The sequence below is a fragment of the Cibotium barometz genome, chromosome 1, assembly GCF_041138505.1.
Source record: "Cibotium barometz isolate CiBa-2024 chromosome 1, ASM4113850v1, whole genome shotgun sequence".
Lineage (NCBI taxonomy): Eukaryota > Viridiplantae > Streptophyta > Polypodiopsida > Cyatheales > Cibotiaceae > Cibotium > Cibotium barometz.
In genome coordinates this window covers 35,933,124-36,005,212 of record NC_141046.1, presented here as the reverse complement: position 1 = coordinate 36,005,212, position 72,089 = coordinate 35,933,124, and the positions used below count along the sequence as shown (strand labels likewise).

Here is a 72,089-nt window from a genome sequence, read left to right as displayed (position 1 = left end):
TTTATATGGATCTGTTGGTTGATCTTGCTGATCTTCAACGGAGAGTCCATCTGGATTTTCTTATATGATTATATTGAGCTAGGAACTATTGAAAAGGCCCCTGAGCGAACAGGTGGTGAGCGTTCTTGTTGCCAATGATGCCATAGGTACACCGATGAAGGAATGATTGGAAATTAGAATTCAAGCTGGATATTTTGGAGGATTATGATCAGTGATACTATGGTTCCATTAAAAGATTGTTTTAAAGACAGCTAAATCTATGAAACATGAAATTTCATATTGGGTGTGTAAGTGGTGTGACTATCTTGAAGTTTGCTTGAAGTGCCGGCTAGGGGGCCTAGGAACTCTTTTCCCTGGTGCTCGGGGCAAAACATAACCAAATTTCTAAATGGATCCTATCACTACAATGGTTGCCAATGGGATTGGATGGGGTTAGGCTAGACTGATGGATCACTAAAATGAGACTCAATTTTATTAAATTACGATAGTTGAAGTAAATCATGGATAACCCTTGTTCTATGGAAAAGAATCAATGGCTGTGCCTCTTGATGAGGAAAAAAGCGTTGGACTCTATGATCCAAGTACAAGTTTCTTCCTTGATTTGACCATGAGACTTACGGGTTCGGTCAGATCAGTTTGGTTAGTGAAGACCTTGACTACATTAGAATAAAATATCCTGGACGAATCACCTCGAGGGAAGTTTTTCCGGGTTCGGTTTTGGAAGAACCGAGGGATTAGTCTCTTGTCCGGATATCCGTGGTGGAGAGGCCCTGAGTGGGAGACTCTGCCCTGTGCAAGAAGTGCTACTTCTGCAGCTAGCACTCCCAAATTCGTTGCGCAGAGCGGGTAGGGATCTTTCCACTGGTATCAGAGTGAATTGGCTAAAGTGGATCAACCGAGAAGCACGAAATGTTAAAAAATTTATGAAGTACTAGTAAAAGATTGTACTTGTGTGATGAAATTCATACAAATTGATATTCAGAATTAAGATTCATAAATTGAAAATTGGGTCTTTAGATGGAAGTATCGTAATTGTATGGAATCCCTGACCTGCTTGATGCCTAGATATGATGGTATTTACCTTATAGCTCCAAGGACCGTGACTACCCGTATATACCTACCCGTATATACCGTGGGTATATCTGCAGCTCTTTACTGACAATATATACGAGTGAATCTAAGACCTTGAAGTTAAAAGCAAAAATGCTATCCAGAGGATGAATTCGAATGATGCTGGTTGATATGATTTTTGAATTTTGGTTGAGGATTGATGAATTGATTTGGATTCTGATTGAAAGATAATGATTTTTGAATTCTGGTTGAAAGAAGATAAGTTGAACAAAACCACAATGAGGATGAATGGGATGAATTCTAGTGATGATGTTAGACTGGAAGAGGATTATGACTTCAGTAAATCACTATGAGATTAGTGGATTGTGTTGACAGATTGCTGCTACTGTTTGGCCTTTGACCCAGTGGATCTAATTAAGGGATGACAAATTGAGAACCTGCATAATTGAAATTCTCATGGAGGAATGTTCAGATGAAGTTTTCGGTTTGATAGACCATTATTGTGTTAAGGATATGAATGATATGTTCTGAATGAATTGTTCTCTGATAATGAGTTCTATATGTTCTTCTTGTAGAAGGGATCTTTATCCCAGGATTCTACGTGGGTTGACCAGACTATAAGGAACCCCAGAATCAGTTGGATCTTAAGGTGAAAGAGTTTATCCTCCAGCTGCGAGATGAGGACATCTCATGTTTTTTAAGTGGGGTTTTATGTGGGGTAGGATGTAAGATTCCTCCCTCCAGCTTTTGAGGAGTAAAGGTATAAGAACCTCCCCTTCTGTTCTTGTAATTTTTTTCCTCTCTAAAATAAAAGAAAGATCTTATTTTACCTTGTTTTGGCCTAGAGAGAGAAAATGTCTAGAGAGAGATAATCCAAAATTGAGATATCTTTGGATATAAAAATCCTCCTAGTGTCTAAAATGATTTCCCTTGAAACAAAAGTTCAAAATGAACTTTCTAATGTGCATTAGGAATTAATTGAAAATAGTATAAGGGACCTTAGCCTAAGGGTCTATATTTTCAAAAAATTTTGGATTATGGTCCAATTAAGGTTCCAATGGTCCAATTGGATTAATCCAAGTGTTGGGAGGATGAGATAAATCTAAAGAATAAAAGAAAATACTTGGAAATGAGTAAATGCTCACATAAGATGAAGAGTTGACCGAGTACAAGGTTTATTAGTTAAAAAGTATGAGATCTTATTAAAAAAATGAGATATTTTGGAATAATGATGCATTTTTGACACCTTGGTAAGGAAAGGGGGACTCTTGAGGTAGGCGCCTCTTTCACATGTGTGGAAGGGTTTTTAATTTTTAAAAAAAAGTGATATTTTTTATCTCTCCTCTCTTCTGGATCAAACCAAATCAAAAAAGGAGCCAAACATATGATTGTTCAATCACCTCATCAATGAAATGTGAACCCCGATCATTGACTAATTTAAGTGGGCGGCCAAATCTGAAAATGATAATCCCTTCTTAGCATCTCATGTGTGCAAGCAGCCTCAACATGGTGCAGGGTGGAGCTTGCAATGAATGCAAGCCATCATGAAAATGATTAAAACCCTTCACCATATTGTCCATCATAGCTTGCATTATTGTCATCATTGCTTTCATTTATGGGATGCAATGGTGCCACTTGTCCACTATCATTTAAAGGTCATTAACTCGCTTAATTAGCTTCATGAACATTTTCATTTGGCTCTTTTGTAAGTTCATCCACATGTGCTTCATCATTGGTTTTCTCTTCCATGAGCATTTGTTGCAATTGTGCTTTGGATGGGCATGGGCATCCTTGGTTACCCAAAGTACTTAACAAAATACTAAAAAGGTTGTAACTTGGAAACTTTTTAGTTCAAAAGGAAGCTACCAAATATCTCTTTCAAGCTGTGTAAGTGGCTGCAAAATAGATCCGTCCGTTTTGAACCGAATTAGGGTTGTGTACCCTACTGCAAGTGGTTAAAACTTCCAAAAATGCTAATTTGGTCAAAGTTTGACCAAACGGAATCCATACTTAGCGAGCTATAGCTTCCCACATCCAAAATTACAAAAGGAATGGATGTGCCACCCTAGATCACACTTTCAACATGCAATATACCTATTTTTTTTGGGATTTGTGTGGCCCACCCACTTTCTAGTACACCACTCAAATGGACTCCAATTGAGGTGTTCTTTTCATTAATGCATAGGCCTTCAATTATAGATTTGAAAAAGACAACCCTCCTTTGACCAAAGTTGATTGTGAAAAAAGTCAACTCTCACATTTGACCAGCTTTCCCCAACCCAATTTGACATGGTCGTTGACGGCTCATCTTGTAGCTCTTCTTGAGTAAATTGCAAGGGTGTAATACCTTTGAATGAAAAAAATAGGGTTTATAATTGAATCAAGGTTTTATGCCCAGTTGCATGTGGCCTCTTGGATGAATTTTGTGACAACATCTCCTTTTTGTATTTGGAGTCGAATCTCAATATCAAAGAGTGCCCTATCTATTTGAAATAATCCAATGCCAATAGCCAAGTTTTGTGTATAAATTTGGCATCAAAACATATCATGCATAAGCATCCCAAAATGTCATGCACCTTCATGTCATTGCATGCATCAATACATGTAGCCCTTACAATTTGCCATACCAAAAGTTTATCAGTGGGAAGTTGTCGATGAGATGAGCTTTGTGTTTGCCGATCTCCCAACCAAGCCTTCCCACCCTCTTATCAAGTTTCACTCCATAAGGCAAGGCTTGGGGCGATTTCTTCACCTTTGAGTACCTAATCCCTTTATGTACCGCTTTCCCATGGCACTCACGGCACGAAAAAGTTTTAGACGCACTCCCCTTTGGCGAATCCACCTAGTGCCAGAGGTACCCTCCTCCCATAGTAGATTCCAATTTCTTTGATGAAATTACAATAGGATTAATTGTATGGAGTAGGGTAACGATCCATTTAGTAATTTCAATCTCAAGCAATCTAAGTCAAAGCCTCTTATCTTGGTCTTCCCATTGAAGGAATTGCAAATTATGTCCACAATACCAACAAGGATCTACGAGGAATCGCACACACAACTCCCCATAAAACCCCCCCTCCTTGTGGCCCCTCCTAACTCTAACCCTAACCCTGATCCCTTCAAAAGTCACAAGTTCACACTCTTGTGCCTATTGGCTTAAGAAATTATGTTAAGACATACACACCTCATTTTTTAGTTGATCCGTCTCGGGTTCAATTAGTCCAGCTACTTGTTGCTCATTGGATAGCTCCAAGTGCTCAATCTTGTCACAAAGATCAATGTCTATCTTTGTGAACTTGTTTCTAGAGTTATCTAACTCTTCTTGTTTTGATTTGGCATACTTCTGCACCACAAGAAAACCTTTGTTAATATGCTTCATTAATAGATTCAAAGAAATTTATCATATAATATCTATGAGAATGATAGCATTCAAAGTTGTTCACATTGCAAGCACCATGGTTATCAACCACTAGAGCTTTAAAGTTGTTCACATAGCAAACACCATGGTTATCAAACACTAGAGCTTCAACGTTTGCCTAACCATTGGCAAGTGTATGCATTAATTGATCTAGTGTGCGCCTAATACTGCATGTTCATGTTTTCAACTTGATGCAAAAACTTGCAAAGTTCAGCATCAAAGTTTTTTTCCCAGAGGCCCCCTTAAGTAGACCTTAATCTTATGACATAGATTAGTTTCTTTGTCCATGTACTCATTTACTCATTTTTAGCTATCTAACTCTTCTTCTTTTTATTTGGCATACTCTTGCATCACAAAAAAAAGACCTACGTAAAAACGCTTCCTTAGTATGGGAGGCGGAGAGACACGGAACACCTCTATAGCAATGCCTTTCCACAGTTCGGAGTACATACCAACATCAAGAAAAAGGGGCACCAGTCAGCTACTCAGTGAGCTGACACAACATTTAACATCTTAAGCATGAAACCTTGTCTCTACCCTCATTCAATTTTCTAAGTAACTGGAGGGAGCCTACATACATTTGATCAAGACATGCAAGGGGAGATGGGCACATCAACATCTGCCACCCTTTACTCAATTGATACATATGCATATAGGTGTGCACCCTTATTATGAAATAGGCTCACAGCCATAAGCAAAATGATCACCCCACAGAGAAATGGTGAGAGAACCACTTGTCATAAACACGGTTACATTCCATCCAGTATGAGCTTTCTGCACAACTTCAGTTTCCCAAGAAAAGACAACATCAGTAAGGAACTTCAATTCTCCCAACCTGGCAAGCAGTGTGTGACTAGGAGGTACAATCACTTTATGGTCTTCAGTCTGTCTGTTGAAGAAGCGTACCACCATACATGCATATTTTCTCAAGCAAACCAGAGGGCTGTCTTTCTCATACACATGAGCTTTCCACAAAATCAGAGAACTGGTTATCATATACATGGGTTTTCCAAAGCCACAAATTGGTGATTCCTCATATATATATATGAGTTATTTCACAAAAAAGAGAACAAAAAACTGGCCAGCCGCCGTCACTTACATTGCATGGGTTGTCATCATGACAGAGAGCCGCATTCTTTATGCGTGGCACCTTCTCTTCATTCATACAAGTGGCGTTGGAGCTTCTCCTCCCCTCCCAAACTGGAATGCCGTGGGCTATTCTGAGGGTACTTCTCTTCAAGGAAAACGAGCTTATCTCCTTTCTCTCTTAAACACAGAGAGCAGCTTCTCACATACAAGGAAAAACACACGGGCTCTCACACTTTGAAGACTGCGCCTTCTCACACACATTGGCTTCGCTTAGAGCATTAAAGATGCGAGCTCTCCCTACCACTGGAAACTACCGCTACGCTTTCTCCTCTCTACACAATGGGCTGCGCACCTCCCTGAGAATCTTAAAGATGCGAGCTCTCCCACACAACTCTGAAAACTACACAAGGCTTCATTCCCTCCTCTCTACACAATGGACTGCGCACATGTATTGCGCAGCTCTCTGAAAGCATTAAAGCAATGAGCTCATCCTCTGTGTATTGCGCAGCTCTCTGAGAATCTTAGAGCTGAGCCCTCCCACACACTCTATAAACACTACAGCAACGCTTCTCTCTGAGAGCTACAGAACCACGCAGCTCTCCCACACATGGGCTACGTAGCTCATTGAGAGCTTTAGAACTACAGCTCCCCTTATACACCTCAGCTGCGCAGCTTTCTGAACATTTAAGATGCGAGCTCTCCCTACACAATGGAAACTACGCTACGCCTTCTTCTCTCTACACACCTGGGCTGCGCTTAGAGCATTAGAGCTGCGGGTACCATCTCTATACTATGGTCTCACTCCCCTCCTCTTCTTATACACCAGCGTGCGCTGCCCGTTCAACCAAAGAACCTTATATTATTCATAATATTCCAAGGCATGTCAGAGAGCTCACCCCACCTCCACGCAGCCCTCCTTTGAAAATTGAGGCAAGTTGAAGAATTTTTTAAAGCAATCCAAGGTCACCTTCTATTTTTAGCAAGCCTTGTATTAAATCCCAAGGTGACTCTTTCATTCAAGGAAGACTTTGCACCACTCATACCTTTGTTTCCCATGAAATGCCAAGGACCGGTACTGTAGATGACCTCCTCTAACGGGTCCCTGTCCAGCTTTTAAAAAAAATAGTGCTCTGCATGCTCACATTATTTGTCAACAACCTTGTCCATACATGATAGTGCTAAAACCTGCCTTGTGAAACTGATTCTCATCTCACACCCCTTCCATTTCCCATTTATCAAGGTAAACCAATAACTAACTGTACACATTGCATATTTTTGTTAGATCCGTTCACATGTGGCCTTATACCCCCTTTAGCCCTTGGAGATGGACACCCTTTATTTGTAAATGCATTGCATGAGTGTGTACATATGCCAAGAAAATATTACCAAAAAAATACCTAACAGCGTTAGTAGATTTATCTTTGAATTCTTTGATTGAGTGCCAAATACTTTGTTAAGTTCATCCCATGCATCTTTAGCTTGTTGTATCCCTGCAATGTGGTGAATGATTTTATTATTTAAGTTAAGTGTAATGAGTCCTAATGCTTTCTCATTTCTTCTCTTCCACTCATTCTCCCCATTCTCCATTGGACATTCATCTCTTCCTTCAACTAGCCCCCATAGATTCTTCCTCATAAGCAAATACATGGTTTTTGTTTGCCATGTATGGAATTGCTCCCCGTTGAACTTAGCTACTTCTTGTGCAATGCTCATGATGATATGAAGGGGGTCTTACCTCTTGATCCAATTCAAGATTCAAGGCAGTGTCTACCCTTTTACAACTCTAATTTGGTGTTAAATGATGATTACAACAAGTTTACAAGCATGAATACACTAAAAATTTACATAAGGCCAAGGATAATTGATTTGTACTGGATGGTTGGGATATCAAACCAACTTTAAATTGCAATCTAAAGTGGAAGAGATCTATATTAGATACCCAATGGTAATTTTGAACCATCAATTGTACCAAAATACAGTGATAGTGCTAATTAATCACTAATTAGTGAGATTAACTCCCTGTTTGTGTGCAAAAAAATAGGGTGTACGGGGAGACCAGATCTAGTGCCTTAGAGTTCAAATGAGCTCAAATCCTTTTAAGGGCATCAATAGCAGTTAGTCTAGTATAGGATCAAGCCCAAAAACATAAGATTTGACCAAATATTGAATACTTAATCTCTATTTTACCAAAGTCACTTGCAGATTTGATTCAGAGCTTGATGCCACTTCTCCTTAATGAATTTTTAAAATCTGAGATCATAGGCATGTAGAGAACCCATGAAAACCCCTAGGGGGTTGAGAGGAATTAGACTGATTTCATCTTTGGAAGTGTGAATCTATAATTTTCTCCAGAAAAAGGTACCTGCAAATTCACAATTTTCCGCAGCATTCGACAGCGATTTGGAGACTTGACATGGTAGGCGGATGCATGGGGGTTGTGCCTAGATGTGGCTAAGAGCTCTTAAGCTAATTTAAATGCTAGAGGGAGATCAAGTCCCTCCACCAGCTGGGGGTGCAAAAGATTAGTTGAAAAAGAACTAAAAAGAGGATTAACTCCTAATCCTTGAGTAGCAAGGTGATTCGGCTTAAAAATTAGCTAAATCCTAAGCTATGGCTCTAATACCATGTTAAATTTGCAACAATGTGATAAGCTATGGTGGATCAAATGCAAGAATCAACATGATTAGCAAGTAATTAGAAGGTGATTAAGGTAAGATTAGTGCACAATTAATCTAACAGTATAATGTAGGCATGGATACTTAAAAACCAGCAAATTCTCATTAGGCCAATGCCTCAATTTATAGCTTTTACATCCATAAGGTGCCAAGCATCTAATCCCACTAATTTTTTCCACACCCCTATATTCACTCATGCTACCCTTGGTTCTCTCATTTAGTGGATTCTTCTCACCTTTTCACTGCTACCCACTCAATTACAGACTCCCTTTTACAGTCTCTAGCTTACGGGCTTATTCTCGCACACACCCATTCACTTGCATATTTCAACAGTTTTCACCTTAAGAAAGGCTAAGGAAGCCATAGCAAGGACCAATGGTGAACATAGAAGCCATTTGAAATCTTCAACATAAGAAACCCTTTGATTTTTTGCCACCTGCTTGTAGAGGAATCATCGCTCACTTTTAGGGTTTTTGGAAGGTGCAAAGCAAGCCTATAGAGCCTCATGTCATGCCTCTAAATCCCTTAATAGACAATGTGCAGAGATTCCAACCAAATGATTAAGATTTCTAGGGTTTCTCAGTGTGCAAGAAGAGGGAAAATCAAGAAAAGCAAGAAATTTCAAAATTTTAAGAAAATACATAAAATCAAGAAATTGGATCAAAACAAGGGCTCTAATACTAATGGAAAAAGGTGATGCACTAAATTAAGATGGAGTACCACGTCTTTACACTCGTTCTTGGAGTACCAAGCACTCAATTAAGCTGGAGTACCACATATTTGCACTCGTGCTTGGAGTACCACAAGGCTAGGCTATGGAAAACTCATTAGCAAAGTAAAATTAATTATATCTTGGTAATTGTTATTAGGGAAACCATATTCATTTATATACCATATCCCCTTTTCACACTATATTTATTATTATCCCTACCCATGTTCCTAAGGCTTTAGCCCATAGTCCCAATTATTTAGGCATTATTATTTACATGACACATGGCCGAGGATGAGAAGAAAATGATGCCTCATGGGATGGCTAGAGATGTGGATCCGTTGCTCATATGATTTGTCCAAGACCAAAATGCCTTGGCACCAAGGGAACTTCAACACCCTCAATAAACAAGAGATATCTCCACCATGACCAAGTTTTAGAACATTTAAGTAGCTAGGATCATGTAGATTATGTTAATTGGAAGCCTTACAGCTTTAATAATTTGTAATTCACTTTGCAATTCACATGATTAACATTGTATACACTTTCAAGAATAAAAAACATTTTTAGTTAGTGTTATTGGTTTTTATATTTGCACCTATCATGTTATATAGTGAGATAGTGTTATTGGTATTTATATTTGTGCCTACTATTACATGTTCTCATGTTGAGATTAATTTGTGAGAAGTCCAATTGAGTATATGTAACTAACATAGTTAGCATTGTCAACAAGTAATAGGTGATAAGAACTATGATGGAGCCTACACAGTTGAGGAGAGGCGACTGGGATAGGGTTGTGTATAGCACATAATTATCATTTTTGGTATCATGGGGAGTTTCTTCATTTATTTGGCCACATGCCCACATTTGTTTTGATGTTCTCCACCCATTTTATATAGTTGGGGCTTGTTTTTTTTGCACGTGTGAGTGTAATTATTTATTATTGCAACCTTAAGGTTATTTTTGAAAATGACAAGCCCAATTTTGTAAGGAAATCTTTTTATGGCTTTCCTTACAAAATTGAGCTTGTCTTTTACAAAAATAAGTCTTGAAATTAAGGTTGCAACATTTAAATAGCCACAAGTCATTCAACCTTAATTGCAATACTTATAGTTATCTTTGGAAAAAAAATAGTCCCATTTCATAATAAAAGCTATTTATGGCTCATTGGGCTATTTTGGAAGAAACATAAAAAAATACCCACATGCAGGAAGTGGAGCCACTCACATGTGGGAAGTGGACTATTTTGGAAGACATACTAAAAATGCGTGTGCATGTGGAAAGTGGACTATTTTGTAGCCTCGGGTGGGAAGTGGACTACTTTGGAAGAAATACCAAAAGCAACTGTACATGTGGGAAGTAGAGCTACTCACATCTTGAGATTTGCATCTAGAGTTGGTTAGAGTGTGTAGAAATGAATTAAACTAATCATTTTCACATGCTAGATAATAAGAAAGAGATTAACCCCTCTAATGTCAAAGCTAATGATAAAAGTGAAGCATGATGGCAAGATAATGACAAGGCAAGAGGTTTAGTTCAAAAGATCATATGTTTAATCCATTATATAGAGTGTCTTTTTATAGGCTTGAGTACATCTCCATTATCCATTATTCATGTCCCATAAGCTTGCTCAAGCAACCCCTGATTGTTTCTAGATTTGAGTAACATATCCCTTAAAGTGAGCACCCATGAAACCTTTATTGCCACTTGTTCTAGGTGCCTACTTTTGGCCTCCACATGGGCTGTACTTTGCACCTCTTCATCAATCTTTTAGCTCCATTTAGCCTTTTATCCATAGTCTATAAGTTATTCAACCATTATAAATGTTTGAGGGTCTCATAACCCTTCCCTTATTCCAAACATTTACCCCATTTCCTTTAATATTCCAATAGGGGGGAGATTGCACCCAATGCTTGTCTTGTGAACTTTTTTCTAGAAAATCCATTGCAATATGACCCTTTTTTCTGCATATTATACTGAATGATGACACAAGGCTTAGAGTCCCCTTTGTTAAGTTTTCTCAAAGTATGAGCCATCTTGACATTGTTGCCATTGTTGTTTCCCTTGGGTTTAACAAATTTATTTAAAAAGAATTTTGGATTCTGGGGAGTTTTTCACATGATTCTCATTCTTTGACTCTTTTGCAAATCCATTTTTCCTCAATCAATTAAAGGCTAAAGAAATTATAGAGCTAAGAGAATGTGGATGAAACATATTTACATTAGCTCTAATAGTGGGTCTAAGGCCTACTACTATAAGTTTACTCTTTTTTACCTTCTCATGAACCTTGTCTATGGCTTCCAATTATTCCCTTCGAAGATCTTATTTACTCTAGACAAAGGATGCATTCCTTACAATAGTGTTTGAGCATAATGAGCTCAATGATGAACTAAGATTGCCAAACTAGTCTATATGTAGACAGTACAATTCCTTGCTTACAATAGTGTTTAAACACAATGAACTCGATGGTGAACTAAGATTACCAAACTAGTCTATATATAGCACATAGGTTTGGCATAGGCATGGGTCGGCCATGTCAACGGCCAAACCCATGACATGGTCCAAAATGACCAACCAACCAACCATATCATCCGACTGTTACCAAACTTTTTATGGGCACTATCATCAACTCTTTTGGAATATTACCTATCAAGTATTGTGGCTAGTTGGAATTCAGTTTCTCTGCTACGAAAGCTAATGGGTAGGATGGGATTTTTGGAGAAGTGGGTCCAAGGTGTTTCTAGACTCTACTTGGCTCCACATAGCAAGGTTCTTATCTAGGGAACTAGAAGTGGCAGCAGGTATTTACTTTCTGGCTAGTTGGAATTCAATTTCTCTGCTACGAAAGCTAATGGGTAGGATGGGATTTTTGGAGAAGTGGGTCCAAGGTGTTTCTAGACTCTACTTGGCTCCACATAGCAAGGTTCTTATCTAGGGAACTAGAAGTGGCAGCAGGTATTTACTTTCTGGCTTAGTTCGGGAGGGTTTCCCACACCTTATCTCTTCCTATTTTTAGCCATGGCTATGAGTAGTTTTCTCTCCGCTTTTCTCTCCACCTAGGAGACTAGGCAGGGAAACTACATCTTTCCATCTTCACATATAGGAGGAGTTGCTTGATTTTGAGGTTGCCAATGACATAGTAGCATTTCTATCGAGGGACAAGGGGAACCTCCAGAGATTTTCCAAGGCAATAGAGATTTTCTATCATACATCTGGCATAGATCAACAAGTGGCACAAGTCATGTGGATTCTATCATGTATCTAGCATAGATCAATAATTGGCACAAGTCATGTGGATTCTAGGTTGACTCATTTCACCGATTAGAGATCAAAATGAAACAAAAGGGCCATGTAAGGATTGGATTAACTTGCTTAATCAAAGTGATTTAACTAAAATAGTAGAGACAAATAGCTAAATTAAATGCATCCCTTTTACCTATATTTAGAGAATGTCTTTAATATGCCATCCATCACGTATCTATAGTGTCTTTAATTCACCTATACTTTGCGGCCATCTTACCTAATTTATTACACTTTTGAATGTTTTCTAAAATAAGCTTATTTCAAATAATCCATAACATACTTCTCTCTTCCATAGGGCATGACACGAGTTTTTCCCTCTCTTTTCCTTTTATTGCCTTTTTTCCCCTCCCCAGAGCCATCTCTTGCTTTCTCTTTGAATCTTTATCATTTTGTATTCAATACTACTTTCTTTCCTCTTTTTACTATGGCGACTCCAAGAGTTGACCCACACTCAAAGAAAAAGACACCATATCAACTTGACACTTGACAAAGACTATTTCACATGGAGAAGTATTCATCACAAAGCTCTACATGATGAGGCTAAAGCTCAAAGACTACATGCAGAAGGGAAGAAACATGTAGATTTGTGGGTCCAAGGAGGTCTATACCCTCTTGACCCATCAACTGGTAACTCTCCATCATTTAGCATTTTGCATGATCTTGTTCAATTCATTGGGGATGGTAAAGAAAGTTTATTTGGATATTTCTCAAGATTCAATAATTAAGCTACTCTTTCTCATTATCAACACACACACATGGCTGAAACTATGCTTAGTGTGTACAAGAAATCTAATAAAGGACTAGAAGACATTGTGATCTCACAAACTCAGTATATAAATGAGTTAGAAAAACTATTTCAATAATGATCTCAAGAAGAGATAACAGAGCTTAGACAAATTAGCAAAAAATTGGAGGAATATGCACTCCAAAAAAACCAACTAACAGGCACTCAAGATTTAGACAGTTTAAGAATGTTACATACCTAGCAACACATGGGGTGCTAAGAAGAAATGGATGAGGCTTGATTAAAGCTACATGAATAGTTTGGGAGGTTTCTACTTGGATAATCCTTTAGATAAAATTGTTATAATCAAGTCTACTATCAAAAACAATGACTTGATTGAAATGCTCAAGCTTTCAGAGTGTGCAAGGCTTCAAACGAGGGTTGTCAAAAGGGGTGAATACAACCGGACCTTTAATTTTCTTGAAGAGCATAATCAAAAACTCATAAAATATATCAAATATTAAAACAACTACTTGAATTAAATTGAAAATTAAAGCACATATCAAAACATAGAGCAAGAGAAAGAAATACATCACCATCAACACAAGGCAACACAAGACTGGGTGCAATCTTCCCCCCCCAACGTGAGTGGCTTCTTCTCGCGTGGGTATTTGTGATATATTCCAAAAGTAGGCTTTCAGCCAAAAATAAAGTATACATCCATATTTGGACTTTGCCATTTAATTAGCCTTTGTCCTCAATTAACCTTTGTCCTCAAACCTTCTAAGGTTTGCACCATTTTTCTAATACAATAATCTAACTTGTGCACATATGCACATTACAAAATAAATCAACTAATGCTCGTACGCACACTGTATAATAAATTGACGCGTGCACACACACACACATCACACTGATGTCAAAATAATATCAAACGCCATAATACAGCCACAAAATATTGTGAATATAATAATGAGATTTGTTCACACGCCACGACTCAATCCACCATCCGTGCGACACCTAAATTGGTACCCTCGCACTATGCAACACCTAAATCGGTACCCTTGCACACCTCATCACCTAAACTCATAAACATAAACCACGTCAGTAGTAACAATCAATTGACATCACATCAATCAATCCTAATGTGTTCTTCATGAGATAGGCATCATAAAAAATATATAAATTTAAATGACCATGATTATCATTCGTCAAATAACATGGGTCATAATAGTCCTCCCTGTTGGGAATCAACTGTCCTCAGTTGTGCAATCAATGAGTGGATGGCTTCATGGCACAAGTGGAGGACAAGATCATCACATTAAACAATTTCTAAAATTAAAACCAAACAAGTGAACGTATGTAAAAGGGATCTAAGTGTCCCATACCACAGAGGTACCTTCCACATACAAACACTCACTGGTAAAAGATAGAAGACATAGATACATCTGGGGTAGGCATGTAAAACCAATCTAATGTCCCATACCATAGATTAATTCCACACGACACTACCTTAAGAACAGAAGTTTGAGACGGAGTAGCTAATTCCCTCTGAAACTTTCATTCTAACATAACTTTTCTCTATCCTCAAAATTAGTCTACAAGTCTTATTCCAAAAATGAATTAGGTCGAAATGGAAATTCTTATCAACTTAAGATTGAAAAAATAATCACTTACATTGCTGTCAATAACTTGATGAATTCTGGGGATTTGTTCTTGATCTTAATCTTGTAATTATCTAACTAAATTTCAAAAATTATAATCTTTGAATAGGTATATAATTCTTGAATTTTGTGAATCTTACTTGTAAACAATGAAATCTAAAGGGGATCTTGATCTTAAACTTAATCTTAAACTTGAAATCAAAACTTGAAGAAAGATAGGCATCTTGCGCTCTAGTTGATAGCAAGAACTTGATATACTAGTAATGAATCTTGGCTTAGATTAAAAATACTTGAATGGATGAAAATTGAGAGATTAGTCTTTAATTAATCATAATTGCAATTCTTGAATAAATCTTATGCTTAAGGGGTTTAAATCTTGTGATTGAATATATCTTTGACTTAGAGCAATTCTTGGTCTAGAAAGAATCTTGTACTTGGATAGATCTTAAACTAGAACACTTGAAAATTTAGACAAAACTTTACTTGAATTGGTATAAACTTCATAATTGTGATTGGTATACAACTTAAGCTTGGTTTCTAGTCACTTGAGAGCTATTTCTTTACTTTTCTCATCATCACTAAATTCGATGGTGAAGCAATTGATAACTTGAATCAAAGACTAGAGAAACTTGCTTGGTTCTTGAATCTTCAAATTGGTCTTAATCTTCTATGAAATGTCTAGTAATTATTTTTACTTGAATTTGGGCAACTAGATCTTGAAGATAACTTTTACTAATCTTGTCTTGATCTTTCTAGTTAGGTTACTGTATCTAAAATTCTTTTCAGGAGCTAAAGTTTTCTAACTAGGTCTAGAAGGAAATAATATTGAGAAAACAGATACAAAAGCAAACAATAAATTGTATACAATAAATAATTTTTTTACACATACCTCCATCTTTGGTTAATGTGTCGAGTGCGTTAACCTCTTCGGTGTCAAGCTGTTCCTGAATAGTACGATGGTGCGGATATTCACCCATTTCTTGACAATTAAAAGAATAGGAAAAATTTAAAACAAGAGAAAAGATAGGGTTTCTTATCTCATATGGAATGTCGAACTATATGTGAGTCCTGTCAAGTTAGCTCAATACATAAATGCTTAATTTTTTTAAGAAATAATCCATGTACCCTTTAAAATAAGCTTGAATAATTAAAGCTTCAATCACTTGTGCAAAATTAAAGTAACTTTACTAAATCATCATTGTTAGTTCATCCTCATGGTCGACTCGTGAAAAAGCTTACATAAAGATCATATTACACAAAGCTTATTTAAAAAAAACTTAACAAAGCTTTATAATAAAAGCTTTTTCAAGCATTTTTTAGCTTGAAACTATGAGCTCAACTAACCCAAATTTAGAGAAGAGGTGATATATTTATAGATATGGTCTCCCTTTTTTTTTTACTAAGCTTATATCAAAGCTTTATACTAAGCTTTATCTCATAAAGCTTTTAATATTAGATTTATTAAGCTTATTAAAAAGCTAATGAAGGCTTTACTATTAAAGCTTGCCAATGCCCAATGCCAATCGTTAGAACGCAGCCCACAAAAAAAAATCAGCATCTAATATAAAAATAAAAAATAAACATTGTAAGCTTATAAAGCTTTTAGATAATATAAGCTTTGTAATAAGAAAGCTTTTAAGCAGTAAATCAGCTGAAAATTCCTCTCTCCCCCTGAATTCGAATTCGCAGCGCTGGCCGCCACCGCCGACGGGATGGAGAGAAGTCGGAAGGAAAGAGGAGAAAAAATTTAAGCCTCCTGGATTTTGCGCAGCCGGCCTGCCCTTCAGGATGCGCAGGTCGTCGGATGGAGGGAGGAGCCGCTGCCCGGGTACGAAGGAGGGAGAGAGAGGGAAATTGGAAATCAATTGGAAAATTATATATATATATATATAACTTTAAGCTTGCGCTCAGCGCAGCGCAATGCAGAGGAGGAAAAAGAAAATAAAAAAATTAAAAGTAATTTTGTTTTTGAAAATAACTCTTGAACAATTCTCATCCCTCTATTATAGGAATTGAGCAAAGGAAAGGTTTAGCAATTCTGCTTATGGCTCTCCATGCTCCTCTGCTTGCTCTTTCAATCCGTACGGACAGATTAAGAAGAGGATTAGTGAAGACAAAGGTGGTTTTATGGTTTTGAGAAACCCACTAATGGTTTTCCACCTAGTTTTACCCTTTGGGCAATAGATTGATGGAGATTGATTACCCAATGGTCAAAAATAAGCTTTATTTCATCCATACATAAACAAAAATCCCTAAACGTGTTCTTCTTTCATTTGAATTCAAGAAAATTACCAAAATCACCTCTGTTTTTGTCTCTTTCACCTCTTTTGACGGCTTTCAAGAAAATTAAATTACACCAAAGCTCTGATACCACTACAACCGGACCTTTAATTTTCTTGAAGAGAATAATCAAAAACTCATAAAATATATCAAATATTAAAACAACTACTTGAATTAAATTGAAAATTAAAGCACATATCAAAACATAGAGCAAGAGAAAGAAATACATCACCATCAACACAAGGCAACACAAGACTGGGTGCAATCTTCCCCCCCAACGTGAGTGGCTTCTTCTCGCGTGGGTATTTGTGATATATTCCAAAAGTAGGCTTTCAGCCAAAAATAAAGTATACATCCATATTTGGACTTTGCCATTTAATTAGCCTTTGTCCTCAATTAACCTTTGTCCTCAAACCTTCTAAGGTTTGCACCATTTTTCTAATACAATAATCTAACTTGTGCACATATGCACATTACAAAATAAATCAACTAATGCTCGTACGCACACTGTACAATAAATTGACACGTGCTGCACACACACATCACACTGATGTCAAAATAATATCAAACGCCATAATACAGCCACAAAATATTGTGAGTATAATAATGAGATTTGTTCACATGCCACGACTCAATCCACCATCCGTGCGACACCTAAATCGGTACCCTCGCACTATGCAACACCTAAATCGGTACCCTTGCACACCTCATCACCTAAACTCATAAACATAAACCACGTCAGTAGTAACAATCAATTGACATCACATCAATCAATCCTAATGTGTTCTTCATGAGATAGGCATCATAAAAAATATATAAATTTAAATGACCATGATTATCATTCGTCAAATAACATGGGTCATAACAGTGAAGGCTTGTGACAAGGTTTCAATAAGCTGGAATGGATGCATAGCCATATCAAAGCTACTCATCTAAGGTATGAAGCCTTGTCATCTTTGTGTGTTCGGCTTACCCCAACCACATACCATAGCAATGGCACGACATCAACAAAGTTTGGCTATTCCAGGGTTTATAGCTAAATATAAACACATTGACAGTTTAATGCTTGTAGAGAAGCCAAAAAAAATTTTCAACATTCAAGTATGACATGTATAATAACATATTTATGGACATTACAAGAGTCTACTCATCCATGGTGAAGTTCTATTAGTGCGCAAAAAAGGATCGTGAGGGTAATCTTATTTTTGTTATCAAGCTTAATGAGGCACAAATCCTCAAATATCAAAAAAATGAAAGAATTAGTATAGGACTGATAAACAAAGCTTCAAATTACGCCCAAGGTAAGGAAGACCAGCCATTACACAATCAGAGATAGAACTATGGTACCTGGGGGCAAATGTAGTGCTAGATGAGAATCATGATACTCTCAAATGGTTGTTCTGGCACACAAAAATTGCAAGCATCATTGATTTACATAATAAAGGTGAGACACTTGTGGTGGATAGGGTAGGAAACTTTATACTAGAGTGACATATGAGTGCCGCTTTTGAAAGCATTGAAGTGCATGTACAGGGTGTGTCGTGGTCCTAGATAATCAAACCCATGAATCAATTACATGGCATACATGAACAATCTAGAATTGTACAACCCTAGAATGGATCGTACGAAGCCTCCATTCAAAGACAGGAAAAAGGAAATAATTTTTTAAGAAGACCAAACCAAGGCTAAAGGAAAATCAAACACCAGGAGCAAGGAAAAGTCAACAAAAAAAGCCAAAGTCAAGGGTGAACCATGTATTTTGCATGAGGATCCCAATTGGGATCCCATACTAATTATGAAGCTACAGATAGTACACATTTGTACTTTACAAGAAAATATTGGAAAAGCTATTAAAGCTTCATCTTGACTATGCTCATTCCATTTTGCCATTAAAGCTATCGGATGCATGTCTAGAGAAATGTGAGATATTACTCTCTAACATGGGCTTTCATGGGGTGGACATGTTCAACTTAAAAGGAATGACAAGCAATAAGGTACCACTGCTATAGTGATGTTCTGGCCCATGTGTCAATGGGAGGAGCCAAAGCTAGGAGGTTCTTGTCAAACTATGAGAACAAGCAAGTTACAACAGTATGGGAATGTTGGAAAGCTCTATGCTAGCACAAAACTAGCCAAGGTAGTGATCCAAGGATGAAAAAGCTTTACATGAGAGTTTGGATAGAGCTTGATAATTTTATTAAACTCTTACATAAGCAAATGACTGAAGATGATTACGCAAATCAAGACGCTTGTGAAAACAATTGTAGCTGTCTAGGGGGAATAAGGACGTAACCTTCTACTTAGTAAGATATTTTGATTCATGTAGTTTATACATTGACTAATTAATACAACATAAATTGATTATTAATATGCTCTTTTTTCTATGTGAAGCATATTTTGTTTGTACACGGCCCATACTTTGTGAAGAACCAAGGACCTCCTGCTAACATGGAGTACTCAAGGCATGTAAAAATCACACTATACCACTCGTATCAACTATTTTCATACAACTCCACATGGTGGTAGAAAAACAAAAACAAATGCATTACGAGATCTCTTCAACACATTATACCAAAGGCAAATGTACCAATACAATGTAATTCTTAAAAGCTAGGTTAGTTTATACTACACAAAAATATAGCCACTATTATTAACATCAATATATTCTAAGCATTCATCATGCTCAATAAAGCGTATCTTTATGCAAGATGGAGATTGAGATGGAGAAAAAGTCATGGTGATGCAAATCTTACAAAATTGTAAAGAAAGTGTTCGCTTTTAAAAGAGAAGCCCACACTATGTATACTGAAAATTACTTTGCATACTATGTAACCAAAAAAAAATTTCAATACAAGTAGGGAAAGTCTTCTTCTTTTCCCCTTCTTCCTCTATTTCTCTTCCTCAGAGATTTTTCCCTCTTCTTTGAGGTTTTCTTTGCGTAGTTGTTCACCCTCCTTTCCAGGGGAGTCCTCTTCAGATAATTCTTTGCCCTCATCTTCTTTAGGTAACTTGCCTCTATATCTCTATAACTTTTGGCATTGTTGGTAGCCTCCAAGAGAACGGGTATTCAAATCGAGAACTGCCTTAACATAAGCTACATAACATAAAAAATACCCTACCCTCGATGCCCACAACCCTGGTCCATATCCAAATATACATATAGCTTCTTTCTTCTCCATCAACATAATCTTTTCTATATTACGTTGTCTCTTAGAATATCCTAAGTATGTTGATAAAATATTTTAAGGCCATTAATGGAATATGTGGATTATGTGAATACTTTGAATGGTAAATGATCAACACATCTGGAGGTATCTTTGAAATATAGTGGCCGAGGGTTGAATATCTACCAACAACAAAAGTACATTTACCTCCACCTCAGTGCCAAGGAATCCATCTTCATCTACTATCTCAAGCTACAAATAGAGGAAAGATAATTTACTTTACAAAAATGAAAGCCTATAAAATAGATTCTCAATTTATTCTTATAAAAACTTTTTTGTTCTCATCTTCAACAAGTCACATGCCCTCCCACTAGTCCATTGAACCTTATGGAGGGATCTCTTCTTCTAAGCATGATGTGTTTGGTAGATCTCTTCCCATATTAGAAATTCCCATGATTTCTTAAATAGCTTGAAATTCTTCTTCTGTGGGGAGAGTTTTTTCTTGTACTTCAATATTTTTTAAGCACATTTTTAAAGCCATGGGTGCATCAAAGAAATTGCTCCCTACTTCTGTATTAACAAGCATTGAAAATTCATCAACTTCATTTGGATCTATAAAGTCTTAAGAAACTTAACAACCATCTACTATTAATCCAAGGCAATAGTCTTCTCCTTAAATTCAAGAGCTTCTGGATATCTGTGAGGAGTAGAAATTTTTTATTGTCCTTGAGTGGGAAGGACGGTAGGCATGGGACAGTGATCTCCTTCTCTAAAACCTTTATAGAAACATCCTTTTCTTCTATCACAATAATATTTCCTTGTACTCACTAGCATCAAAATCCTTGCTCAATATTTCTCCTCCTACCTTATCTAAGACCATTTCTACATCATTCATTTCCTCTTGATTTTCAATATCTCCTAAAAATGCTACACACTGCACACCAGTGTTAAGACTACTCTTTCCAACATTCTTAATGCCTACTTATGCATGCAGATAGAAAAGCATGGGTACATGATGGCTGAAGAAACCTACATTTTCTATTATGTAACTTGCACTATTCAATAGTGATTTTGACATATTCAGGAAGTGTATCATACTTCTTTTCTAGCTTGGCCCTTTCTAAGAAGTCTTTGCCAAACTACTAAGATGATCAAACCTTATACCTTCCAAATCTAAAGCACCATCATCTTTCAAGGCAAGAAAAGCTTCCATTTCTTCTTCATAGTACTCTTTGAAATGGTTAATGAGTGAACACAAGTCAAAACCCACATTGAAGCATTTCATATAGGAAACAAACATATCTTGTGCACCTGCTAATTACAAAAAATCAAAGAGCTTATCTACAGGTGTTTCCTCTACCCACATGTTTCCCTTCATCACTTGAACCCATAAGAATAGATTGTGAAGATACCTAGATGATGCTAGATATTCCCGAGAATATCTTTGCAACATCTTGTGAAGGATGGTACGATATGATGAATCCAGTGATGTACATTGCCTTATTATGCGCCGTCTTTCTACCACATTGAACTTGCAAAATAGGCACTTTCCAATGAAAACTGGGAATTAGATATAAATCATTCTCTAGAAGGACAGTACGATAAATTGACTTCAAGCTGCTCCAATGCCCAAATTCACCCAGTCTTTCTATCAGAATTGGTGGCTAAGAAAAATGAGTGATCTATGTGGGGGCTAGGGCGGCCAGGAAGTGAAAAATAAGTGCAGAATCAGTGGATTTGGGTGGGGGCTGGGAGATGGAGGATTTGAGTTAATTGTAGGTGAATTGGGACATTGTGGTGTGTCATGACCAAAGGTGAATTGGGACATTGTGGTGTGTCATGACCAAAGGTTTTGCAATATATGCAATACAAAAAAAATAGGCTCATTGTACAAACACTGTGGGTGTTAGGATGGACATAGCGATGGCAATGAACACAAGGCATTTTGCCTATTACTTTCAGAGGCATTAAGAATGTTTAGTTTTGATGAGGAGACTCATCCTCTCTTAGAGATTCTGGTTCAAGCCTTTTAAGTAAGGTGAAAAGAATTGGAGATGGAGAGGAAACGAGACACGTTCTCAATCAACAAGACAATTCCAATATGGAAGAAACAATACTGCACTTCTATTCAATGGAGTAGAGTAGCAATGACTACTACGTACAAATCATGGGCTAATCCCCAAACCCTAAACTAATACCAAGAGGCTCAATAAGCTCTGATATGTCAATGCATACAATAGCAAGAGTGTTGGCTACAATCAGTACCACACTACACTCTCAACACTACACAATATGTGTGTGTCTCACTCTCCAACTATGTCTAGGACTGCAAACTGCAACTGTAGAAGAACTGATGTATCTCACTCTTGTGAGTGAGCCACGACCAATCCTTTTGTAGGTAGATGCTCCATAATATGGGAAACAACTATTCTTCACGCTCTATGAGCTAGAGGATCAATCTTCTTTAGTTATTGAGGTCACCAAGTAGGTAGGTGCAGTAGTCCAGAATTCTACAGGTAGGTAGACAGCTAACTTGCAGGCTGTATATATCATTCTAGAAATTTGATCTAGAAGATCCCAACAGTGAGGTTGTTGTCCATAAAGAGAGGAACAATTCATCTCTTAACGGGTGGATTGAGAGATATTAATACTTCAAACCTGCATACAGCAAAGTTAGCATCCAGAATTTTTCTCCTTGATTGAAGGAGTCTCTTTCACCAACCATGCACACGTGATGTGTGCTATCAAAGGTACATCCAAAGTCAATTCTATGACCTTAGGCATGTACATTACAACATATCACCATCAAGGTATCAACCTTGACTTTGCTCAATCAACCTTTGTGAAGAGATTGTATTGAGCTTGCATACTTTAACACCTTCCCTCAAGTTCAACATTATCTCTGAACATCTTGGAATACAACTCTGAAACAAATGAAATGAAAAAGAAATCTAAATAGTGAATCAATGATAGAAAGACATTGAAGCCTTCCATGATGAGCCTTCCCTTACTTCTCAAACTCCTTCCCTTAAGGGAAGCTCCATCATGCCAAGTCCTGATCTATGCTTAAAGAAGAGCTCTTTGCCTAGAGCCTTAGTAAAAATATCAGCAACATTTTCCTTAGTATTGCAATGATGCAACACTATATCACCATCATGCACTTTCTCTCTGATAAAGTGCTCTCGAACCTCGATATGCTTACTACATTGATGCAAGATAGGATTCTTTGCCAAAGATTCAGCTGATGTATTGTCACAAAAGATAAGAGTGGGATCACAAGATCCATAAAACCCAAGTTCTTGCAAGCATCTCTTTAACCATATAGCTTCACAAGTTGAGGTAGTCAAGGCTTTGTATTCAGCCTCTGTAGATGAGAGACTAACAGTATTTTGTTTCTTGGAACACCAAGAAATTGCTCCATTTCCAAGAAAGAAAGCATTACCACTAATGCTCTTTCTAGAAACCAAGTGTGTAGCATAATCAGAGTCACTAAAACCATGTAAATTCAGCTTATCACCTGCACATAAGATACCCCAATGTTGAGTACCTTTCAAGTATCGTAGAATTCTTTTGCATGCAACCCAATGAGACATTTTTGGGCTTTGCATAAACTGAGTAAGTGAATTTACAGCAAAACAAATATCAGGTTGTGTGATAGTCAAGTAAATGAGAGAACCAAGGAGCTGTCTATCCACTGTAGCATCACAAAGAACACCATTTTCATCCTTCGTAAGCTTGAGGGATGATTCCATGGGTGTAGAAATAGCTTTGGAGAGTTAGTCATACCATATCTTTCAAGGATGGATTGAAGATATTTTTGTTGTGAAATGAATATGTCACTTGACTTCATTTGATTGATTTCAAGACCAAGAATATAATGCAAGTATCCAAGGTCTTTCATTTCAAACTCATGAGAGAGTTTGGACTTCACATCCACCACCAAAGCATCATTGCTTCTTGTTAAAATCAAATCATCCACATAAAGTAAAACAACAACAATATCATCCCCTCTAATCTTGTAGTAGAGAGTATGGTCAGCATTACTCTTGGAAAATCCTTGAGATTTGAGGTGATTATCTATTCTTCCATACCAAGCTCGTGGAGCTTGCTTCAGTCCATACAAGCTCTTTTTCAGCTTGCATACCAAATGCTCTTGACCTACAGCAACATATCCCTCTGGTTGCTTCATATAGACTTCTTCCTCAAGCTGCCCATTGAGAAAGGCATTGTTGACATCCATTTGCCACAATTTCCATTTGTGAAGAGCAGCCAAAGAGAGTAACAACCTAATGGAGCTCATCTTGGCTACAGGAGCATATGTCTCTTCATAATCAATACCATATTCTTGAGCAAAACCTTTAGCAACCAACCTTGCTTTATGCCTATCAATGTGACCTTCCTTATTAAATTTCAGCTTGTAGATCCATTTACAACCAATTGCTTGTTTGTTGGGTGGGAGTTGACACAAATCCCAAGTGTCATTCTTATGTAAGGCATTCATCTCCTTATCCATAGCATCCGTCCATTCCTTTTTACCACATGCATCCTTATATGTAGTAGGTTCATCATGCTACAAAACTGATGTAAGAAAAACAAAATTGCATTGCTCAAAATCTGATTTATTACCTCTATGATAGGTCAATTTTTGGGGTTGCCTTCTATCCCTTGTAGACCTCCTTAAAGCTGCTTGATGCTCTTCATCTTCTTCCTCCAATTCTTCAATAGAAACATCTTCTATAGAACCTGGCACTTGTGCTTTGATAGATGTGGAAGATGCATCCAAATCTGAAAACAGAGCTAATTTCCAGCTTGCATTCTCATCAAATATGACATCTCTTGAGACAAAAGTTTCTCTCTTGATTGGATCATAAAGCTTGTAGGCTTTACTCACACTACTATATCCAACAAATACACATTTTCTTGATTTATCATCAAGTTTCTTCCTTTTTGCATCAGGAATATGAGCAAAAGCTAAACATCCAAACACTCTTAAATGATATACCTAAGGCTTGGTTCCATAGAATGCTTCATATGGTGTAATGCCTTCCAACACTTCTGTAGGTGACCGGTTCATCAAGTAGCAAGCAGTATTGACTACTTCAGCCCAATAGTAGTTAGCAAGTTGCTTATCCTTTAGCATACATCTTGCTACCTCAAATAGTCTCCAATTCTTCCTCTCTGCCACACCATTTTGCTGAGGTGTGTGGCTGCAAGAAAGCTGCCTTCGTATCCCATGTTGTAGAAGGTACTGAATTCATTTGATAAGAACTCCATTCCATTATCAGATCTTAGCAGCTTGATTCTTCTACCTGTCATAGTCTCAACCATGATATGAAAATGCTTGAAAATATCAAATACTTCATCCTTTGATTTCATGAAGAATACCCAAGTATATCTGGAAAAATCATCAATGAAACTAACGTAGTATGTATGTCCACCTATTGAAGGTGTATGGCCTGATTCACATACATCTGCATGAATGAGATCAAGGATCCCTCTTGATTTAGTTGTACTTCTTGAGAATCTAGTTCTTGATTGCTTTCCAATGCAACATGCCTCACACACTTTGCCAATCCTTTGTAGAGATGGTATGCCCAAAACCATGCTGTGATTCTTCAACATACGCATGCTATTGAAATTCAAGTGTCCATACCTTTTATGCCATAGTTCGGTAGGAGAAAGAGAGGCTAATCTTTCATCTTGTATGGCTGCAAATGCTGAAGGTGATCCATCAAGTTTGAATAGTTTTCCATGCTTCTTTCCTTTGGCTTCTACCTTGTAGTGATCTTTTGCATCTTTAATAAGACATTGGAGGCCTTTAAACTCCACTTTGAATCCTTTTTCTAGTCATAGCTCCAACTGAGAGTAGGTTCTTGGTAAGTGAGGGTACCAAGAGAACATCTCCTAGTTTCCTTTTCAGCCCTGTGTTGAGCTGAACATGTGTATTTCCTTTACTTGTGATAGCATTAGGAGTACTATCTGCAGTGTAAATATTACCATCATGGAGTAGAATCTAGCTTAGAGAAATATTCAGCATGAGAAGTCACCCCACTATCAATCCACCATGGTTCTTCTTTCATTCCAATATCCACACTATTGGCTTGAGTAATCTCCTCAATGGAGAGTAGAGAATTTTCAGTAGAGAATCCATGAGAGCTTCCTTCATCTCACGAGCAAAACTGGTTGATCTTCCTTTCAAATCAACTTGCTTCTTCCTGCAATCTTTTTCATAGTGTCCATATTTTAAACAATAGTAACATTGAATTGAACTTTGATAGCCTCTTCCTCTACCTCTAGAGGAATGGCCTCCTCTTCCATAAGAAGAATGGTTACATTCATGAGATTGTTGATCCATGTTGTAGTTGAGTTGGTTGGGCTGATGTCTTCCTCTTCCTCTTTGAGTGTTGAATCTTCCTCTTTCTCTTGTTGAAAGAAGGGCTTTATCATTTGTGCTTGTAGAAGCATTTGTAGAGCCACCACCATCATGAATGTTCTTCATAGCTGCTTGTCTTTGATCCTCATCCTAAGAATCTGCTACATCTCATCTAGTGATGGTTTTTGCCTTAGAATGATGAGACCTTGAACAAGGCCCTCATATCCTTCCTTCAAGCCATGAATGATGATTGTAGATAGCTCATTATCTGTCATTTTGTCTCCAACAGCAACCAATTGTTGATGTAGATCTTTCACTCTTTTGATGAAGTCTGTAGCAGTCTCTCCTTTATTCCTCTTTGTATTGGTAAGCTCTGATCTCAAAGCAATTTGCCTTGACGTACTCTTTGACTCATAGATGTTCTTCAAAGTCTCCCAAGCTTTCTTAGAAGTCGAGTCACATCCATTAGATGGCTGAGAATATCATCCTTGACACTTAACTTCATCATATGGACTGCAAACATGGCCTTCTTGTCCCATTTTGCCAATGCTTCCTCATCAGCTTCATCCTCATCAGCTTCATCATCATCAGCTTTATCCGGTCTATCCATAGAAACTATCTCCCAACAATCTTGAAAGAATAGGAGTGATTTCATCTTCACTTTCCAAGTGGCATAGTTGGTTCCATTGAGGAGGGAGCTTCTCAGCTCCCTCCAAGTGTACACTGTGCAGACTAGGTGCCATTCTCTGCTTCAAGCAAACAAAGCAATGAATGGGGATTTTCACTCACACCAAGATCACATAAGGCAAGACTCTAGGATGCCTGCTTTGATATCATGAAAAGAATTGGATATGGAGAGGAAATGAGACATGTTCTCAATCAACAAGACAATTCCAATATGGAAGAAACAATATTGCACTTTTATTCAATGGAGTAGAGTAGCAATGACTACTACGTACAAATCATGGGCTAATCCCCAAACCCAAAACTAATACCAAGAGGCTCAATAAGCTCTGATATGTCAATGCATACAATCACAAGAGTGTTGGCTACAATCAGTACCACACTACACTCTCAACACTACACAGTATGTGTGTGTCTCACTCTCCAACTATGTCCAAGACTGCAAACTGCAACTGTAGAAGAACTGATGTATCTCACTCTTGTGAGTGACCATGACCAATCCTTTTGTGGGTAGATGCTCCATAATATGGGAAACAACTATTCTTCACGCTCTATGAGCTAGAGGATCAATCTTCTTTAGTTATTGAGGTCACCAAGTAGGTAGGTAGGTGCAGTCTAGAATTCTGCAGGTAGGTAGACAACTATTCTTCACGCTCTATGAGCTAGAGGATCAATCTTCTTTAGTTATTGAGGTCACCAAGTAGGTAGGTGCAGTAGTCCAGAATTCTACAGGTAGGTAGACAGCTAACTTGCAGGCTGTATATATCATTCTAGAAATTTGATCTAGAAGATCCCAACAGTGAGGTTGTTGTCCATAAAGAGAGGAACAATTCATCTCTTAACTGCTCCAAAAGTTAACGGGTGGATTGAGAGATATTAATACTTCAAACCTGCATACAGCAAAGTTAGCATCCAGAATTTTTCTCCTTGATTGAAGGAGTCTCTTTCACCAACCATGCACACGTGATGTGTGCTATCAAAGGTACATCCAAAGTCAATTCTATGACCTTAGGCATGTACATTACAACATATCACCATCAAGGTATCAACCTTGACTTTTCTCAATCAACCTTTGTGAAGAGATTGTATTGAGCTTGCATACTTTAACACAAGGTCATATAGAATTCAGGGAATGACAATTCGAAGATCAATTTTTCTTTAGCCATTGCTTCACTTGGTTTAGATAAGGAACATCTCGTAGCATGTTGTCATCCAAACATATTGTTTCTTTACAACATTGATAGAACGTTTCGAGATTGGACACAATGATCAAGTTGTGTAAGCTGTTATTCTTTAAGCCCATCATGAAACATCTCTTCAATTGAGCATCATTTAGTTTCTCCCATGGCTCACGTCATGAGTCCAAGATTTTTATCTGAAGAATAAAATCTCTAATGGTTTTAATTTGTTTTCGCTCAATTGAATAGAGTTCTTTCACTACACTCCACCTTGTCTTGAAAAGCTGTGGGTAAAGGCTGTTTTCAAGGTCTTGAAGTTTGTCTTGATCATCGGCATCAATGTGATGAACCATCAACTAGCCTTTCCCATTAAGTATATGTTCAATGCATGATGTACCTTGGTGGGGCAGTTTGGGTTTCCAAAGGCTTCACTCGTATTTGCCCATGATTTTTGAAATCCGTATGGTCATTTTTTTGTATGAGTCACTGAGAACACATGTGAGTGCTAATGTGGGTAGGGACTCACTTAGTCCTCGGGAAACCCCCCTTCTTAGATTAGTCAATACGTCCAAGGTGTGGGTATCTAGGGGTTGCAAAGGATTGGTACCTAGCATGTCTAAAGGCTTATTTACTAGGCGAGGGGCCAAATCCTGGAGGGATTGATGTGACAGGGGGTGTAACACCCGATGATAGGGGGTGTAACACCCGATGACACGCTTGTTTTAGGCATGGCAAATGGTATTGGGAGATGCATTTGGGTTATGGATCTCAATGGCTCGAAGATATCAGCCACCATTAGGTTTAGTCTAGGTGTGAGCCCACGTAATCCCTCTATTTTTGTCATATCTTGACACTGTCAACAGCTCCTTAATGAGCAAGCACATGTGTTTTTTTTTCTTTTTAGGTTTTCTACAGTCCATTACAACCTGAAGAGGCCTAGCGTACACTTCGTTGGGTCAAACGAGTGTTCGTTTGCCCAAATCAGCTTAGGCGCTACATGCACATGAACCTCTTTGAGATCTTTTTCTGAAAAAAGTGCATCCAGTAGCATTCAAGATGGAAGAGAAGGCTTAAAACCTATTTTCCATCACTATCTCAAGGTGAAATTTTTCAGAAAGATTTTCCCTCTTTCGTAGCCCGTTTTTGAACATGTTCTAAAAGGAATTTGAAAAAACTCTGAATGAGAGTTGTAGTATTTTTGGAGTAGTATAACTTTGTCTCTCTCATTTTTTCGTGATGTTGTCTTAAGAACTCAAAACCTAGTCCGAATATGGTTTGCAAAATCATTTTCAAGATGTTTTGGGTGATTTTTACTACTTTAAGGGTCGTTTTTTGCCTCGATTTTCGGTCAAAATTTGAGGCTTAGACCAATTTCAAAGAGCTCGATGCCAGATTTTTGATGAGCACTAGAGCGCATTAATTGGATACATTGTCTAGGAGATATGAGCCTCCAAACAAGGCTATTTTTTTCTTTGTCGAGACGGACCCTTCTTCACAATGTGAACCAGCAGGGTTTGGTTCACAACGTGAAGTGAACTTCATGGATTTTATTAAATTTGATTTTTTATTTTTTATTAAAGGTGTTAACTGCTTAAGGTGTGAGACACTAAGACATGAGACCCTTAATGCATGAAACTTTTATATATAAAAATAGGCGACGGATCCTCCTTCACGACGTGCACCAACAGGATGCAGCTCACGATGTGAAGTGAACTTCATGGATTTTATTAAATTTAATTTTTTATTTTTATTTTTTACCGATGGACCCTCCTTCACGATGTGAATCAATAGGGTGCGGTTCACGATGTGGAGTGGACTTCATAAATTTTATTAAATTTAATTTTTTATTTTTGTTTTTACCATTGGACCCTCCTTCACGACGTGAAGTCGACTTCACGGATTTTATTAAATTTAATATTGTTTTTGCCGATGGACCCTCCTCCTTCATAATGTGAACCAGTAGGGTGCAGTTCATGACGTGAAGTGGACTTCATGGATTTTATTAAATTTGATTTTTTAAAAGGGTGTGAGCTGCTTAAGGCATGAGACGCTCAGGCATGAGACCCTTAATGCGTGAAACATATTCAAAAAAAAAGACGACAGACTCTCCTTCACGACATGAACCAACAAGATGCGATTCACGACATGAAGTGAACTTCACGGATTTTATTAATTTTTTTTAAAATTTACCAACAGACCCTCCTTCATGACGTGAACCAGCAGGGTGTAGTTCACAACGTGAAGTGGACTTCACGAATTTTATTAAATTTTAGTTTTTTTATATTTTACTAACGGACCCTCCTTCATGACGTGAACTAGCAGGGTGTGGTTCACAACGTGAAGTGGACTTCATGGATTTTATTAAAAAAATAAATAAAAGGTGTGAGACCTTAAGGCGTAAGACGCTAAGGCATGGGACCCTTAAATCAAATTTAATAAAATTCAAGAAGTCCGCTTCACATCATGAATCGCACCCTTAATGCATGAAACATTAAAAAAAAAATAAAGGCGTGAACTGCTTATAAAGGCATGAGACTCTTAATGCGTGAAACATTTTCTTTTTGAGCCTAGAGGGAAATTTGAATTTCCTTATTTTGGGGGAATATTTTTTAAATTTTAAATTGGGGAGATATGGAGAATTTTTCCAAAAAGGCAAGTGGGAATTAAAAAAGTCAACCCTTTTATGACACCCTCTTACACCCTTCATAAATGACCCCCAAAATGGACAAGTTGACAACTCATTGGCATCTTTTCATTCAATGTTCATTAGCCTTAATGAGTTATATTAAAAAAAGTGCTTAAGAATTAATGAAAATTAATCTTTCCTCCTTTAGACTAATCAAGGGCTCTAATTAACCCCTAATCACTAATTCATTCACACCATTGAGCACACATCATTGGATAGAGCATGAAATTGCTAAGCTATGTGCATCAACTAATGTGTAAATTAATTTATAATTGGAGATTAATTAGACTCTTGATTATAATCTCTTCTCTTTATGCAAAATTAAGCAAAAGAGAGAGAAATTCCTCCAATTGATGTAATTAGGTGTTTTGATGTATCTAAAGGCTCTCAAAACACTCAAAAATACTAATTTTGACCTCAGCTCTTTCAGGATCCCACACCACTCTGATTTCATATCCCACATCACCTCAGCTTTCAAGAACCCCCCACATCACCTCCTTTCCTTCACTCAGCTTTTAGGAACCCACATCACCTCCTTGTCTTCAAAGCATAACTTAGATTAATCTAAGGGGGCATTGTTCTAATAACTATGGACCACTGTTCTCATATCTCATAGAAACACGGTGCGATATCGACGAAGCGACATCATTGGAATTGCAGTATTGCGTTGTCTTTCCATCTGTCTACAGTATTTTTATGAATATTTTTACAATTTGGATATCCAATTCATACATGCTTCCATATTCAAATCATATTTTTTACCTGCTGGCATATTAAACGCACTGGAAGAAAGGCACGTAAACTCTACATAATTTAACATCAAGTTTTCTTGTGTTTGATTTGTTTTCTTGTGTCTGATTTGTCATAGATGGCTAGAACAAAAAAGACAGCAAGGAGGGTCGGACCAGGTCCAAGTTTGGTAGAGAAAGCAGCAATTGAAAGTAAAGTATCAGGGGAGAAGTTCAAGAAGAGGATTAGCCATATGAATTCCCTCATAGAGATAAGGAAGGCCTAAAAACATGTTCATCTTCTCATCCCCAAGCTTACATTCATGAGAATTGTAAGAAAGATTTGCGGTGATTAGAAGCTTGGAATGAGATGGGCCTCCAATGCAAAATGTGCCATTCAAGAGGCTGAAGAAGATTTTATTATTAAGTTTTTTATTGATAACTATATTTGTTCTACCCATGCTCATAGGGTCACTCTTATGGACAAGGGCATGCACACTTACATCCTATACCACTAAGTGACTATAGGGCATTCAATATCTTGAATGTGCCACTAGCTCTAGGAAACCCAAGGATGCAGGTATTAAGATTAAGGATATTACACATGATAGGGATACTAGAACTGCAGATCATGCAAAGACTGAGAAGGGAAAAGAAACAATATCTTCTGAGAAAGATAGGAAAATTGAGGAAGAAAGAATAATGGAGGATGAGCTGCTAGATCTTGAGAAGAAGAATCTTCAAGATTTAAAGAATGTACTTTGACAACTTGTTATTCAGGTGAAAGATTTTGTTGATCATGTAGAGTACCTTGATATAGCACTAGTTATCAGATACATATACGTTAGCAAAGAGAAATTGAGAAATAAATGATGTTGTGATCCTAATATCTCTCAAGTATGCAAGCTGTCTTTTTTGTAAATTTTATTATTAGTCTTTTTTGAAGATAATAAACTAATGTATCCAGTGATTTGTTTTTTGTAGACATCTTCTGGCCATCCTACCCCTAGAGGCCTATTATTCTCCTTTTCTATTAGACCCTATAGTCTCTATTTATGTAAGAGACATAAACCCTAATTTTAACAGACTCGAAGAATGGTTAAGGAGATACAACTTCACATGGAGATACATGCAGTCAAAAATTTCTAATAGACATACCAAAAGGAGCAGCTGTGAGTATACATGCAATCAATATTTTGAACAGACACATCTCAAAAAGAGTAGTTGTGAGAAATTTATACATTTTTCTTAAACTTTCATATCATACTAAGAATTATGTCATAATTCTTTGTTGTAGTTTACAAGTTCATGTTATACAGACACATACATATGGTGGGTGAGAGCAAAGGCAATTAGAGTAATGCTGGAAAATTATGTAGATCTTTTCAGAGATCCAAATTCACCACCACCAGCAATCCCACCTAAGATGAAAAAGAAGCCACGAAAAAGAAGCCATGAAAAAGAAAGGACATTCCACAATGTCTGCATTATTGAAGTTCGGGTCATCTTCAAAGAAGAAAATGACAGACATAGAGAAGAAGGGAAAGGCTTCTCAAAAACAGAAATAGTATAGGGAAAAGGAGGCCAAGTCAAAGAAAACTAAGTGCAAGAAGTCAAAGTCCCAGTCAACCAAGGAATCCGAAGAGGCCAAAGCTTCTATGGACACTAACTAGCCAAAGCAAGAGCCGTAGGAGTGGAAAGTATGTTTATTGTCATGCTTTATCCAACCAATTTGTATAGATACCATTGCAATAAATATATATATGAAATTAATATTGAGTTCAATTTCTCGTTTAACATTAGTCTTACACATCCTAAATATTATTAATAATGTTGAATAACTATTTTAAAAAATGAATCCACAACACAAGATAAATGGGTACAAAATTATCTTGTATAACTATTTTAAATAATGAATCCACAAGACAAGATAAATGGGTACAAAATTATCTTGTATTAAGAAACTTCAAGATTACAACGGATAGACATTTCATACAACTAAAAGTATTTTTGAATCTTCTTCCCACCGTAATACCATCTACCTAAAATTTAAAGTCTAATGGTATAGCATCTAATAAAAATTCCAAGGATGTGTGCACGTCCTTCAATGTCCATTTTGCATTCACAAGGGCAACTCTATTGTCATCATCACTCAAGTTGATCGTTTGGTCATACTGCAAAATTTTTTCGTCTGAATCTGATGGCATCCAAGTTCCTCTACTCTTTTTTCATCGTCTATTCAAGTCCCTCTACTCTTTTTTCATCGTCTGTACTCTAAGATGTTGATATACAAGGTTTGTCAAGAGATGTATGCCATCACCACCAAATCAATGCAAGTATTAAATTTAATAAATTCACCCCCTATGGATGACTTCAATCACTTTCCATTCTACTCCAATTACATTATCCAAGTCAGACATATGTGTATATCACCGCCACATTGCTTTTGTCCTCTTCATGTTTGCTTCTCAAAAATATGCCATAATACATGGAGAGGTATAAAGCATGATAGCTTAATCCTCTTAGAAATCCAAGTTTAAGAATTAAATGTTTAAATAAGAGTCTTATAAATCTGAGTACAAATAAAAGGTACCTCAAACGTTCTTTTATTCAAAAAAATACTCAAGAAAACAATATGCATGGAATAATGTTCTTCAACCACATGAGTGTCTATCTGTGCCTCTAGGAACCTAAAAATAACATTATTAATAAACCACATGAGTGTACATCCGTATTATGATAATATATTTTAAGCTCTCTTAAAAATATTATTCTACCCTCTTAGATAATTCTGGGACACTTGGATTATCTTTGCATCATGCCAAATCATTTTAATATCATTGATGATGCCATTATAAATATTTAATAATACATTTGGTATACATTGATGTATGATTGGAGCCCCCAATCATACATTGATGTATGATTGGGGCCTCCAATGTTTGTTACAATTGGTTTGTATTTAAGGGTGATTCCTAGGTTACTTACGCTTGGTGGTGATGGTTTGTATACTTATAGAATATTTTTTTACCAATTTATTATTGGTTATTTTTTAGGTGAAGAGGATTCAGAAGATTAAGGAAGATACACATAATATTATTTGTTGGCACACATTTTTGTAAACAAGCTTTGTATATACATGTACTAGCTTGTGCACATTTTGATTTATTTTTTTATCAAGCTTAGACTTTAACTTTAATAATTTTGTAAAACGTGACATGCTTTAGACCTATCCTCGATTTATGGACACTCTATTTTGAGCAAAGAGAGTGTCATGCAAGTAAATGCACCTTTTGTATTTTTGGAGGCTATGGCATGTTTTAGAATGAAAGAATTACGTAAATACTCATGTGTGGGACATATGAGGGGGAAAGATTGCACCCAATGTTGAGTCATTATCGTCAGCTAAGTATTTTACATGTTATTTATTCAATTCTTGAATATGTTGAACTTGTGGTTTTTGATGAGTTGATTGGGTTAAATAATGTATTCTCTTGCAAGTCTCTATTTTCTTTATTTTCCTAGAAGTGGATCCGTGTGGTGGTATTAGAGCCATGGGTCTAGGAAGATGGAGGTAAGATTTAAAATCTTGAAAGCATAAATCAAAGGTTTCAAGAGTTGTAGGCTTTTATCCAAAGGGCAAACACCACAAGACAAAGGAGGTGGCAGACCAACCACTCTGCATAAACCATAAAACCACCCTTTTTCTTGAAACGTAGTTTTCAGATTTTCTCCACCTCTTGTTGATCCATCTATACAGATGAAATCTGAATACAAGGAAGTACTTGGCATATTGCTAAACCATTGCTTATGATAGAGTTCTACAATGGATGATGGATTGCCCATAAATCAATTTGAGAGAAAAAAAACATTTATTAGTTGTTTATAGTCTAATTAATCTTTGGATTAATAAGCTTAACCAAGAGAAAATCCCAAGCTTTTAAAGCACAATCAAGATTTTGATTTTTTCCTTCTCCTTTCCATCCACGGGGGGCGAAATCGTGAGTGTTGTTCTCTCTTCTTTTTTTCACAGTCACGCTGCCGTATGGGTTTACAACCGTGAAGATAATGTTTTATTTCTTTTTTAAATCTTATGCTTCATGCTTTGAAGGATTTAAAGAGCTTATTATAAATATGAGCTTTTTAAAATATTATAACCTTTAAAAGATTTTTCCTCATATAAGCCTTGAAAGCGTATATTTCTTTACGCTCCAAAACCCCTCATAGTCTAGGAAAACAAAAGAGAGAGGGAGCTCTCGAAGGGAAATTCCGGCTTACTGAATATTTGCATGAAATATTACAAAACAAGTTTAAACTTTCCCTTCAAAATTTTTTGGAAGGTTTCTTTCAAGCAAAAAATTTGGGCTTTACCAAAGGAGATTAAAAACCAAAAAATTTTGGAGGTGCTTTTCGACGCCGATTTCCTCATCACATCAAGCTTTCATGGTATTTCTGGATACTCAATGGATTCAAAGGGGCTTTAAAAATCTTACCAAAGTTGACCAAAACTCAAGCCTCTTGACCAAGCTCGGGATTCATTCGTAATTGGAGTAAAGGAGGATGGTAAGATTAGCCTTTTGACAAATTTCAAACCCAAATTTTACACAGTTGAAGAGCTAAGTTTCTCATTTTTATTTATTTATCGGCATCATAAATTACACTTTCTTTACTTATTTATTTCAATGGCTAATTTACCTGCACAACCCACTATGCAAGAGAAAATTCAAGTGATCGTGAACTCCGACGCAAGGTAGAGCAACATATGAAGCGTTCAAAGCACTTGTAAGCGTGATTCTGATGAGGATGAAAGTGCTCATGCTGCTAGACACACTATTAACGATACTTTGAATGCCCAGAGTTCCCAAGAAGATTCACGGATAAGCTGAAAGGCATTCACTTTCTAGAACTATGAGATGGCAAGAAAGATGCACGAGTACTCACTGCATGGCTTAGTCAATTCATTGACTATTTTTCAAGTGATAATTTCTTGGAAAAGGACAAGATTAATTGTACTTGTAATCATTTGATTGAAAGTGTTTCTTTGTGGCGGAATGTGATTAAGCAGGGTAAACATCGACCTATAATATGGAAGGAGTTCTAGAAACTTTTAAAGAAACATTTTCTTCCTTGTCAATATAAGGCTAAAGCACGTCAACGATGGGATACTTTACGACAAGTCAAGAAAGAGAATGTCCAAGCTTACATCAAAAAATTCTGGGACATTCTATTGCAGGTTCAAGTGATCAAGAAGATCAAATAAATAGAGGAAAGAAAAAAATTCATTCCCAGTCTCAAGCCTACTATTAGGGTCGATGTTAATATGTTTCATCCTCATAGTCTTAGTTCTGTTATGGTAATTCCGATACTCACTATTTGGATGAAGGTAAGATTCTAATTCATGCTTTACTGAAAATTTAGGAAAAAATAAAAGAAAAACCAATTTCTATTTTGCATGATGATGGTAGTTCCCATGAATTCATTTTTGGAAAGGCATTGAAAGCACTCAACCTAATGCATCCTACTCCAGTTATTATAAAGTGAAAGCTTCATTTCAATGAACTAAGTACAATTGCACTAAAAAGGTTAAGAGTTTAGAACTAGAAATGGATTCATTGAAAGAAAAGAAACATTTCTAGTTGCTCCTTTGCAAGGTCTTAGGAATGCCATGGAGACATGAGCATAATCCTCAGATTGATTACAATGCCCATATAATGTGATTAATGAAAGGTGATAAAGAAATTTGTCTCCAATGTTAGAATAAGGGTGACTTATGTTTAATTTTAACCCATACCTAAGCTAAAAGAGATATAAGGAAAAAGGAGAAGACATTTTTTATTCTTCTCAACTAGCTACTTGCTCAGGCTATTTCTAAACCAAATGTGTCTCATGATAAGTTCTCTAACTGTTTTATAGATGACCTACCTCGTAGCTTACCTAAATCTTGTCCAAAAGATCATAAAATTGAAATAATTCTTAGAATATTTCCGTCATGTAAAGCTCTCTATCAAGTTAACATGCTTGAGCAGAAAGAGATTCAAAGATAAGCTAAAGAATTGTTAGAGAAAGGACTGATTAGACCTAGTAGTTCTCCATTTTGTGCTCTAGTTCTTCTCATTAAAAAGAAGAATGGGACATATCAAATGTGTATCAAATTTAAACAAGATTACTATCAAGAATCAATATCCAATACCATGAGTGGATGACTTGCTAGACAAGCTCAAGGAAGCACAAGTATTTAGTAAAATTGACCTCAAGTTTGGTTACCACCACATTCGAATGGATGAAGGGGATATTTTCAAGACTACTTTTAGAACCCAAATCGATCACTATGAGTTTTTGTTATGCCATTTGGTTTGACTAATACTCTATCTACTTTCAATATAATGATGAATATAATATTCTTGAAATATCAAAATTTCATTGTAGGATTTTTTGTGAGCTTAGTTTTTAGTAAGAATCATCAACAAGAGCACAAACAACATTTAGGAAAAGTGTTCTTACTTTATCAAGAAAATAAGCTTTTATGTTAACCTCGATAAGACAAATTTCTTTAAAGAGAGAATGAATACTTAGGACATATTGTTTATGTTGATGGTATTCAAGTAGACCCCAAAACGATCAAAAGCATTGCTAACTGGCCCAAAGTGCATGATATTCATGAACTCTGATATTTTCTTGGATTGTGTAGCTATTATAGGAAGTTTGTTAGAAATTTTGTATGTATTACACATCCTTTAACTGAACTCCTTAAGAAAGCTAGACATTTTGATTGGACTAGTAGACATTATCATTCTTTCTCTAAGATTAAGAAAGCATTAACTTATGCACCAGTTCTTACACTACCAGATTTTCAATGACCATTCTTTGTTGTAGTTACTGATGCAAGTGGACATGGTTTTGATGATCTTCTCATGCAAGATGGACATCCCATTGCTTATGAAAGTCGTAACCAACAGAAAGAAATTATATTACATATGAGAAGGAATTAGCTACTTTGTTCATTCTTTAAGACTTTGGAAGCATTATTTAATGGGATCTAAATTTTTAATCAAGATAGACCAACAAAGCATTCATCATATGTTGACCCAGCCATTGATTTTTAACTGACATATCAAATGGACTTCATTTACCCAGAGTTTCCAACCCATGATTCAATATCAACTAGGTAATAAAAACATTGTGGCAGATACTTTAAGTAGACATCCTAGTGTCTACAACATTTCTATCATTTAGAGTGAGCCTTTACATCCTATGAAAGAGTCTTATAATACTAACCTTTTTTTTGGAGGTTTAGATTAATCTTAGAGAAAATAATTGAAACCCTATTGGTGATCACTCATGCCATGATGGTGACCTTTTCTTCCAAAAGAGATTGTGTATTATACAACCTTTCAAACAATTCATCTTGGAGGAAATGCATCAACCGCCAAGCATGGGTCATCGAGGTATTTCAACCTTACAATTAGTCTGTAGTAGATAATTTTTTTGGCCTTATATTAGATGTAGCAAAATCTATGTAGCTGAATTTTTTATTTGTCAGAAAATTAAAAGCTATAAAGGTAAGACCTAAGGACTTCTACACCTCTACTAATCCCTAATGATACTTGGGAACAAATATCAATGGACTTCATCATACTACATCCGATCATAATGACATGATTTGGACTGTAGTGGATCGTTTAAGTAAGCAAGCTTATTTCTTACCTTGTAAGAAAACATTGACCTCTTATCAAGCCGTGACTTTGTTTATCAAGCAAATCTTTGTACATCACGGATTGCCAAAAGTCATTATTTGTGATAGAGATTTTGCAATAACTTTTGGATCACTCTTTTCTCCAACTTAGGCACTAAGATAGAGTTTTCCACAGCTTTCCACTTGAAAATGAATGTAAAACCTGAAGTTACTAATAGCACTATCTTGAATCTACTCAAAGTTTACGTTGCCCAACAACCTAATTCATGGAATAAGTACATTCATCTTATCCAGTTTGATTACAATAGTACTCCTCATTCGGCTACTAGTCATGCACCTTTTGAAAATGTATGGAAAACCTTTGCTTACTCTGGCTACTAGACTTTCCCACAAAATCTAAGCCACTGATCAATTCACTGTCGATTTTAGTAGCATTTTGAATGATATAAAACATTCTATTGCACATGCTCAAGAATAATATGTTAAGAAAGCAAACCATAAACGTAATAAATCTATCTTTTTTTTAAATTGGAGATTATGTACTTTTGAGAATTGAGAAACGCAAACACTCACCACAAGATTTTATGGACCTTTTAAGGTGATTCACAAAATTCATAATGTTGCTTTTACAAACTAGAATTATCTTCTCATTAGTAGATTTATAACCCATTTTATGCGAGTTTTTTAAAACCTTGGGATCACTTCTCACTCATCATGTGTAAGAGGAACCACCTCTTATTGAGGATGAGGAAATCAATATATCAAATATTTGGTGACTTTTCAAAATCTTCCTCGTGGTGGTGAAGATGCTTAAGAAATATTTTTATGCCTTCCTTGAGATCCTCCGTTATTTTCAACAGATCCGCAATTGAGGGAAATTATAAACTTAAGCAAGAGGGAATGTTATGAGAATATATTTTAAGCTCTCTTAAAAATATTATTCTACCCTCTTAGACAATTGAGGGATACTTGCATAATATTTGCGTTATGCCAAATCATGTTAATATCATGGATGATGCCATTATAAATATTGATATGTTTGATATACATTGACTTATGGTTGGGGCCTCCAATGTTTGTTACAATAGGTTTGTATAGAAGAGTGATTTCTAGGTTACTTATGCCTGGCAAACATGTGTGTGTGGTGATGGTTTGTATACTTATGGAATATTTATTTACCAATTTATTGAGGGATTTATAAGTAAAGTGTACGATCTTTATTCCTCAAAATTAACTGGGTTTTTTGAATTTCAGCCGGGAAAATTGTGAGCACTGCCCCACATGCGTGTACAAAGCCGATGCAAGGGCCCGAGGATCACAGAACGGACGGGAGCGAGCCGGCCGGCCGGCCGGCAGGGTAAGCCGCCCAAAACCTCGAGGTGGCGGGGGAGGGGGGTTTAACGCTTAGCCATTCTCATACGAAACATCACCCGCCTGTCGTATTCCTCTTATTCCCTGTATTGCTTCCCGTGCAATTTTTTCTTAAAAAAATACTTATCGTCACCCCTACCAATACTCTGGGTGTTCTACACTGTTGCCGTGATCGTGCAGTTGGTTTCACTCTGCGCTCTTCCTCATAGTAGTCATTTTTTTTTTGGCCGGTTTTGGGCAGCTTTGGACATGTTATTGGATCGCTCTAGGTGCGCCGATGAAAACCGCAGTGCGATTTGAGGGCAGCTGAAGCTTTCTAAAGCTCAAATTGGCCAAAGCCCTGTAATGCATGTTGATCTTCCTCCAATTGCAGCCATAGAATCGCAATTGGGTCATGCTCCTTAAACTGTGTACACATTTTGGCAGCAAGTTGTGCATGAAAGTGCAGCTGGGTCATATGGATAGTACATAGACTCGAAGATTTTAATGTTTTTGACCTGAAATTATATCAATTTTGATGACGGAAAGAGGCAACAAGCCGCCCTCTTCTACCAGCAGGTGGCCACAATCTACAGAGGGGACCATAAATTTTGACTTCAGGTTCTACTTCCAGGCGAGCCGGGTGAGCTACCCAGCCTGCAATTGTGAGTTCCGCAATTAGATGAAAAAATCACACTCTCCTCTGATGGGGTAAACTAAGCACGCACATGCATCCCCCATGTCCAGTATTTCTACCATCCCACGTGAGTACGTACCCACATATACATGCATACATACATGGATTGGAATTGGTTTCTTTCTTGTCAATACTGCAAGCAGCTGTTCATCCATATCTTTTCCATGAATGCTTTCTTTATATTCAGGAGAAAGTGATGGCATGCCCACCAGTACTTTTTCCATGGATATTGGGAAAGAGAATGATGATGTGGCGGATTCATATCTTCTTCATGATTTTCTCTCTCTCATCAGAAGATAATGATGACATGTATATTTTCCGTGGGCTTGGATATGTGTAATGTTAATCTGGGTGACTATACAGCTTGATATAAAATCAGGGATGGGATATGATCTTATCCCCCATTCATTGAATTGTGAAAGGAGGTTGCCTTTTTCTGTGTGTGTGTGTGTGCGCGCGCGCGAGTGTGTGGCTCTCTGGTGGTCTCATTTTGACATTGTAAATGAAACAGGTGCCGAAGTCAGGTTGGGACAAATTAGTGGTTTCATTAATATCTATTGAGACGGGCAAAACCACCGTAAAGACTTCAAGAGGTCTTGTACGAAATGGCACTTGCAAATGGGTTGACCCTATTGTTGAATCCACAAGAATAACACAAGATCCTGTGTCAGGAGATTATGATGAAAAATTGTACAAGCTTTTGGTTCAAATGGTATGCACAGACCTCAAAGATTTGTGTACATGCTATCTTTTTTCTTTCCTCTCTCTTTCAAGGTTCAAAATTGCTCTCCTGACCTCTGGGGATGTTTTGCAGGGGTCACTTCGTGTTGGAATTCTGGGAGAAACAACTATCAATCTTACAGACTACATCAATGCGGATTCACCTGACACCATATCTTTGCCACTGAAGAAATGCAGTGTGGGTACAGTTCTACATGTAAGTTGTATTATGCATACCAGCTCAACAGCAGTTTCTTTTTTCTAGGTAGTGTACATTTCTTCAACATGGTTCCAGTTCTGGTATCAAGTCTCAAGGGTCATGGACTCTTCTTGCAATCAAATCATATACATATGCGGGGATACTTCCCATGGATGTACTGACTTGCTTTGTGAGGGCGAAACCCTCCTATGAAACTTGTCATGCAAAAGTATGGCATCCATGATGTTCTTTGTATCATGGATTTCCATCCTCGAAGTCTCCAATTTTATGGTTTTATTGAGGGGGGAAATTTAGTAGTCTGAGGCATTTTTGCCTTTTTTTCAGGTGAAAATTCAATGTCTCACTCCTAAAGCTAGCCCCAGGTAAATATTTTTTATCAACGGGTGTATCATGTATAGCGAGAAAGGCACACATTTAGTCAAGATTTTTTGAACATGGCTGGGGTGATCTGTGTGTCAAGCAATGTCCTAGCTTGGTGCACATGAGAAGTATCAAATGTCTGACATTGCAGAGAGCTAGAGAGACAAAGAAGAGCCAGCCTGGACGGGGAGGATTTGGGTTCAGTTTCAGAGGACGATGATAGCGAATCTGATTTCTCTGAAAATCTGACAGTAGGCAGCGTAGGATCATCAACAAGCCAAGCTATAAATGGCCGCTCATACTTACCAAATTCTCAGAGGCAATTCAAGGTGACGTTTTCTTAGTCTTATTCATGATGTTCATGAAGCCTTAGCAATTCTTAAAATTGCTAGGTTTTTGTGTTTGTTTTTGCATCTTTGTTGCCTCCCTAACCTCTAAAATTGGGATTTCTTGCAGACAAACAGAGGCATCTCCCCCAGTTCAATTCAGACGGCAAGTTCCTTTAGTTACTGTAGATTAGCAGTATAGTTCATTGTTGTGGGGTGCACAAAGGCTGGTTACAAAACATCTCTGCTGGCCGTCGGTGGGGGCCCATCTTGGCCGCTCACCATGAGGCATGGACAGGCAAACTCGTCTGTCCAACCCTGAGTAGGGATCCATGGGCAGGAAACGTTTTGTTACCAGCCTTACTATTTTGACTACATTCTTTCATAAAGATTCTGCATGATGTATGGTTCATGGATATTATGGCCATCCTTACATGCGAACTTATATAATGCAGGATGGACCACTATCCATTACAACCTCACGCCAAAACTCAGATTCATTTGACTCATCATCATACGGCAACAATTCAAGCAGTGGGGTGGGTAAAGACTTTCCAAATGGAGATTTTGGCTCAACAAATTCCCTGCTGCCTCGCAGGTCAAACTCTACTGCAAGCCGAGACTCGAGTCATAGTCAGGAAAGCATTAGATCCTCTAATACATCAAATCAAAATGGTGCGGCCCACCTACCGTCCACCACCAAGGGCTGGCAGGACACATATACTTGGCAAGCTGAATGTACCAATCCAAACCTGCTTTCTTCACCTTTCCTACAAAATGGATCTAGGGTTTCTTCAAGCTTACCTCAGAAACTTGATGCTGCTGAATTGACTATTCGGGAGCTACGAGAAGAGAATTTAACATGGGAAAGGCAAGCACGCAAACTTAATGTTGAAGCAGAGACGCTGAGGCAGAAGCTTGCAGCTGAACTGATGAATGGAGCAGAGCTAAGGATCAGAATCTCGGCTCTTGAAGCAGAGCGTGATACCTTGAGATCAGAGGTTGAGCAGCGAAGGGCCTCCGAGGTGGCACTCAAGAAGTGGGATGATGGGGATGATTATACAAGGTTGGAGATCAATGAAACCAAACGGCTGGTAATAGTATTGCAAGAGGAAGTTACTTATGAGAAACAAGTGAATGCCAATTTACACTTGCAACTCCGGAAGACTCAGGAATCTAGTACTGAGCTTGTTTCTGTAGTGACGGAGCTGGAAGAGATGCTAGAGCTGAGAAACAGTGAGATCAACAGACTTGCAGAGGTGAATGAAGGGCTGGAAGAGCAGCTTCATAAGGTGCAGGCCTCTAACGCAGAACTCCTTTGCCGGGTAGCCAAGATAGAGGAGACTGCACCTAAAAGTAGGATTATGGAGATGCTTATAAAGACAAATGACATGCTGGACCATTCGGTCCATAATGAGTCCAAAGAGGGCTTATTGGAGATCATAGAAATGTTAAAGAAGAAGATGGAGGAGCAGGACATAGACTCCAACGAGCTTACAGATGAGAACATTGAGCTTCTTCATAAGCTCAGTAGAGCCAATATGGAGTTGGAGGCAAACATGAAGTTGATTGCAGAGCTTGAAGCAAGCTTAGAAGGGCTTTCAAGAGTCGAAACAGGGAGGCTATTGAAGCAATTGTCAGGCAACAAGCTTATCGAGAAGCAAAGTTTTATTGATGAGCTAGAGATGCAAGTGAAAGAGCTTGAACAGAAGAATGCAATTTTAGAGCAACAGCTGCAGAAAGCATCTGTGGAATATGAAGCTATCTTGAGGAAGAATGATGTGGCACACAGTAAAGAACTGTTGCATGATGCTGTCAAGAATCATGGTGTCATGCTGTCGGTAAGTGCTGTGGAGAAGATGGAGGCAATAGATGCTGATGATGCTGATGGTGGTCTTGTTGAGATTACTTCAAAGCAGATTTTATGTTTGGAAGCAGAGAATCCATATTTTAAAGAGCAGGTTACCCCGTTGAAGCCGAGCCTGGAGAATCCGATGCAGGAAATGCAAAAGCAGAAAGAAGATATTGACCTACGTCTGTTTCAAGAGAAGTCCGAGGCAGATGTTCAGTTGACAAAGTGTACTGCTGAGTTATCTGAGCTATATCAAAATCTAGAAATTCATAGGGTTACTGAGAGAGAGCTCAAGGCTAAGGTTGCAGAGAGTTGTGTTGATATTGAACGGCTGATTCAAGAGCTGGCAGAGCGGGTGGCCTGCGAAAAGAAACTAGAGGCGCAGCTGATTGAAGCCAAGAATGAAAGGGTGTTGCTAGATACAAAACTTCAAGCTTTGATGGCGGATAAGGAGCTAAGCCAATCACGCATAGATGAGCTTGAATCCCAGTTGTCAATTCTCTTAGAGGAAATCAAGCTCCTCGATGCTTTCAAAAGTGAGTATCAATCATCAAATTTGAAGCTGGAGATGGAGAAAGCTGAAATGCAGGAAAAGCTTGATGAAGAACATGATGAAAGCAGGGCTGCTAGAGAGAGGCTTGATGAGCTAGTGGGACAAATGGCAGCCTTGACTACCACACTTGATTCACAGCTGATAGCAAAAAGAACTCTGGAGAGAAGAGCGTCGGAACTCGAGAGCGACAAAGAGGAACTAGAAACTCAAGTTGTTGACTTGGAAGACACAAACGCACAGCTTCTAGAGAGGATTGCAGGTGTGGAGGCACAGCTCAAGTACATGATTGAAGAGAGAGCATCTTACAAATTAGAATTGGAGACTGCCCGGACTCAGAGTCTCGAGGATCAAGCTGAATACAGGCAGCTAAATGCAAGTTTCCAGGAGATGTTGATTGTGCAGGAACAGCAAAGCGTGGAATTGGAGCATCGACAAGAATTTGCTTCACAAGAAGAACGAAAACATGCTCAGATAAGGCAAAGCCTTGAGCAGGAGCTTGATAAGAAGAAGGATGAGGTTTCCTCTCTAATGCTGTCCCATAGTGAGCTCAAAAAGGTTGTGATAAATTTCCAACAGCAGCTGCAAGAGGCAGAAACTGAATGTGCAGTGATAAAGGAAAAATGCTCTGCTTTAGAGGCTGAGATAGCTCAAAGAGAGAGGGAAGGTGACCTCCAAGAGCTGTCTTTCAGAGAAGAGATGGCATTGCTGTGCAGTGTTAGGGATAATTTTGAGCATCGTGCAAACAATGCAGAGGAGAATTTGCTTCAGCTGCAAAGGGAAAATGTTGTTGCCATGGATCATTTACAAAATGATCTTCAACGACTTACAAGTCAACTCTCCTATACATCTGATGAAAAAGAGAAATTGGCATCACAGGCTTTGATTGAGGCTGCTGAACTTCGTGCAGAGAAAGCTGAGCTTGAAGATTGTCTCAAGAATTTGCAAGCCAAGTTGAAAGAAACAGAGGAGCAATCAGCTTCTTTGCAAAAGAAAGCAGAGAACAAAATAGATGGAATGGCCAAAGAGCTGCAGGCATCAAAAAACTTACTTACAGAATCATCACTGAAGCTGCAGGAAACGTGGACTTTGCTAAAAGAGACGACTTTTGCACAGAAAGATAGTTCATGTAAAATTAAGAATCTTGAGAGATTGTTGTCAGAATCAGAACACACAAGGCAGTTGTTGCTGAATGAACAAGTCCTTTTAGGCAGTCAGGCATCTGAATTGGTTGCAGTCAAGCTTGAACTGGAGAACATGAAAAGCACATTGGATCAAATGAGCCTTGAAAACTCTACTGTTTTGTCGTCTCTGAAGGCCAAAACTGCTCAGTGTGCCAACTTGCAGCAAGATAATATGACTACCACTGAGAAGCTAACTCAGATGATGTTGGAGCTGGGGGAGCTCAAGCAGCAGAAGGCTGATATGGAAGAAAAATTGCTTCTCTTGAAGTCACTTTTGGAAGCTCAGGAGGCTGGGAAGACACAAGAAATTGAGCAGCGTAATGAGTTATTACGGCTTAAAAGGCATGTAAGCCAAGTCCAACGAAGGATGGTTGATCAAGAGGAGGAAAAAATGGAGTTTCAGAAGCGAGTTGAATCCTTGGAGGAGAAACTTCTACACAAGACCGAAGCATTATCCAGGACTGAAAAGCAGCTGAAGGCCATTGACGCCTCAGGGGGTGGTGGGCGGTCTTTGGACAGGACTAACAGCAAAGGAGGTCTGTCGTTTCCTTTGAGAGACTCTAAAGAGGTTTTGGAGTTGCGAGAAAAGTTGAAGCTTTTAGAAGTAAGTACTTGTCTATTAATGCTCACAATTTCTGCAAGTTTAACAATGAAACTACTCTGCTTGAGCTTTTTACCAGGTTTCAATCACAGAGAAAGTGTTTAGATGGAATTCCTTTACTTCCACAGCATCTCAGTTGTACTCCCCTTGAGCACATGCCACTATCCCTCCCTTTGTCCAAGACCAATCATCACCTGAAGCACGTTTGTTGAGCAGACAGGCTTCTCCCCTTTTATCTGTTATGGCATGGATGCTCGATCATCATGTGTATTTATGCACCTTGAGCAAACTCTCATGCAAGCTTTAGTCTCTTGGTCTAGCCGATTAAGAGAGTTGATGTCTTGCCATGAGAGATCCAAAAACGGAGAGTCCAAGCTGTAGAAAGAAAGATATATTAACATCGTCAATAGTCCCATAGGGTCTATGAGACCAAAAGGGAAGTACAATGTATCCATGATAAATACTGAACCATGGAAAAGAAAAAAAGAGTGCACAAAACTAGCTACATAAGCTTAAGTATCCATGTGGTGCTACATCATGACATTGTGTGATCATACACTGATACCATCCTCCTCCAGAATAGAATGCAAAGCAGCCATAGCATCTCCCCTTTGTGATGGGAGCTTGCCAATTATCAAAGGATTGCCTGGATTTGCAACTTCTGGGTGGAGGGATGAGGCCTGTGAGGTTTGGGGTGTCTGGCTCTTAGAAGGGTTTACGCTTGCTCACTAGTGACACCCCATGTACGTGACGCATCCATGTAGGCCGTCATGGACTAGGCTGGTCATGCTGCTGCTCCTGTTGGCTCTCTCTCCACAGAGAGAGAGAGAGAGAGAGAGAGAGAGAGAGATTTGTGTGGGAAATTTATTTAGTTTCAACAAACCCACTTGGAGGTCTTTGCCCACAAAGCTTCCGGTTACAGTATCTACAGGATTAAAATTAGGTATGTGTTTGTGCAAGTATCTTCTCTAAAGTCTTCCTATGGCACCTGCACTTTCAACAGATAGGCCTTTTTCCGGAACCCTGTTGATCAAACCATCATGCTGAGCCTCTTCTCCATGTGCCGTCTTAACCTTTTTGAGTTCCATGTCACGATTTCTTACAAATTTATCTTTTGCTTCTTCAAGACTCTGATTCATACTTCCAGCATGGCCACCCTGTTGCGATGAGGATCAATTGGTGTGGGGTGCTTTGTTGTATTCAAATGTACATGGGCTCACTACAATCCTGTTAGGATGAGGATCAATTGATGCGGGGTGCTTTGTTGTATAATGTATTCAAATGTACTTGGGCTCACCACAATCCTCGTGTCACAATCCAGTGCCATCCGGCACTCTTGGGCACTAAAAAAACCTAGGTTCCATGTGAAAGAATCCATACATCTGCATGCAAAATAATGCACATTCGAACTTGATATCTTTGCCTTCCCACACCACACCCATACTATCAGCCCTTTTGTTTTTATCTCTGCATAAAGGGTGCAGTGCCAGAGGCCAGCAACGGTCTTTATGGCTGCAAGCCAGATAACTAAAGGCAAAGAGACCCAGCATTGATACAGCCTTGGGTCTCATTCACCCTCTTGTGGTTATATTCATTCTTGGTAGTGTATTTAAATTGTTTGTACACATCCCTATTCTTGTAGTGTCCTTTAGAGGGTTGATACGAATGTAGTGTTTGATAACCGTGGCACTTGCTATGTGAATGACTTTGAAGGATATCATTCTTAGGGATATTGTATGATCACTTTTTCTTTTAATCTGTTAAGGAAGCCTTTTAACAGAGGTTTTCCTGTGGTGCAGGAGTATGCGAAATCAAAAGAAGCAGAGTTAGATAGCTATAAAAATGAGTTCATGGAGAGAGAAACTGATCTTTGTGACAGGATTGAGCATTTGGAGCTGTGCAATGAGCAACTTGCAGCTGGAATGATTGACCTGGGGGCTGACCAGCTAAAAAATGAGGTCCATATGCTTTCAATTTATCTTTCTGATATGGAACTTGCATTTGCATCAAGTTGAAAACACGAACAGTAGTTTGCAGCATATAGAAAACAGCAGAGTTATGCATCCACCTAGATCTAGAGGTAGTGCTAGAGGGATGACTAATTTTGATCCTGTGAATGTTTTTGTGTGAAACAGCTGATACGATTGCAAAACCAAAACTCTTTCCTTTCAAGAAAAGAGCAAGAGCTTCTGTCAAGCATGCGTACACAGGAAGTTCTACAGGAAGAAGTGCAGAGATTGCAGGAAGTATGTCAGCCTTTCAATCTTCTAGTCTTCAGACGATATATTTTAATGCACTGGTCATTTGATAAAAGAATGAATTTGTGTTTGAATGCAGACGGTAGTGTTTGTAAAAGGCGTTTCAAACATGTTTTATACAAATCTAGAATTTTACGGCTAGAATTCAAACATATGAAACGGCAACTTAGTGTGAGTGTGTGTGTGTGAGAGAGAGAGAGAGAGAGATGGTTGTAGAGAGGGAATAGTTCTTTTCTGGAACCTTGGGCGACCACAGGAATGGGCGAGTACAATACTAGTATTTTTACGGCTAGAATTGTGGAAAAAACGCCTAAAGGCTAAGATTTTCCAATGCCCTTATTTTAAGGATTCATTTATTATATATTTTCGTTATAAAACCGGCACATGTAGTATACATTTTGGGAACCAAAACCGGGCAGATTGAGTTGTCCTTATTTTAATTGGCTGAAAAAAAAAAGTTTTTATCTAGCACTAGGTGATGGAAGATATCGTAATCTAGAATCTAGATGTCATTGAAACAGGAAACAAGCTCACAAAAAAATAAGCATAACAAGGTAGGGTTTTTTAAAACCTTTACAAAATACTTCAAAATAATGTTTTTTAAAAATACTTCAAAATAACGTTTTTCGTATGTATCATATAGCTAGACTAGTGAAAACGTTTTCAATCCCGTTTCCACGTTTCGGATCGCCATCAAGGTGGGGAGGGCAACCCCCAGAGGTACTTGGCACCCATGAACCTCACTCGCAGCGCAGGAGGCCTAATGTGCCTACCCGGTGTGTGAGTGCGTTTCCTTGGCGTTGGCTAGCATACCCCCAAGACACCAAGGGACCTTGGATAGTATTCCCACCTCACAAGGCTGTGGCATGAAATGCGTATTTTGGAAACAATGATGCTGACATTATTTTTCTATTAGAAAAGCATAAAGAAACTGGTCTTAAAGTCTCAAAGGGAAATAGCAAAATATGTTCATGCCATACAGACAAATGAGGGTTGTGAGTGTGTGCGTGTGTATGAGAGAGAGAGAGAGAGAGGTATTAACTTCGGTAGAATGCAACACGAGGGCATATACGACCAACAGTGGGACTTGAACTCGGGTGTATGAGAGAGAGAGGCAAACAGAACAGGCATGTGGATACTCACTATGATGATACACATGCACACAAAGAAATGGCTACATGAATGGGCATTTTTGCATTTTTCATATGCCAAAAACCATTTCAGTTGCATGAATGCATGTATATGTGTGGGGGTGTCCCTGGACGTGCATGTGTGTGGGGGTGTGTTTCTATCCCGTGTGTGTTTCTATTCCCTTGTATGGGTGCATCTGTGTGTACTTACCTTTAGCCTTAAAACTTTTTGTATTTGATACGTTCATTATTAAAAAGTTGGGGTTTCTGTATCAGGCCAATGAGCTTCTTGAGGCCCGTCTCCTAAAGTTCATAGAGACAGCAAAGAACCCTTTTCTGCTAGAAAAGATTGTGAACTTGGAGACAGAGCTGGCGGAGGCATTAGAAGCCAACAACATGTACAAGCTGCAACTGAAAGGGTAAGCCTAATTGAATTAAAATGGTAGGAGTTATAAGAACCTGAAAGCTTAATTATATCTATTGAAAGTGGCTTTTGCAGCAGGTTTTTTTAAAAGAAATTAATTCTGCTTTACACTCTGTGTTTAGTGTGTTTGACAAGCAGCAAAATGTAAGCATGGCTGCCCTTCAAGACCTTGGCGAGTTGGATCAAATCAAGAAGGACCTTTCTCATTACAAGAAGAAGGCTGAACAACTAGAAGATGAGTTGCATGGCATGAATGAGCGGTACAGCCGCGTAAGTCTGGAGTTTGCTGAAGCTGAAGCAAGAAGGGGGGAACTTTTGATAACTCTTAAGAGTTTGAGAAGTATGAAGAGAATTTGAGGTCACAATGGCGCCCACAGGTGTAACCACACACCATATGCAAAAAAAAAAATCTCCTTACTGGTCTCAAAGAGACTGGTCATGAGCCCATTTTGCGTCCGGGTTCCAAATTAATCAAGCCAGGTTTGCATCATCGCCTCCAAGCCCGATGTACAACACATAAAGTGGACTTGGACTGTTAAGCAGCTAACAGTGCCATGGTACCAATATGCTTGTAGGTGGCATGCGCAGGCTTCATTCTTTTATTACCTAGGATTACATGGATGCAAATATGTAAAGTGAATACCTTGCACGGTTTTAACAGAATTGTCAGCACATGCATTAGCAAGATGCTAACTAACTTGTTTATCAACTCTTGTATATTTAATCCTTGTATTCTCAGATTTGGGGGCTGTACCTAAGAATGACTTACTAGCAATTATTCATCTATGGGGTTAAAAGTTAAAACATACTTTTGCATACAAGTATACATCAAGCCAATCAAGGATACAAGTATACATCAAGCCAATCAAGGATAACACTGTAACAAATTATTTTTCCTCATTTTATTGTGGTTGGAATAGTATCTCTCTCTCTGTTTCACCAATCCCCGTCGGAGAGCAAAGGCCCAAAAGCCCTTGCTATTCGGGTTTCAACGCTAATGTTGAGACCTTAGTGCAAAGTTTTAATTGATGGACGTTACTTGCAATCCTTGTTCAACCATTTGATCCACGGATACAAGGTTCTTAGTGATTGATGGCACAGATACAAGGTTCTTAGTGATTGATGGCACATACAATACATTCAACATTGTCTTCACTCTCCTATCATGCATCTTCAATGGCACACTAGTAACATGAGTGATGGGATGCTGCTTATTATCACTAGTAACCACATATCCCTGTGTTTGTGTGGGTAGCTTCTTATCAAACCATTCACCATGACATGTCATATGATTTGATGCACCAAAATGCATGTACCAAGGATCATCTCCTTCACTTTGTGAAGTCATAGTGTCCATCACATGCTTCATTGCAAACAAACGATCTTCATTCCCATGACTTGCATTTCTAGACGATGCATGTACCAAAATGCATGTACCAAGTATCATCTCCTTCACTTTGTGAAGTCATAGTGTCCATCACATGCTTCATTGCAAACAAATGATCTTCATTCCCATGACTTGCATTTCTAGACGATGCATATTTACCATGTTGAATTTCGTCACCGTGCAAATCATTTTACTTCCTGTAACATTCCCTGGCCATATGTCCAATCTTACCACAATAGTGACACTTAATGCCACTTCCATACTACTGTTAAGGTTGTCATCTATCTCTTCCTCTAGAATTTGATCTCCTTCTACCTCGGGAGTATGACTCTCTATCTCCTCATGTATCATACGAGGGCTGAAAATTCTGTTGTTGTTGTGATAAGCTATCTTGCCAACCACGTCCACCTGTGTGTCTTCTAAATGAGGATCTCCCTCTGCTTCTTACACGTCTTTGTGTGTAAAACGCTTGGTTTTTTGCATGCCCATTGCTACTCGATGATGTACCTAATCCAAGCTTCAACTCTTCCACAATAAGCAATGAAATTAACTCTTCAAAGTCTGGGGGTCACTAATTCTCACTGTGATAGAAGTGTCAAAGATTTGTACTCCTTGCCCAAACCTTTCAATGTAACATCAACCAAATCATCATCATCCATTGGTACTTTGATAGATGCTAATGCATCTGCACATGCTTTGATCTCTTGTACATAATCATGCACACTCCTATTGCTCTGTGTTATACTATGTATCTTTTTTTTCAACTGGATCTTCCTTGTCTTTGTATTCGTGTCATACATCTTCGCTAATATATCCCATGCATCCATACTTGCAAGCATTCGCGTTTGCAACTGCGTGCAAACGTTTGCTGTAAATGTGGAGTTTGCAAAGTTTACAAACTTGGCTTTATATATATATATATATATATATATATATATATGGGCGATGGACAAAATAATGGCCAAAAGGAAAAAAGAAGTGTGTAATTGACGGGCTGTTAAAAAAAAGATCAGGACAAAAGGGGACTCGATTCGTATGAACAGATAACGCCGTTGGCTTTTTTGTGGAAAAAAACGATTTGCACGAGTGCGTTCGTGGGTTTGTGTGCGCCTAGAAAACAGAGCACAAGCTGCAGCCAGCAGCCTACAGGTGATTCTTTTTCTCCTTTTTTTTCTCCTTTGGAAAAAATTCGTAGAAGCCTGCCGTAGAGTGCAAAAGATGTATGCAGGAAGTTGCATGTGGGTGCAATGCATAAAGATGGGTTTATTGATATTGATACACAAGTGGGGGATTTGGGAGAAGCAACCACATCTGCAAGTTCTCCTCAAACATGTGGCTCTTCCAATGCAAGCAGTGCTGTGAATGTATCAACTAAGAGACCGAGGGTCTCCAAACCTACTCAGCTGCAAGGAAAGCTTGCTAAATCATGGCAAATTCAAGCAAGAAAGAATGCAACAGTTGCTGTGAGATGATTTTTTAATGCTGAGCATATTCCTTTCTGCAAGGTGTGAAGTCCTTCCTTACTTTATTGATATGGTTAAAGCCATTGGGGAAGTAGGACCAACTTACATGCCACCTATGTACGAAGCTCTATGCGTTAAGGAGCTCAGAGATGAAGTCAAATGCATTGACAAAGATTTGCTTGGGATGAGAGAGAAATGGTCAAGATATGGAAGTACAATTGTGTGTGATGGATGGTCTGATGTCAAGAAGAGGCCAATAATTAATGTGCTTTCATCTTCTATCTATGGTAGTGTGTTTTTGAAAGTTGTTTATGCGAGTGGTGAATACAAGTCACGCGAATACATATTTGGTATTCTTAAAGATGCAATTGTTGATGTTGGACCTGCAAATGTTGTCCAGGTGTGCATGGATAATGTCTGCAAATGTGTGCGTCCTAGAGAGCTCATAGAAGTAGAGTGGCCCCACATCTTCTATACTCGTTGCATGTCATTGCTTGGATTTACTGTTTGAGGATATTGGTAGCTTGAGTTGGATTGCTTCTGTGCTAGATGCAAGAAAAAAGATTGTAAAGTTCATAACTAGAAAGCCAACACTTTTGGCTATGTTTTAATCTATAGCAAGAAGGAGATCTTGAAGCCAGCAGATGCACGATTTGCATACACATTCATTGTACTTGCAAACCTTCTTGATGAGAGGGTGTACAATGGCTTGAGAAAGATGGCAGTGTCTGATGAGTGGATTAATGCAAAGCCTCTAAAAACTGTTAGAGGCCACGAGATTACAGACACTATATATAATGCTACTTTCTGGCAAAATGCAAAGCTCATTGTGAAGTTGATGGCTCCCATTTTAAAGATTCTTCGCATGGCTGATAGGGAGGAAGCAACCATGGGGCTGGTTTATGAGCTCACAGATTGCATGATGGAGAAATCAGAGAGTATGGATGATGTTGATGATAAAATATTGAAAGAGGTCAAACAACTTTGTGTTGGTCGTTGGAATATGATGCATTCCCCTTGATGTATCCTGCAGATTATGTATTGCATCCTATTTGGAGAGGAAAAGGACAAGAGTCAAATGCTGAGGTGCACAATGGTTGGATGACTGTTATAGAGCGCTGTACAGGTGGAGATGTAAAAGCATAAGGAGACTTGACTGATGAGTTGGATGATTACAAATAAAAAAAGTGTACTTTTTCTCGGCCTCTTGCATTGGATGAGAGTAGAATGCATGAAGGAGTGAAGTGGTGGGAGTCCCATGGTGCAAGCAAACCTAAATTGCAACAACTTGCCATTCGCATACTTTCTCAAGGGAGCACAGCTTTACCATGTGAGACAAACTCGAGCACCTTCTCTCTTATACATACCAAAAAAAGGAACAAGTTGAAGCCCTCAAACAATGAGAAGGTGGTGTACATACACACTAATCTTCATCTCATATCCAAACTCAAGGCTAGAGGCTATGAGAAACTTGAGGTGACTTTAGATATGATTAACAAGGAAAAAGATGATGATAGACTCATTACCTTGCAGCAAGAGATTCGGGAGAGCATAGAGAATGATGGTATAGCCTGAACATGCATGCAAAAGGACCTTCCATTGAAGAGCAACAAGAGATCGATGAACGAGGAAACTTCATCTTCCTTTAAACAAGGAGGATGAAGAATGATCATTGATAGTCTCTGTCTTTTTTAGTGGCCACTCGCCTCTACCTTTTTTCACTCTTTTATGCTTTCAGATGCTCCAATTGTTTCCATCATAGTTGTTTTTTGTTTCTATTATCTATTGCATCCAAGCTGCAACCTAAGATATTCGCTTGTTTTAAGTTTCAATAAGCACACTCAACTAATCAATGTAACCAATGCGGTACAATGCCAACCGCTAATACATATACATGCACAAATTCCGTCAATGTAGTGCCAACACCAGTTGTACATTCACTTGCTCAATGCAAAAGCATTCCGGAAATCATGTACATGTCCACATTGCCCAAGTTCAGCCTGCAACATCAAGCTTCAACCAAGCTTGTGGGCAAACTTCACATACATTAACACTTTAACTAAATGTTGTAGCCGGCATTCCAAATTTGCACCCTTATCTTATTCTATTCATAACTTGAGATACAAAACTCCAAATACAATGTTTGAGTGGTCTAAACACATCTACGGAAAACAAGCTTTTTGTTTGTCGTGGTACAATCAGCAAATTTCATTTGCATTCTCACTTGCAAGATTCAATGGAGAGCTTTGAACAACATCGCTTGCTTGGCTTCCAAATACTTGCAATCCACAATGGAAGGATTTGTTTAACTCACCTCTTGGATAAGCTCTATGATTTGCTTTCGATTTCCACTCCAATGGTGTTTATAGCTTCAAGGTGACCTTCGCAGCTTCATCCTAATTGCTCTCATTAATCCATCTTACACAATGTAGAGAAGCTTCATAGCTAGCTTCATTCTCCTTCACCAAAATCCACACATTCTACAAGTGAGTAGTTCACACATAACATAACCTAGTACTAATGTCCATACACACTTGGCTAGTTGGGCACAGCCATCCATGCATTGCTAGACTATTGTCCACACATCTAATGCCATCCACCAACTGCCGATGAGCTTGCATTCTCAACATAGAAGGTTGTGCATCAACCATTGAACTTGATCAATACAAGTCTAGGAGAAAGCCCAGTAGGATGTGATGTACTACATGGTGGCCAGAAGAACCTGGTTCGCCACCACAACCCGACCGGCCACAGAAATCCTGTGTTGAACTCCAGCTTCTTTTGAATGCTTAGAAGAAGAGGGGCTAGCTGTTGCTCAGGGAAGATATCAATGCCTACCTGGCATACAAGATAGCGAATTGGAGTGATCCACTCAAAAGCCTCAACTGGACGCCAAGTCAGGGCGGCAGGCGATGAGCCAACCCAAAATCCACATGACTTGTGCCAATTGATCTGTGCTCTGGATGCACAATAGAAGATCTCTATCACCCCTAGCCCCCAGATAGGTATGCTAATGTGTCATCGGGCAAACTCGAAACTCGGAATCAATCAGCTCCTCCTATGCGCGGATGGAAAGCCGTAGTCCATGGAGTCTGGTCTCTTGGGTAGAGAGAAAACTGCTCATGGCCTCGACGACAGACATGAAGAGATAAGGTGCTATAGGACAACCCTGCCGGGACAACTGAGTGAGGAAGTGGAAATCTGTCACCTATGGCTCCTTGGATAAGAACTTGGCTATGTGAAGCCGAGTAGAGCCCCGAAACACCTTGGACGCACTCCTCCGTAAATCTCATGCTGCACATCATTCCCTCCAGAAAGCCCCAATCTACTCTATCATAGGCTTTCTCGAAATCAAGGAGAACAATAAGATCAACTCATGTAGTCTAGATAGGTCTAGTACTCTTCCTGTTGGATCGTGAGAAACACAAACTCCCGAGGCTGCAGCCAAACTATGGAAGATACCAAGGGTCCTGTTCCCTAAGAACTCCCCCCAACTGATGTAGTCTAGATAGGTTAGGGCTAGTACTCTTCCTGTCGGATCGTGAGAAACACAAACTCCCGTGGCTGTAGCCAAACTATGGAAGATACCAAGGGTCATGTCCCCTAAGAACTCCCCCCAAGCCGAGTGTCACGTGAACCCTGCATTGGGGTACACAGTGACACACTGGCATGATCATCAATGCAAACATTTGTATATAATAGTACCTTTTTATAGGAATATTTATCGTATGATGTGACCCCATTGTGAGCCCTCAGTCCAAGGACAAGCAGGCACATCTACGTATGATGTGACCCCATTGTGAGCCCTCAGTCCAAGGACAAGCAGGCACAATCTACGTATGATGTGACCCCATTGTGAGCCCTCAGTCCAAGGACAAGCAAGCACAATCTACGTAGGTCAGTCTCTGATCCATAGAGGTTAGTGGGGAGTCAGTCCTCTCTTAACCCACTTGGAGAATCCATCAAATAAAGCATGTAGAGGTTTATCCTTAGTAGTAGGTTGCATTAGCAAGCATATAGGATGCATTAGGTTAGTCGGCAGCCTATAGGTACCCCACCTATAGTCGGCCAGCGAACTGGGTGCACTAGGCTAGCTCAGTCGGCCAGCATGGCAGAGGCCTGGGACAACAAGCACATCATCTAATGCTGTTAGAACAAGCGCATCATTTAATGTTGTTAGCACATTATTTAGTCCATAATAAGCAGGCTGACAGCTTATGATTGGACCGACCGACAGCCTGAAGCCATATATAAGTAGTCGCAATCAGTACCTCATTATTCATTCAGGTATTCAGCAGATCATTCATCAGTTCAAGCACCAATCAGCATCCTTCTCTCTCTAGGGGATCATTGGAGCAACTCTTCAGCATTCAGACAGCATATGTGCAGTCTTACAGCTATCTGGGCTTGCATAAGTGGCCCGAAGAGTCTTCTGTGTAGTGCCTCAGATTAGTGGATACTCAGCAGACATATGGTCTTCCTCATCCTTGCGTTGGGTAGTCATATCGCTTGTTGTATACCATTCTCCAAAGAAATAATATAAGCAAATACTCCTGCTTGTCGGGAGGGGGGTGGGGCGGGGGAGGGGGCGTGTAGCTTTTAGTGGGTATTTGGGACCCAATACTGTGTCATTTACTTCATTTCTATTCTCTTCTCTCTCTCTCTCTATTGTGAATTGGATGCTAAAGATCTCGCCACATAAAAGGTATAAAGAGGGCCCTGTTGTGCATTACCACGATCAACCTCACTACATGTAGCATTGAGTACTCTGTACAAAAAACTGTAGCCCTGCCACCTCCGAGACTGTCCTCTGCCGACTCTAGCATGCTAAAATCCCCACCCATACACCAGAAGGTGGCCCTGCCTGTTGCTGCAGCGTTCCTCACATATACATTCAGAAAGCCCACATAGTCCTCTCCAATCCTGATGGTCACCTACTGAGCTTGTGTAACTATTTGGTTCTCCATGCTCTTTTTACATGATAGAACTCATGCCCGAACATATGGACAGGATGATTTACACATGGAAACAGGGTTCCTAAAGCTGGAATTGGAAAAAGCACTCGTCTGGGTAAAAAAGCAAGCAAAAGTAAAAGTTAAGCTTTGTTGACCAAAAAGCTGAGGGCACTGTTGGAAAGAGCACGTCAAACTGAGTCAAAAAGCTATAAGCCGCTTTTTTAAAAAGCAGCTCCAAGGCCAAAAACCAAGGCCCTAATGGTGTAAAAGCATAAATCAAGAACTTTGACTATTATTAAAGTAAAAGCAAAGAGGCAAAGCGCAAAAGCACAGGAATAAAACAAAAGCCAAGTGGAAAACGACAAAAGCAAAGCATGGTAAAAAATAGGCATCCCCTTAAGTATTTAAAGGAGCATGTACTCTCTAGGTGGAGCATAGAAGAACTCTTGAGAACATGGAGAAGAGACTTATCCTCATCATCTTCTCCATCACCTAACTACCTCCCCTTTATCTGCGGCCACCCTTGCAGCGCAAACCACTGTTGCTCCACCCCTCTGCGCATCATTTCTGCCTTTGTGCCACATTGTGAAGAAGCGTCGCCGCCCAGAGCCACCTCCACCGCCTGCACTGCGCTCAGAGCTTGGTGCCACCGCTCAAAGCCTGGCGCCGGCGTTGCCGCCGCCCCAGAGCCGATATTCACCACCTGCTGCCCATTGGCACCTCCGTCGCCCTAGAGCCGGCATTTTTGTCTCTTGTTTGTCAGATTTATGTCGTCTATTGGCCGCCTCTTTTCTCCTCCACCACCACCTATTGGTTGTTGCCTGACTCATCCATCACCACCTCCTTTCAATTGTCTTCTTTGGGAGAGGGTTGCCTCCATTTGAAGGACCACCACCTCCTCCTTTCTTAGTAAAAAGGTCTGAGATAGCCATATAACTCTATCCATATCTATTTGAGGGATTTTCTGTGAAGATAAGTACCCATCTTGGTGTAAAGCTTTTGGGATTACCTTGTATGGATTGGATTGAGAACAAAGAGCTTTTGTGGATACTTGGGAACATCAGTTGGACTCATTGGATTTTGGTACTAGCCCGGTGTAAGTCTCTTGTGGGGTCATCCTTGTGGTGAGCTTGGCATTAGTTATCTTGTGCCTCAACATCAACCTCAGTCCGATCTCGACATTGACACCTTTGTTTGATATTGTATTCATTGGTTGTATTGGTCTTGGCTTGGAAAAGCCTGTGGATTGTTCCTGAAATAAATTCCTGAAGAGGGGGCGGGGCTTGTTCCCCGCTCAGCGTGGTGTACCATGTGAATCCCCTATTCCCATCTTTCTCTCCCCCTTCTCTCTCTCTATCTTTATCTCTTGTACACGTGGTTGCATCTGTTAGTGCATGCTCCGTTGGGCTTACAGTGTTATCAGAGTAGGATTTCTCTTGAAGAAATCTTTTCTGGAGTGACAGAACCATGTCGAGAGCTGAGGGAGACCAAGGGCCTCAAGAAGGGAACAACTTTAAAGACAACCCACGACATCGAGAAGAGATCCAAGGCTGCCAGCCTGTCTCTCTCATGAGATCGCAGTCATGACATCAGTTGAATATCGAGAATTTCAAAAGTTTAAAAGGTATCTTTAAGATGAAGAGTTCCTAGCTTGGAGAGCCAAGAAGGAACAAGACTATAGAAGAGCCCAGATGTTTGAAGACTTTATCAAAGACTAGACCATCGAAGCCGAAGGTGTGGAAGCCGCTAAAACTTACCTACTATGAGGTAAAGGGGTTTCCCTTTAGAGAAGAACCCAGAGTCACCCGATCCATCACTTAGGAGGACAGAGAGAAGCTACCCCTAGAACCGCTCTATCAGATGATGCAGCCTCTTTCGTCCAAGCAAAAGAGGAGCCTTCAACAATCGGCAAAATATACTTCAAACCAGGAGAGAAAAGCGTAAAGTTTGATACCCTATTCCACCATTGATGGAAATGCGAAAGTTTGTAAATGGATTGCAACCAAAGCTTTATCAAGCAGTCTATATGATAGGACCCAAAACCTTGGAAGAAGCCCAAGACAAAGCCTTGCAAGCCAAAGCTCTATATATGCCTTGGATGGTGGGCAAATCAAAGAGTGAGACTCGAGATTCGTCCCAAAAGAAGAAGTTCAAAGGGGGATCTCAAACAAGGAACGAGCCACATGGAAAGAAGAACAAAAATGAGGATAAATCCCCATTGTACCAAAAGAAGCTATCCCGAAACAAAAGGACATATGGTTGCAAAATGTCCTGCGCCAAGAAGCCAAACCGTCCCAAAGTAATGCATTACCTAAAGAACTTCAACATCAAGATGATGCTCCATTGGAGAAGAGGCGGCTCTTCAAAGCTTGGGGCAAGTGGCAAACCAACCAGTACTTATCCACTTCGATAGTGGTGCTACCCACCACTACATCCATCCACGAGTGGTTGAAGCCATGAACCTCCCTCCGGATAGGTCCGGAACTCCTATTACAGCAGGTGCCGCTTCAAATGTCTGTCAAGGTGACTCTTATTTTGGGAAAGCATTGCTTTACAGATTGGAGACTGTGTGGATCATGAGGACTTTGTGGTTGGTAAAATTGGACATTGTGATGTGATTTTGGGTATGCCTCGGCATAAGAAGATAGATCCGGCCATTGATTGGGCTGGAAATAAGATAAGGTTTCCTTTTAAAGGTAAGAATGTAACTTTTGATGTAGGAGTTGAGGGGAATTCCATTCCACCACTCAGTAGTCATGTACAAATTCCTAAACCAATAAAGCAATCTATTTCCTCGTACTTGATATATGTAAGAGATCCAAAGGAATCTAAGGGTGATGAGGCACTCTGAACTCTTGATTATGAAAGGAAAGACTTTCTAAAGAAGTATGAGGATCGTTTTGCAGATACTCTTCCAGGAGAGCTACCTCCAGAGAGACCAGAAGATCATAAGATTGACATCATGCCAGGAAGTTCACCTCCTAATAGCTGTCCTTATTGAGGGAGTCAGGCTCAACAAGAGGAGATTTTGAAGCAAGTGATAGAGCTTTTGGAAAAGGGTTTGATTCGACCTAGCTCATCACCTTTTTGCTCCCTAGTTTTATTGGTTCGGAAAAAGGATGGTTCTTGACGTATGTGCATTGATTACAGGGCTCTTAATAAGATCACTGTAAAGAACACGTTTCCTATCCCTAGGATTGATGATATCCTAGATAGATTGTTGGATGGAGCCACTATTTTCAGCAGGATTGATTTGAAGAGTGGATACCATCAAGTTAGGATTGATTTGAAGAGTGGATACCATCAAGTCAGGATTGTTCCAGAGGACATTCACAAGACCGCATTTAGGACTACTTTTGGACTCTATGAGTATTTGGTGATGCATTTTGGTCTTACCAATGCCCGGCTACCTTCAACTAAATGATGGAAAGAATATTTTGAGCACATAGAAAGTTTGCAGCTACTTTCTTTGATGACATTATTGTGCATTCAAAGAATGAAGAAGAGCATCGAAAGTACTTGGATATGGTATTTCAAGAATTGCAAAAGCACAAATTGTATGTATGGCAAGAAGAGCGTTCTTTTTGTCAGAGATTCACTACTTGGGCCATATGGTGTCCAAGGAAGGGGTCAGGATGGACCCAAAAAAGGTCAAGGCTATTGTGGAATGGCCAAAGTTGACTAGTGTGCATGCAGTTCGAAGTTTCCTTAGCTTATGCTCTTATTACAAGAAGTTCATCAAGTGGTTTGCTGTGGTAGCAAGTCCACTCCATGATTTGACAAAGAAAGTTGTGGGATTTCGGTGGACCAAAGCTCAAAAAAGAATCCTTTGAAGCACTAAAATTTTATGCTAGCAAGGGACCGGTATTGATTATTCCAGGTTTCTCAAAGCCATTCATGCTAGAATGTGATGCTTTAGGAGATTGCATTGGTGTGCAATCTTGAACCAAGAAGGCCATGCTGTGGCCTATGAGAGTCGAAGAGACCTCACCCACTTACAAGAAAGAATTGATGGCTATCATTCATGCCTTGAAGTTTTGGAAGCATTATCTTATGGGTGTTAGAGTTTGTTATCAAAATAGATCATCAAAGTCTTAGGTATTTCATATCTCAGCAGCCTAAGATATCAGAAAAGCATATAAGATGGGCTAGCTATTTGGCCCAATTTCATTTTCAGATTATGCATATTTATGGGAAAGACAACAAAGTAGCAGATGCTCTATCTTGAAGTCCCATGCAGTTTCCATGGGATATCATTTGGACTTCACTATGATGAAAGATCTTTATGCTACAAATGAAGATTTCAAGGACATTTGGGACAGGTTATAGAATGGAGACTTGGTGACTTCTTATGTCATCAAGGAAGGGTTTCTTATGATGCAAACTCGTTTATGTGTGACCAAGGACTTGAGACCAAAAGTAATGGAAGAATGCCATGCCCCACCTTATATGGGACATAGAGGTATCATGACAACAACTCGGGCTTTGGAAAGTTATTTCTTTTGGCCTAGCATGAGAAGGGATATTGAGTAATGTGTTTGAGAATGTTTGGTTTGTCAGAAGGTCAAGTTTGATTGACAAAAACCCATAGGATTGTTACAACCTTTGCCAATTCCTAGCATTCCATGGGAAAGTATTGCTATGGACTTCATCTTTGGGAATGATGGAATATGGACTATTATTGACGGGTTCAGTAAGCAAGCCCACTGATGAAGAAGACCATCCGTGCAGATCATATGGCAAGATTGTTTATTCAGTAGATCTTCAAGCATCATGGATTACCCAAATCCATTGTAGGGGATAGAGATCCTCGGACTACCAGTTTCTTTTGCAAAACACTTTTTGACAACATTGGGACAAAGCTGAATTTTTCTTCGGCTTATCATCCTCAAACAGATGGGCAAAGTGAGATTGCCAACCTCACTATATTGGATATGCTAAAGTGTTATGCTCTTGAAGCGAAGGATTAATAGGAGAAGTACTTGTCATAGGTTGAGTTTGCCTATAAACAATATACGAGGGATATATTTATAGGTTTCCTTTGTAGTATTTATACATAGGGGGTGTAAAAAATATGGAAGGATACTTGTATACATACATTAGACCCTTTTATAAAAAAGACTGTATACAATAGGGGGGTTCTTTAAAAATTAAAAAATGTAAAAAGGGGGTTTATATATAGGGGCTTGATCGCATGTGATATGGACATCTCTTAAAGAGTTACCACCTCGGGGTACCTCTAAAGGGAGGGACAAAATGAATTCATTGCTAATCACCTCGGAGAAAATGTTATGGTGCATATGATAACCCATGGAAGGTCAACTTTCACCTCCCTTTGAGTCCCTCACATTCTTATAATGTGGGGCCTAGTTGAATTAGCTATAGAGGCAAAGGCTTTGGTAAATTTTATGACCTCTTGAGACAATGGTCACAGGTTTAGTCAAGGCCTTTCACTGGCTGTAAGGTTCCATGATTTTCTCTGGTATGGGGTCATGGATATACAAGACTCCAAAATCGTATGTTTCTTAGAGTGTAACCTCCTAATCAACACCAAACAAAATTGGGTAATCCGAATAGCTTAGAATGGATGGACAAATGGAGCTAAGCTCTTGTATTTTTCTTATTAATGGTGCCAAATATGTACAAATCAAGATCTTATCTTAGCCCTGCCAAATCACGTGTCATTTACCTAGAGCTGCAATGCAACTTACCCTACGGGTGTGCTAGCTCTTTCATCATGTCTTTACTTCATTGTAACACTCAGATGCTCCTTTTCTAAGGGGGTGAAGGTAGAGCATCCTTTGACTAGATGGAGGAAAGAAGGAAATATCCCTCATGGTGGTTCTCTCTCACAAAAGGTCATGAGAGGGAGAAATCGACAAACATGAAAAGATGCAGGGGGAAGAGGGCTTGAGCTCTTGCAAGCACACACACACTCACAAAACCCTGAAAGAGAACACACAAGGTGAGAGGCTAAAAATCTTCTTCTTCTTCACACAACACTCAACACACCATATACAAAGATAAGAGTACACACTATAAAAAGGTACTCAACCAAATACATACTAGGGTTCTCTATAGTGTGAACCCAACTAAATGAGCTGGTGCTATAACTATGCCAGTCTCTAGAATGGCTGTCACACAGCCTGTCATCCCACTGGCCGCATATCACCCATGATCTCACCAAGCATGCCAGTGGTGTAAGTGTGGGGCCTATCCCCCAGGCGGGTCATCAGTGTCCACTGCCTCACTAGATGAGCTCGATATCTCAACACTCCCCCCTCGAGCTCAACTCCATCTCATGTACACCAATAAGCGAAGCCCTGAATCTGCGGAGCTTCTCTATACCCAATGCTTTGGTGATGATGTCAGCGATGTGATCCTGTGTGCTGACATAAACAAGGTCAATGTCTCTTGCCAAAACCTTCTCTTTGACACAAAATGATAGTGGACCTCTATATGCTTCGTGCGAGCATGAAAAAACTCGGTTCCTGGCCAACTGTATACTGCTAATGTCACAGAAAATGACAACTTGTCTATCCACTGATAGACCCAAATCTGCAAGTAGCTTTCTCAACCAAGCTACCTCACATGCTGCCATAGCAGCACCTCTGTACTGGATAGAGCAACCGTAGGCTGCATCTTGCTGCTCCAAGTCATAGCAGCACTCCCCAAAGAAAATATGAAGCCACTAGTAGATCTTCTATCTGAGATACTACCAGCCCAATCAGCATCTGTGTACCCATGTACACATATCTCTGTCCCAGTTTCATAAAATAGTCCACAATGCAAAGTAGACCTCACATACCTCAATATGCGTCTCAATGCATCCAAATGCGACTTCCGAGGAACCTGCATAAACTGACTCACCAACCCAACAGCATAGCTCAAATCTGGCCTAGTGATCGTCATGTGGATCAAGCTTCCTACTATGCGCCTATACATAGTAGGATCCTCCAAAATCTCTCATGAATTTGCACTCAACTTGCCATTCTGATCCAATGGCACTGAGATAGGCTTATAGCCTGTCATACCATACTTGGACAACATGTCCAAGCCATATTGTCTCTGTAGTAATCCAATACCGTGGTGACCTAATCACCTCAATGCCCAAGAAATATCTGAGGTCCCCTAGATCCTTCATCTCAAACTTCTATCTAAGCAAGATCTTTACATCAAAGATCTTTGCATCATGGTCCCCCATAATGATCAAGTCATCTACATAGATGACAATAAGCACAACCCCTCTATCACTCTGTCTCACATATAGCGAGAAATCTGCATTGGCTACATGAAAGCCAATAGTGACAAGGTATTCAGAAATCTTGTCAGACCATGCTCTTGGTGCTTGTTTTAAGCCATACAAGGCTTTCTTCAACCTGCAAACATGCTCGGGGTGACCCACATCCTCATAACTAGGTGGCTGCAACATATACACCTCTTCCTACAAATCCCCATGCAAGAATGCATTCTTTACATCCATCTGATGTAAAGACCATTGCTTTGACGCAGCCAACTGCTATCACAACTCTCACTATTGCCATCTTGGCAACTGGGCTGAAAGTTTCCTTATAATCAATGCCATATGTCTGCGCATATCCTTTGGCTACCAATCTAGCCTTGTACCTACTTATGCTTCCATCACTGTTATGTTTTACTTTGTACACCCACTTGCATCCAATGGCTTTCTTGCCTTCAAGCAATTGCACTAAATCCCAAGTCTCATTTCAGTGCATCCATCTCCTCATCTATAGCTTTCTCCCAACACACATTTCCAACAGCCTCATCAATGCATGTGGGCTCTACAACATGCACAACTTTTGCCATGTATGCATAGTGATGTGCCACATAACCATCATAGGTAAACCTTTACACATGATTCTTCACTCTCCCAGATCTTCGCAGCTTTGCATTCATGGCTTCCATAGCCTTCTTTATACCAGGTGTTCTCATAGTACCTGGTATCCCAAGATCTTCATCAAGACTCATCTCTGAGCCACTAGACTCTCCATCAACATGAGAATGCCTTGCAGAAATGTCAGGCATACTAAGGGGCTCAATCACTTTCTCTTTGCCTTTATGTGATGTACTAATCACATTTGCAGGACTGGTATTATGACGTAGCCTGCCACTCCATGGTCTATCAACTGAACCACTAGATGAGAACTCTCCTGGTCCACTCAAAGACTGTGATTGTTGACCTGCATTTTGTGCAACCACATTTCCACTCACATCAGCCCCAACAGCTTCTTCTTCAGTAGCATACTAGCTGCTCATCTCATAAAAAACAACATCCCTGTGCTTACCCTCAACTCACGTGTAGTAGGGTTATAACACGTGTATCCCTTTTGCTCAAGGGAATACCCAATAAACACACATTTTCCAGCTTTTGGGTCCAGCTTAGTTCTCAGCTCATCTGGCACATGCACATATGCAATGCATCCAGATGAGACAAATCAGGTTTTCTACCCCAGTAAACCTCTCCTCTGGAGTTACATCATGTATGGCTACATTTGGAGTCCTATTCATGATGTAAACTATTGTAGAAACAGCCTCAGCCCAATAGCTATGCGACATATTCTTCTCTCCCATCAATGCTCGCGCAATCTCAGCAATGTGCCTGTTTTTCCACTCAGCGACTCCATTTTGCTGCGGAGTGTATCTCCATGTAAACTGTCTCCGAATACCATTCTTAGGGATTTCATAAACGTGTTCACAAATTCGTGATCACGTTAACAAAACGTGTTATTAACATTCTAAAACATGTGATCACAACATATATTCACAAGACTTGATCTCTTACCGACCAAAACTTACTATTCCTGTAAACCCGCCGGGATTCTTTGTTTCCCAGCGGGCCCGCCGGGAAACAAAGGCATATTTCTTATTAATAAAAGGCACCCGACACCCTTCAGCCGGCTTTTCGAGAAGATTGTCCTTGTTTTGGGGGCGTCACATCTTTCCTTGAAGTGCTTATAGAGCTCCCGGTTGGCTAGGAGCGTCCTCTAGGGAAGAACGTCCTTATCTTAGGGGCTATTATCTTTCCTTGTTGGCACTCCTAAGGCTACTGAGCCACTAGTCCTCAATTCTTTGAATTGTGGGCAGAGTGTGGTTCGTAGCTAATACTCGCGAAGATTTAGGGACAAACTTAGAGTCACTTCAACTTTGCGTTCGAGCAGCGCAGGTAGTCTACCTTATTCTGCTCTATAAATGGTTTGATGGAGCCAAGAGTCCTCCTTAGGGGCTTGTATTGGTTCTTGATATTTGATATAGTCTTTATTAGACAAGGGTCTATTGTCCTATACTAGAGTGTTGGGCAAACATAGATCTTTGATTTGCTTTGTCAATGTTAAAGTCTTAGAGAAGGTCTTTTGTCCTATACTAGAGTATTGGGCAATCATAGATCTTTGATTTGTTTAAAGTATCCTTAATTGGGTACGAAAGACATTCTTGCAATGTGCATTGTATGCATGCTGTCAATTACATGTATCTTAATCTTAGAATACACATTTATGCATTCGTCTTGTCTTGTCGTGACGCTAAAAGTCTAGCAAAAATTAATATCTACGGTTTTGTAAGTTGAAAAATAAAATTCCTATAGGCAAAAAACTTTCAGTCATCCTTTGCAGTTAGCATGAATCGTCATGGATGTCTTTCTCTTTTAAAATAAAAACAATAAACAACATATATGACGATCAACATATATGACGATCTTTTATTTTTGTCAAAATAGATTCAAACTAGTTTCAGATTTGTGCTTGGCTACATTTTAGCTTTTCAGTAATCACTTGGTTTTTTAAGGCTTCTATGTTTCTGTGGTGATATATGTTTTGTAATATGTGAGTGGCTTTGTTGTTACTTCGTTTGTGTATTCATTATTGTATGCTTGCTTGAATAGGTTATTTGAGATGGAAGAAAACGTTGGACCTACCGATACTTCTAATAGAGCCCAAATTCAGAAGAGCAGAAAAAAAAGGCACCTGGGATAGAGTGGCAATATGCAATTAACATCGGTGACCGATTCATAGATTGGGAGTGTAAGCTATGCCATGCAGTAAAATCAGGTGGGGCGCCTCGATTAAGAGAACACTTTTTAGGTGGAGTGAAGAAAAAAGGCCGAGGATGTACCCACCCCTCTGCACCTGCAGTGGCCAAACGTTTAAGAGACGAAATGCAGAAGAAAGACGCAAGGAAACTATTCTCATCTATTGCCAATGTATCGAGGCAGGAAGAACATTGTTGTTCTAATCATCAAACTCCGGAAGCATCACCGGCGGCTTGTACTCCGAACTTTAATGTGCAACCAGAAAGTAATCTACCCAGTGCATCTTCTTGCAAGCGTCACTTTAACATACCCATGCGTCAAACTTCGTTGTTGCAAGAAAGCTTACGTAACGGTCTGCTCGATGATGCATAGCTCGCCCTTGTTGAAGCGATCTACTTTTCAGGGAGTGCTATGGTGATGGTGAAGAGTGAGCATTGGAAGAGAGCATGGAAGAAAATCGATGAATTTGGATCAGGGTTTTCACCGCCTTCGTATCATGCTATGTGAAATGATCTATTGGAGAAATGCTATGCTCAAGTGAAAGAACGTGTACATAGAATAATTCTTAGCAACATAGAGCTTTCTGGATGTAGTATAGTCAGCGATGGATGGTCCAATGTACAAAGAAAACCATTAATTAATATAATGGTTGTTTCACCTAGAGGTGAGACTTTTATGCATGCCGTGGATTCAGCTGGTGCAATAAAATCTGGGGCGTATATTGTAGGTATCATTGCCTCTGTGATAGAAGAAGTGGGAACGAATTCGTGGTTGTGTTGCTGCAAGTCCTCTCACCGTACTTGTTTTCCCGTCTGGCTGCAATACTCATAGTTTGAATCTTGTATTGAAAGATTGGTATAAAAGTGATGATACCAAATGGTTTGCCTCAATCGTCGATACTGTTCGCAAGCTTGTGAGATTTATGCTCAAGAGACAGAGAGTGTTAGATATTTTTTGGCCTCGCATGTCAGTTATGTTAAAGCTTCCTGTGGAGACCAGGTTTTGCACTCACTTCTATACTTTCGAGTCTCTTCTTTGAAACAAAGATACAGTTTGTGAAACATTTACATGTATGGCATTTCATGATTGGGAGAGCACTCAGACTGAAAGAGTGAAAGAGAAAATCAAAGTCTTAAAGACGGCACTCACGAAGAAAACCTGGTGGAACAGTGTAATGGATGCGTACCACTTAATGGTGGAACAGTGTAATGGATGCGTACCACTTAATGATGCCTGTTATGTATGCAATACGAAATCTTGATCAAAGAGCGCCTAATCTTGGAAAAGTATGGATACAATGGTGGACTATCCAACGGAGTTTAGAGTGTCCTAAGAAATTAGAGCATTCGGTGGTTGAAAAGCATTGGCATGTACCATTCTCCAGTCGACAAAGAAAAGTCCTATTGAAGTACTTCCATGCCAGATGGATTGGAGCACATATACCATTACACAGTGCTGCTTATATGCTAGATCCTGAATACTGGAATATGGATTTGATGTCTAACGTTGAGGTGGTTTAGGATTTCTACACAGTGGTTACACTTTTTATGACAATGTTGATGGTGTAAAATGTATAAAAGAGATGTCCTGTTTTCGATTGAAAGAAGGTCTATTTTTCAACTCCCTTGTTCAACAAATGGCTAAAGAGCAACCTGCATGGAAGTGGTGGATGATGAATGGTGGTGATCACTATGCTTTGTTGCGCAACCTTGCGAGATGAAGGTTCTAGGCCAGTGTTCTTCAAACTCAGGCTCAGAAAGAAATTGGAGCATGTACAAATATATTCACAGCACTATTCGCAATCGACTTCTTACAGACCGAGCTGATAAACTTGTGTACATGTATTGCAATGAAAAAATCCTGCGACACATTGAAAGCGAAGAATATGAAGAAGATATGCCCAGATGGATGTACGATTGTGATGATGTAGAAGACGAGCACTTTGACGTTGGACCTACGTTGTGCACCAGCCTTGAGATAGAAGATAATCTGAGCATTGACTCGGATGAGCATACGGCATCTTGGCAAAATACAGTGGAGCGTCTGCATTGTGGAGAGGACGATTGTACACTTCTAAGAATATTCGTTCGGCATTATTTTTGATGTCATCTTGATTGCACCGTGACACGTTCCACCTTCCCTTCTTGATCTCGCCATCTGGGCATGGCCATATCTGTTTAATCATATCTATGGTTATTTGTTTGTTGATGTCTTTCCATTGGGCATAAGAAGGGCATAAGAAGGGTTTGCCCATTTTGACAAACCGGCATGCCGTTATTTGTTTGTTGATGTCTTTCCATTGGGCATAAGAAGGGTTTGCCCATTTTGACAACCGGCACACCATTCTAGTCGCTTCACGAGCAGTCAATCCATGTGCAAGGGATTTCATGCGCTCATCACGATTAGGCAAGCACATCCAATTTCTGACTTTATATATAATTGCGTCCATGGTGGCTTTGTCGTGAGAGTACTGCCGCCCATCCACAACTCCTGCACTTTCCTCCAAAAGTCATATAACACCTCTAATAAATATCCCAAGGTGAAAACATCGCTCGCAGGAGTGTATGCATCTTCCAAGAGAGGATCAAAAATCTCTGGAGCTATCCATGGTCGCTTGTTCCGCTCCCTGTCGGCATAAGCTTGAGACTCTGCTACCTTTTCTGGATTTTTACTGGCTTCGAATACAAAATTGAGCGATACTCGCTTTTTGGGCGCTCTCAGCAGAAGGCCCCAGTCAATGATACCAATGCGTGCTTTTAAATCCTTTGTAAAATCTAGTACAACATTGAAGGGATGTAGGTCAGTGTGAATGATGCTAGCCATGTGTGCGGCTGCTAGGCCATCCACCAGGGCATGCATAATGTGAGGCATATTCAAAGTCACCTCCTTTATCTGAGCGAGCTGCACCTGGCTTAATTGTATGTCAGCAGGCGGGGGCTTTTTCCATCCCTGATCCAAGCGGTACATCGCTCTGGTAAACACACTGTGTCTGAAAGAAACCTTTAAGAGCGTGTAACGAAAAAATAGTGATCCACGGCGATTCCTTGGTGAAGGCTATGCATCGCACGATGGACGGGTGTAGAACCTGCATTCCCTGCTCTGCCTGAAAGCTCTCAAATCTTGAGCTGCCT

At 39.2% G+C, this 72,089-nt stretch overlaps 2 protein-coding genes across 2 annotated transcripts; both read left to right on the top strand.

Annotated features, from left to right (window-relative positions):
* Window positions 1–41,215: 41,215 nt before the first annotated feature.
* LOC147641934 (uncharacterized) lies at window positions 41,216–51,605 on the top strand. The gene is made up of 11 exons (XM_086801329.1): window positions 41,216–41,429; window positions 41,995–42,195; window positions 42,298–42,420; window positions 42,748–42,785; window positions 42,935–43,112; window positions 43,240–43,275; window positions 43,565–47,299; window positions 49,096–49,254; window positions 49,432–49,542; window positions 50,961–51,103; window positions 51,231–51,605. The coding sequence occupies exons 1-11, from the start codon at window positions 41,325–41,327 to the stop codon at window positions 51,463–51,465; spliced, it is 5,064 nt and encodes a 1,687-aa protein (XP_086657455.1). The 5' UTR covers window positions 41,216–41,324; the 3' UTR covers window positions 51,466–51,605.
* A 2,423-nt stretch (window positions 51,606–54,028) lies between these two features.
* On the top strand, window positions 54,029–54,979 carry LOC147641933 (uncharacterized). The gene is made up of 2 exons (XM_086793628.1): window positions 54,029–54,358; window positions 54,542–54,979. Exons 1-2 carry the CDS (start codon window positions 54,029–54,031, stop codon window positions 54,977–54,979), a joined length of 768 nt encoding a protein of 255 aa, XP_086649754.1.
* Window positions 54,980–72,089: the final 17,110 nt, after the last annotated feature.

Coding starts and splice junctions, on each gene's coding strand:
- LOC147641934 (XM_086801329.1), top strand. CDS start 41,325: ATGACGGAAAGAGGCAACAAGCCGCCCTCTTCTACCAGCAGGTGGCCA. Junction 42,196..42,297: donor ACAAGCTTTTGGTTCAAATG/GTATGCACAGAC, acceptor GATGTTTTGCAG/GGGTCACTTCGTGTTGGAAT. Junction 49,543..50,960: donor AAGTGCAGAGATTGCAGGAA/GTATGTCAGCCT, acceptor TTTCTGTATCAG/GCCAATGAGCTTCTTGAGGC.
- LOC147641933 (XM_086793628.1), top strand. CDS start 54,029: ATGGTTAAAGCCATTGGGGAAGTAGGACCAACTTACATGCCACCTATG. Junction 54,359..54,541: donor GACCTGCAAATGTTGTCCAG/GTGTGCATGGAT, acceptor GTTCATAACTAG/AAAGCCAACACTTTTGGCTA.